The sequence below is a fragment of the Chelonoidis abingdonii genome, chromosome 23 (genome assembly GCF_003597395.2).
Source record: "Chelonoidis abingdonii isolate Lonesome George chromosome 23, CheloAbing_2.0, whole genome shotgun sequence".
Lineage (NCBI taxonomy): Eukaryota > Metazoa > Chordata > Testudines > Testudinidae > Chelonoidis > Chelonoidis abingdonii.
Genome location: NC_133791.1, coordinates 13,276,492 through 13,348,580, shown reverse-complemented (window position 1 = coordinate 13,348,580; position 72,089 = coordinate 13,276,492). Strand labels below are relative to the sequence as shown.

The 72,089-nt window shown below is 40.6% G+C and overlaps 2 protein-coding genes across 10 annotated transcripts in view; both read right to left on the bottom strand.

Annotated features, from left to right (window-relative positions):
- Nucleotides 1-12,931, bottom strand: part of PRDM2 (PR/SET domain 2) — a 99,852-nt gene extending 86,921 nt beyond the window's left edge. For 5 of the 7 annotated variants that reach the window (XM_032775370.2, XM_032775371.2, XM_075060349.1 and 2 more), the window contains exons 1-2: nt 12,822-12,872; nt 575-642 (exon numbers count right to left, since the gene is read on the bottom strand). The gene's annotated coding sequence lies outside the window, so the exon portion shown is untranslated. Of the gene's footprint in view, nt 1-574; nt 643-12,821 lie in introns of all 7 variants that reach the window. The other 2 variants (XM_075060351.1, XM_075060355.1) reach the window with 2 other exon arrangements.
- A 29,116-nt stretch (nt 12,932-42,047) lies between these two features.
- Nucleotides 42,048-71,682, bottom strand: PDPN (podoplanin). 3 transcript variants are annotated; one of them, XM_032775504.2, is made up of 6 exons: nt 71,240-71,681; nt 54,943-55,028; nt 53,611-53,740; nt 49,251-49,289; nt 48,420-48,531; nt 42,048-43,671 (listed from the first exon to the last, which is right to left on the bottom strand). In XM_032775504.2, exons 1-6 carry the CDS (start codon nt 71,307-71,309, stop codon nt 43,665-43,667), a joined length of 444 nt encoding a protein of 147 aa, XP_032631395.1. In that variant the 5' UTR covers nt 71,310-71,681; the 3' UTR covers nt 42,048-43,664. The 3 variants fall into 3 exon arrangements, with proteins under 3 accessions (XP_032631395.1, XP_032631394.1, XP_032631396.1); XM_032775503.2 differs by having other exon boundaries at nt 48,426-48,531; nt 71,240-71,677; XM_032775505.2 differs by lacking the exon at nt 42,048-43,671 and having other exon boundaries at nt 48,416-48,531; nt 71,240-71,682.
- Between the last annotated feature and the right edge of the window lie 407 nt (nt 71,683-72,089).

Below are 72,089 nucleotides of genomic sequence, written 5' to 3'. Positions count from 1 at the left end.
CCCATTAGATAGATAGTTTAACCTAAATAATCTATACAGAAGCCCCTGGAACCTCGTAAGATTGGGTCCCTAATCCATGAACTACTGAAACTCATTTACAAAATTTACATTTCATTAATATATTGTCTCATACTATAGAATTAGAATTTATGAACCCTATTCCATGATAAGATATTTTTCAGCTATAATGCATCTTAATTAAAACTATCTTTAGATAAAATGCTTTTTGAGGGGGAAAAACATCAAAAAAAATCCAATTTAAATGAAAAAAAATTGTTTTTTTTTAATAATTGATTTTTACCCTGAAATGATTTTTATGCCATATATATGGTAAATTTTGGACTAAATTCACAAATCATTACATAAATACAAATTAAAAAAATAAAGGAAATCACTTCACCCTTATTTATGATCATGAGACTCCTGACATACCAGATTCAGAGAGATTAGCATAAACATACTAAAAGGAAATATTTAAAAATGTTAATAGACTACAACTGTGTTATTACTACGGGAGAAGCTCACATCAACTGCTGTAACAGATTAGGAAAAGTTAAAACATATTTTAGCTCACAGTGTTTTCATTTGTTGCATTCAACAGTAACATACAGTTGTATCCACCAGATAAGCTCAGTCAATAACCTAGATCAGAATATAATATTCAGACATTGGCTACACTACTGGAAATGAACAAAGTCTCAAAAGTGTCCATATCAATTATGGTCCTCTAAATTATGGCTGCAACTCAAACATTCTATTTCTGCTAATTCATGTTCATAACATTCATTCCCAATAATACTATTTCTAGATGCTAGAATACATAATCATTAACAAGTAGTAACATGATCAAATCAGAATTTGGAAGGACATCCAGATTCCTTTACAACAAACAGCTATAATGAAAGCAATACCGTTCACCCCCTGGACAGTTTTCTGGACATTTAATGGCCATCTAGTTAATTCTCCAGGCGGTTGTTAAATGACTTGCAAAGAAACCAAAAAATCCCAGATCCTTATAAAATGTCTTTATTAATAAAAATAAAATTGCAACTTCCAAAAGGGGTTTAAGAGTCACTTTCAAGTTTTAAAAACTCCGTATTACCCATCTGATGCTGCTGATCAGCAGATAGGATAACTGCAACAGGCCAATCAAATCAAGAAAACTTCAAATACATTGTAATTATGAAAGGCAAGGCTTATACAGGTCAGATATATGAATGATTCCAAGATTAAGGTTAAATTAATATTGTATTAATTACTGGTTAAGCTGTATGCTTGAAAAATATCTTAAGTCGTTATATTTATTATAGGATAAACCTACAGCACCTGCTCAGTAGATTTCAGTCTATCATCAAAAACAACTGATCAAACGTTGCTGGTAAACTGATACAATGCAAGCATGAAAAACTGGAAAATATTTAAGGAAGCCGTAACCTGACACCGACATCATAAATTCCTCAAACCAGAAGTGACATTCTATAACTTGTCCTTTGTTTAACATGTAATTCCTTAAATGTAACAGTCCATGTACTCTCATTAGCATTAAGCAATCACTGCAATGACTAGCAGAAGAAAGGGTGCTGCCAATACATAAAAATTAACATGAGAGAAACACAAGGCAGCATGGCTTAAGAATTAAATAAGAATGCCCGCCTCCATCTCAAAACACAAGTAAAAGAAATAATTCAATCCTGCAGAACAGCCTGCTTTGACATTAACTGTGAAATGTACAGACCTTTGGTATATTATATATTCGCCTTTGTTCACCAGACGGAAAAAAAATTCCCTCTACTAGTAACACACACTGATTATTTAACATTTCTTCTGTCTCCATTACATGGCAAGATATTAACAACAGTGTAGCAGACAATCAGTGAACACATCTGTAATTGTCATATGCCCTTTCTCCAGCCACCTATCTATCTTCACATTCTTTAGTAGCTGCAATTACAACTGCCCTCTGACTAAGTGGTATTATCTCTTCACTTTTCCCAGCAACACTGATAAAATATATTAACTGTTGAAGACTACAGCAATCACTATTCTCACACTAGATTACAGCAATATAACCCTATCTAATGCAGCCTGAGATTTTAAATCCACTGCACTACCAAGAGGAGCATACTACTGCCATAAAATGATACCGAGAGATCAAAGTGAACTGATTCATTACATGACTGCTTCCCAAATCATTCTGCTAAATAATCAGAGCAGCATTAAATTACCATAAAATTACAGTGCATCAGAAACATATTTATTGTCAAACCATTACTGTGCAAAAAAGGCTTGACTCTACTTCTTTTTCCATTGTATTGTCAATAAAAATTACTATGGTCCACCATTATTTTCCATTATGGCCATATGACTGTGAAATGCTCTCTCCATTAGATCTGGGAAGAATGTGAGACACCCCTTAATTTTTAAAAGCCACATAAAAGGTGAACTACAAAGAGAAACTTAGAATTGAGTTAAGGCTAGATTTAAGCGTTGAATGCCCCCAAACTCCCCATTAAACAATTCAACACAAATTTCAAGGCTCAATTCAGTACCGAGTTTCCCTTTGAAGTTTTCCTTTGAAACATTCTCAGAAGCATCATTTAAACTTTACACTCCCAGCTACAGAATAAGAGGAAATAGAAAGATAGACTAGGATGTTTTGCTGGTTGACCTTAATGCTGGTTGTTTTTCCATCTTTAAATGAAGACTCTCTTACCACAAGGAACTTTTAGAAAACTAAACACAGGCTCAACTGTAAAAATGTGCGAGGAAGAAGGTGAAACACCCATGCCCAAGCAATCATTTTCTTTTTAAAACACTGGGCTCATCAATGCAAAAGAAGATTGTGAAGTATGGTTAGACCAAATTTTTCTCTCACTTACACCGGAATAAATCAATCGAGTTATTCTAGCTTTGCACTGGTTTCACTGAGATCAGAATTTGACCCACTATTTGGAAACTGCAAGGAAAACCAGCCTCTCCTCTCCTTCTACACTGGACATAACCATTTGTCCTTACCTTCAAGCTTCTTTAATTCTGTGCCTGTTTCCAGCTCTTCTTTCATTTCTTCCTACATTCCCCTCCTACTTTCTTCTATGTCTTCATCTCTAACTGCTCCCTTTAACTTTCACCCAGGCCACTCACAAAAGCTTGAAACAGCTACCTCTTTGCCAGTTGTTTGTGTTATTAAAAGAAAACAAATGTTCACATCCTCTTAAAATCACATCATTTACAGCACTAAGTACAAAAATGTAAAACCTGCTAAAACTACTATTCACAACTCCCACCCCAAAGAAGGGTAAAAATCCTATAATGAGCATGATTTAATACAGGGCACAAAGATGTTTTGCTTCCCAGACCCAGGACCAATTATGAATGCCAAGTATAAGGCTTTTTGCCCTCCTTCTCCAAAGTGACAATTTCGCATACCACTGAAGTAACCAACCTGAACTGCAAGCTCTTCAAGGCAGAGACTGTTCTCTTGTGTGAATGATGCCTTGCAGACTGAGAAAACTATTCACACGCAAAAATAAAAAAATGATAATATGACTTAGCTGAGGAGTATTCTCAACAAGCAGTATCTGTTTTACAATTCAGGGGATTTCTGAACCAAGAAAAGTTAAGAAACTCCAGATGGAAGCTTAAGTTGCCTCAGTTGAGAAAATCCAACAAAACTGTTTTTAAATTTTTTTTTTATTTAATTGTTACCTAGGCTTAGAGTTTTTTCCAATACACTCTAGGATAGCTGCTTTATGAAGAAAGTAGTTTTTCTTGTTTATTTATTCTTAAAATGAGTAATATTGGCTAGGTTTGCATTTTCAATAAAACTTTATAAATGATGAAGAACGAACAGAGTGCCCCAAAATTTGCAGTATTCTCAGATATTGTTTCACGTTTATTAGTTACACATTAAGTATAATATTCTCTTCTTCCCGCCCCCACAATGCTCTAATGCAGAGGTTCCCAAACTGGGGTTCGTGAAATGCTACAGGGGGTTCTTGGAAAAAATTCCCTAATGGCGGATAGAGCCATCCCTAGGGATCCCGGGCAGCATGAGCCAGCAGCCTGGAGCCCCTGGACTTCCAAGGGCTAAGCAGATCAAAGCAAGCATACCTATCACACTGTTGAGATTTAAACTTCAAGACTCCTTATAAGAAATGGAAAAGGAGGTGGATATTTTTTGCTGGTTTTAAATTAAATAGGCAACTAGTATTGTTTTTAAAATTATGATGAAGAACCAGTTTAAGCTTTGTTGTACTGTGCGTTGTTTGCCTGGACTGTTCAAGACCTGAATGTTTGTGTAGGAGGAATTCTGAATTGGCTTTTAAATACCTTCATGCTGTTTCACATCTGACACTCCTTCATGAAACACAGGAGCCTTGTCTTATAACAGGGTTATTCAAAGTGATACAAGCTACGAAAGTGAGATCTTAGAAGAGTGTTGCCATTTTCATAATGTAATAAAAATACTGTGATGATAAATAATAATACCTAGTGTGTAATAAGCATGTCATAAAACAAAATTTTGTATTTCCAAGATCGTTGCTTTTATAATTTATAGTCAGGTAAAGGAGAAAATCCCTAGAAATATTCATTTTTAGGAGGGGGTTTGCAAGACTTGACATTTTAGTGAAAGGGGTTCTTGGGTTGTTGAAGTTTGGGAACCACTGCTCTAATAGGAAGTCCAGTGGCATGGGCGGTTGTGCCAACATCTCACTCACTGTTGCTAAATTTAAAAAAGGGGGGGGAGTGGAGAATGTTGTAGAATATCATCCCTTTTTCCTCAGTAGGAGCACTGTATCCCCTGCACAGAGAAGGCAGACTGAGGGTCCTGTATGTGGTTAAACATCAGAGGGAAAGTCTCCAATTAAGCAGTTTGAGCAAACAGGCCCTTTTTCTTTTGAGGGGGTGCATAATCTTTTATATAGTATGTTTCATATTGCGTGCTTCTGTAGCAAAACCCTGCAGTGCAAAGTTCTCAAAACTAAATACATGTCTAAAAACTAGAGTTCCAATTAGGATTCTGGGTGGGTTTTGTTTGTTTGTGGGGGGGGGGGCTGGGGTTTGGGGGGGGAGGGGGTTGCTTTATTTTTATTTTACACAATGCAAACTGACAAGTGGTATGAGAAAAGCACTGATCTCCAGCTCATTAACCCCAGAAATCCTTAAAATTATCTGGATAAAGATGAATTGTTCCCACTAACCATTTCAAGGAAGGTATAAATATAAATATTGAATGAAGAGCTGGATAAATTAAACTAAAAAAAGACAGTTTCACTGTAAATTCTGTATCCTCTGCTGAAATGTTTTATAATACTGTTCAGACTCATTCCGTCAGGGAACCACATTTTTATCCCTCCTACAGAAACACTATACTTGAGGGCTATTTTCTCTCTCTGGTGAAGAATGCATTAGACACAAAATTTATTACAGTTTATCTGTTCTGTGGTACCACCTGCAAAGTGGTAAGCACTTTTCAAACATGACTATGATATTTGCCCCGAAGAGTTTACAATCTCAAAAGCCAAGACAGAAGATGAAAGGAGAAAAATCAATGCAACATACAGGCAAAGCAGTCAGGATGCTTAGCACAGGTCTAAGCTCATGTTCTGTTATATTTTTATGTATCTATTATATTTTACTTTTAAAATAAACATTAATTCTTTGCTATTGCCCATTTTGTCCAGGTACTTAGTTCACGGCTTTTTTAGCCTCTGCCTGAAAGTTTTTTTATTTTTTCATATGTTCACTATCAACCTTCTGCCCCATTCCGATCATAAGCTTCTTCTAGATCAAAATATTTTCAATTATTTTATAAGTATTACTAATTGTTTTGCTTTATATCCAGAAGTCCCTGTTTATGTTCTGCTTTAGATCTTATATTTCTAGTGTAATTGTAATTAAAAAGCCTATGATAGCAATAAGTCAGTCCCTAATTATTCCATTTTTTTCCCCGACCATTCCCTCCTTCAGCTTCAGTCACTTCAGCTCCTCTACAAATTGCCAAATCCCCTTTAAACAAAACACCACCAAAAGCCAACAGATGGTGATGTCAGTTGGATAGCTGCAGTAAAGAAATTATGGCCCCTGCTATTCGGCCCTCCTAGGGAGACATGCCCTTTTACAGGCACTTCCCAGGAACTAAATGAGTGGGATGGGACTCTTACCTCACACATTGGTAGAGAGGAATTTGGTAAAAGGCCCTGGCTCCCAATTCTCACTCACCATGTGGGTGGAAGGAATTTGGCTACAAGAATCCCTGCTACACTGTTCTTTACCAAAAACAAAAGAAAACAAAACAAAAACCAGTAGGTTCTGAACTTAATGCACAAGCCTAAAAATAATCTTCAGGCTTTTCATAAACAGTTTTAAGTAAGTCTATAAAAAAAAAAAAACCCTCAGGTCCACCTGAAATATAAAGAAGTCCTGAATGAAAGGGTTTGCCAAGCATTTTCCAGGTAGCACTCTCACTAATACAGCAATCTTTGAATTTTTTAAAAACTAATTTAAAGCAAGTATTGCTGAGTAAAAGTCGCCTCAAACCAAAACCTGCCACAAGATTCAATTCTACAAAATTACTAGGTCCCTTCACTAGTTACAAAATTGACTGGAAAATAAACAGTTGTAAGTAAAACAAGAATTGCTGCATCTCATAACCTTGATTGGAGTTTCAGAAAAACCTGTTTAGAAACATTCAGTCTTAGTCAACAAGTTATGTTTATTTTGAGGAAGCTATGCATGACGTTCTTAGTACAGAAAGCACTGCAGTAGCTCTGAAATAGACCACTGGCTTAATTTACAGACAAAATACCTTGGCCTTGTTCTGAATTGTACTTGCAAAGTTTATGATTAAAAGAGATTTTATACTAAAAAAGAAAAACAGCACAGATGGAATAAAATTAAGAAATAAACAAAAGTTATCCAGCATAAAAAACTGTATTTGCAGACCATATTTTTATCTAGATTTTATAGTATTTTTAGCAAAAGTTCTAAGTTTAAACTAAATAGGGTAAATTCTGATTATATAAGCAATATTAATCATCTTTGTACATGTGGAAATTCTTTAATCCAAAAAAGGACATCTATCTCCAATTTATAGATAGGAAAAACAGAAAAAGATTACTCTAATTTTAGACATTGAAAACCGGGTGCAGACAGTTTGTATGACTTGCCCCAGCTCATACTAAAAATCAGTGACAGAAGATGGAAGAGAACTCAAGTCATACAGTGTGATTTTCCACCACTTGTGACCAGAAAAGCTGTTTTTGTTTTGTTTTTTAATTATAGCACAAAAATTTTAAATAAGAAAAAAAGACAGTCCTATTTCCACTTTTATTCCTACTATTTAATATGAGGTATTTTTAACATAAATAACAATTTTGAACAAATTCAGTGAAATAAGGCTTTTAGAAATATCTTAATTGATGTTAACCCTAAAAGGCTTTTTTAAATTCAGACCTTCAAAAAAAATTGAAACAATAAGCATTGTCTGTGGGAGCTTAATTACAAAGACATTTTCAGTCATTCCGGACTGCCAGAACAAAAGCAAAGTGAAGATGGGATGAAAAGTCAATCAGTGATCCTACAGAAACCATAAGTAAGCACTGTTGCATCATTAACCCTGGGGGACCCCAACTAGCACCAGTATATTAAGTAATCAAGTGAATTGCTTTAACCTAAATAAATACTTTTAACAGATAACCATGCTAAGAAATCTTCAATGCAAAAATAGAACCTGAGTTCACCACATCCACACATCAAGCTCTCCACAACAACTAATTTCTTTCCATTGTAGACTAAGTAATAGGATAGTCAGGGAAAGGTCAGACGACAGTTACATAAGCAAGGATCTGAAAACTGAAAACAACAGACGACACCTCTACCTTGATATAACACTGTCCTTGGTAGCCAAAAAATCTTACCGCGTTATAGATGAAACCACGTTATACTGAACTTGCTTTGATCCACTAGAATGCGCAGCCACCTCCTCCCCTCTCGTGCACTGCTTTACCGCGTTATATCCAAATTCGTGTTATATCGGGTGGCGTTATATCAAGGTAGCGGTGTAGTTGCACACATTTAAAGCTGTGTTAAAACTAGGGTTTGATTACTACCCAAACTAGGTAATCATGGGTTAAAGCTCCCCATTCTTTCTGACTACCTACCTGTGTGGCAATCTACAAACTAGGACACATTCAATACTCAGCCACAATAGAGAAAAATAAAACTGAAAAGAACTGAAGCAAAAAGCTAACGCTTACATGTTACAAATACAATGTTAACATTTTGTGCTCATCCAATCTTTCATCAGAGGATCTCAAAAAAACCCTTTATAATCAGCAATTAATTCTCAGTACCCCTGATATAAGTATGACCAGGTAATCTCAGGCCACGTCTATACGACGCGCCGTATCGGCGCGTTACAATCGATTGCTCGGGGATCGATATATCGCGTCTCATATAGACGCGATATATCGATCCCTGAGCGCGCTTACATCGATTCCGGAACTCCACCAAAACCAATGGAGTTCTGGAATCGACATGGCGAGTCGCGCACATCGATCCCGCGCGGTGAAGACGGGTGAGTAGATCGATTTTAGATAATCGATTTCAGCTACGCTATTCTTGTAGCTGAAATTGCATATCTAAAATCGATTTTCGCGCGTCGTGTAGACGTGGCCTCAGACACAGAGAAGTTCAGTGATTAGTCCCTGTGTCACACAGAAAAGTCAACAACAGAATGGGAACTGACTTCAGCAGTCCAAGCTCCCAATCCCTTACTCTAACCTCTAAACCATGTTTTCTAAATACCACAAAACAAAAAAACCCTAAAGACTATAACCCCCCCTAAATAAATAGATAGATAGATAGATAGATAGATAGATAGATAGATAGATAGATAGATAGATAGATAGATAGATAGATAGATAGATAGATAGATAAAGTTTCTTTGCTTCATGAAGCCCGTTTTAAAGATACAATTCAAAAGAAATCTACAGGAACACAGTTAACTTAAAAATGACACTTCAGCCTGAAAAAAAGTGACTACTATTGCTGCAAGCAGCATTTAAGTGTAACTGACATATTAAAGAACAAATACGTTTCTATTTTTTTCAGATACTTACATTATTGATTTTACTGCACATTATACACGATCAGTGTCACTCTTTCCTTTATATAGTTAATCAGTTCTCCCCCCTTTTAGCTTCTATGAGTCTTTCGTATAGCAAAAATTAAGAAAAAATAAGCTAAAATATGATTTCCAAGCCATAAATTGGTATGGCAACTTTTTTTTTTAATTATTAAATTTTGAGTTGATGGCTGCCCTTTAAACAATCGAACAAAGCCAGCATGAAATAAGAAGCAGTGCTGTAAGGATCTCCTAAGATGCATCAAAGGCACACTTCAAAGCAGCCTCAAAAAAATCTGCTGTAGGTAGGGCACCCAAAATTGTGAGTACTGCATTGAAATAATAGGCACAATACAAATAATGTTTCAGAAGGAAACCTATTGATAATACCGTTGAACTGTTTGTTCACATACAAATATTTCCATGATGCGTAGAAAGTCAGTGTTTTGAGTAGGACCTGTAACAGGTAAAATGTTAATGTATATCTTAAACGTATCTCAAATATACTGATGCACAAGAATAAAAATGTTACTGGTACCTAAACCATTTAGTAAAGCTTGTGAAAACATGATCCAGAAGGGCACAATAGACAGGAGTGTTAAAATTACACATCTGAAAGCATTAAATACAATAGCAATGCTAACTAAATAGAAAAAGATTTAACTTAAATTTGAAGAAAAAATCTGATGTATAAATTTCAGCACCATGCATTTTTTTTTCCCCAGTGAGTTTATATACCCCTGGAAAGGGTATAGAGCAATCTTACTACACCTGTCAGCTACAGTGTGCAGCCTGCACATTTCTGTCTGCAGTAGAAAGACACCTAGAAAGGCACAATATTTAATATTTTACATATATATCATTCCTTCTCATCCCTAAATGCTTCAGAAAGTACCTGCATATAGCACTGAAACGCAGCCATTTCTGCAGTGGAGATTTGACACTAATGGGCCTATCACAATCTGCACAATAGTGCTGGGGAAAGGAAGGTTGGGAAAAGAATCCAGGACACAATACTGCTCTTACACAAAGTTCTATAAGATCTTCACTGTCCGTGAATTACACACTTGACTTCAAAGGAGAGGGGTGGGGACTAGGAGCATCAGCCCTTCGTCAACCATTTCAAATCTTAACAGCCCAGGAAGTTAAGAGAAATTTAGATTCACTTTCATTTACTACTGTACCTTTCACTTTCATCCCCTGCCTAAAAATGGTACAGAAAGCCAAAATAAAGGAGACTTGTCCATGTGTGTTTCTTTCACTCCAATGATGCATACATACATTACACACATGCAGAGTCATGTGTTACCTGTTTTTTAGCAATAAAAACTCACATATACAAGTTTTTAAAACAAAAGCCAGTGTTTCTATCTAGACAGTTCCTACTCCTGAAAAGGGAAGAACTGAGGGTGTCCAGTCCAACTCCTGAAAACCTGTCACCCTCAGCTAAACACACAAACAGCATCTCCTTCACATCTGCCCCCCTGGAAAGAGGCTTTTTATTCTCAGAATCCCCACATCTGCGCAACTGTACATCTACAGTCCCATTCCCAGGAACTTAAACCTTCGTCTCCCCACTAACACATCCATCATAGAAAATCATGGGGAAGATAAAATAAGTGTGCTGTTTTACATATGAAAGTTGCCTACAACGTTTCTGAGCCCGAAGTTTTGGCAGTTATTGTTGACATGTGGCCAAAGATAGAAAGAGGGTTGCTTTATTCCTTTCATTCTAAGAGATCCCAGGGGACAGTGCTGACCCATCAGTCTGAAGCCTTTCATGCAGGACATCACAGAGTTCTATCTTGTCATACCTACTATTCAGCATGTCTGAGAGGTCTTTTGTTTCTTAAAATCACCCACCGCTGCTGTCAGCAATTCCATTTGTAGTAGCAACAGTGGGAGTGCTAATGCTGACCCCCGCCAGCGTTTTAACCACTGTCATCTCACCTGCACAGAGCAAGCCTAGAGAGCACAGGAGTTAAATTGCTGGAGGTCAGGCTTTACTAATGCTCGTAACAGCAGAGCTACACCAGTGGTAGTGACAGTTTGAAAATCTTAATGAAAAGACTGTTTAAACATTAGACTTTGCAGGGTGTGTGAAGAGGTTGGTATGAGTTATTGAGCCTTTTGGACACTGACAGCACCTTAATCTACCATCTCCATCTTCTCTGATTCAGCTGGCAAGAGGGATGACTAGCCAAGAACAGGAGTTGTCTTGATTCAGCTACCAACTCTCATACAACAGAGACCATTGGTAAGTTGGGAGAACAAACAGGAGAGACGTTAGCAGCTTCACTAGACCGGGAAGCATGTCTTCTGTTTATAACTCAAATTCAGAATATGGAGGTTATTAAATCCTCTGCTGCATCTGGATGTTCAGGTAGTGACTAACAAAAGCAGTTTTCCATCTGCAACTGATTAAAGGGTGTGACATTTTCTTTGTCCCTCAAAATCGAAGTCCTGCAGTATACTCTACAGTTTTTAAGATCATTTGAAAACTTTAGTGCAGAATGTGTCTATCCGCTCATTACACAGTGCTTTGCAGAGAGAACATTTCATCATACCAGCACTCCGTGTCCTGCACTGGCTTCCGATCAGTCTGAAATTGGAGTTTTGATCTATACAACCTTAACTATTTCGTGTTTGAGGCAACCTGAGGAATCATCTTTCTCTCTCCCCAATGATACTGCTACACCTCCAAGCAAGAGCTCTCTGGTTTGTGCAAGAGAGTCTGTTACAGGGTATTTTCAAAGAGGAGTCTGCATACAACTCTCCAAAAGGTGGTAGCTAAATTGATGGATTACTTCATCAACCAATTTAGCAGCATCTACAGCGATGGTCTGGTCAACCCAACTCCATGCACAGTGCTTGAAGATTTTCACACCCCGGACCAATGTAGCTAGGTCAATCTAATTTTTATGAGCAAACCATGCCTTTAATTCTGAAATTAAATTTGTCCCTGGTCAAACAGAGCTTGGATTCTTGGTCTTTAAGTGAGCTGCAAGACTTATCAATTCTCATGGCCTTTGATGAGAGGGCAGGCCAGAGATTATTAGGTGTTGGAATGAGGTTCATTATTTTGCAAGTTCAAACTGGCCGGGGGGACTGTCTTTGCATTTGGGACATTTATATTTCATTTGGGGCATTTCCAACATCTGTCCGAACACCCCAGACCACTGCAAAAACGTTATTTCATGAAGAAAGCACCACTTTCCCAATAGATTCCCACCCTTCATTGCCCCCGCTTTGCACAATACTCCATCCATTGTCCCCCAACCCGTCATAGCTCTGCCTTCGACCTTCTCCTCCAGGCTCCAGCACGCTCGGCAGGGGGATGTCCCCAGGAGCCTGTTCGCCTCCTCCAGGGCACAACGTTGTGGTTCACGGCTGAGGGGGGCCGTTACTCCCCACAGCCCCCACCCCAGGACCTGACACACACAACCAGGAGCCCTCCGGCAGCCCCCATCTACCAGCCCCGGCCACTTCCGAGGCCAGCTCCACAGCGCTCCCCCAGGGGACCCACCTGACCGCCACTCCCACCGCAGGGCCGTCCCCGGGCTCCCGCCTAGAGCCCACCCCCCAGGCTCCAGGTAGGGCGCCCCCAGCGGCCCCGTGCCGAGTTTTCCAGCCCGGGAACCAAAGCCTCCTGCAGCGGAGGCGCCTGCGGGCAGCGGCGCCAGATCCCGCTTACCTGCGCCGCCGCCACCACCTCTCCCTGCGGCCGGCCCGGCTCTAAGTGTCCCGGAGCAGCCCCAGGCTCCGGCACCAGCCGGACGCCATTTTGTCTCCGGCCTCGGAAGTGACGTCGAGAGGAGGGGGGCGCTGAGGAACGGGCCCCCCTGCCCAGCAGGGAGCCCCGAGCTAGTGCCCCCCTCTGTTCGCCCCCAGACATCGCCCATCTTTCCTGCGGGTCACCTCGACCCGCTTCTGCCGCCTCCCCACTGTCCCAACTCCCTCCCCACTTCCCCCAAACCTGCCTCTGGCCTACTTCTCCCACCCCTCAACCTGCCTGTGCCCCCTCCCAACCCACCTCTGGCCATTCCCCATAACCCTTCCCTACTCCCTCAACGCACCTCTGCCTCCTCCTTACCCAGTCCCAAACTCCTTCCCCACACCCTGCCTCTGCCCACTCCCTACCTATTCCCAAACTCTCAAGACCCACAAAACTTCAACCTTGACCTCCTTCTTCCATGGCTGGGGAAACACTGACATTTTGGGATGAAAAAGGACAATTTCTTCACAATTTAAAAAATATAATTTCCATTTTATGACCAGTTCAAAAGGCCCTGTTTCACAAGACACCCAAACTCTGACTCTGTCCCCTCCCTCAATATCCCTCCTGACAAATTCATTGCCAGGGTTCACATCCATAATTACCCCCCAACCCACAAAGAGTAGATTCTTCTCCCTTCTTAGCACTTTCTTGCTTCTCTCCCCTCAGTAATTCAGCTCCACAAGGGAGTTCTTCTCACCCCTCAAGCTGATTGAAGTCAGGGCTGTCAGAAACTAATTGGAATGAATGGAGATGTTAAATGTCAGAGAAACACTTCATCATCAGGGGGCACAGGTTTGGGAGACCTCCCTACTCCCAAAAAGTAAGATTTTGCAGGTGTAGAAAGGGAGGGTGATGGTGAAATTCCTGACTTATTGGGACCTGACTTATTGGGAGTCCTTTTGAAATAGCAAACATATTGTGATACGTAGCAACATATTGTCCTGTAGCAACAAACAACTTCTCACTGTAATTTCTGAGCAGGTATTTAATGAAAAACCAGAGTAGACTCATTTCTTAATACATTTATGTATATGTATCATCAAGTATAATAGGGGCTCTGCATAGTCTGACTATAAGGATTTGAACTTGAAATTCTGTATACATAGTACCCTGAATGACAGGAACCCCTCTAAGGAGAATTAGGTGGCCTGAGTTTCTTCCCTTTTCCATAGACAAGCTGAGAATGTACCATTCATAAAACAAACAAATGGAAAAGGCTTCTTCTGTTAAACACAGCTGGGGATGGAGAGGGTTGATATTACCAGACTGTTTATGGTTTAGAGATCTAAAATGTAGAAAGGTATTTTTGTAGTTTGATTTGGTTTTACATTAATTGTTGCATGTACATAAAAAGGTAGAGTAAAATTACTGACAAATATGAGCAAAGTATCAATACAAAGTATACAATATCTGGTTTGAAGAATACTGTTCCACATGATGAGTTGGAAACTTTCCCTAGCAAGCAAGGAAAAATTGCTTAACTTGACAATTTTTTCTGAATTTAAAATAACCCATTCAATTTCTAATACTTACGGCTGCAAAGATAACCTTTCAACTTTAAAGAGTGCAGAGTCTGAAGCCAGACAACTCCCATGCCTCTGTTGTTGTCCATAGCTTTCCCATGCAACAGCAGAGTGAAATTACCAGGACAAAAGCCAGATTCACAGCTGCTCTTCAGAAATCAGAACCCTGTGGTCAGCAGTGAAACAGTCAAAATAATGTTCATTTCTCACTGCAGCTGCTTGTCGAAACTACAGGTAGCTGAAGCAGGTCCTGGAGTTATTCATGGAGGCAGTCCCAAGAACACAAAATTGGAGAAGGAGAGGAGTGTAACAAGAACAGACCATTTCTCCCTCCCAATAACTAGGAATCTGAGGGATAGAAAGTAGCAAAACCCAATCCTCCATCCTTGTAGCAGGCAAGGAAACTCTGGCTGTAGGAGAGAAGGCAGAAACTCCTTCTCCCTTCCAGCACAGAGAGGTGAGTAGGGTTTCAAATGTAACTCCTGCTAGCTGGAGACTGATTCAGAAATGAAGTCCTGAGCACTCTGTCAGAAATCCCAGGACCTTTCCCAGAAGTTGGGTGGCACCAAGGCAGCATTTCCTTGCTCCTCACCGATGCCCTTCCCCCTTTTATATTTTGTAGTTACTTCAGGCTATTGGGTGTCTGGTAAATTCAAAGACCGTACAGAATATACAAAGAGAAGTATTTTCAAAATAAACATTCTGATTGTGAGCTATCCTTTTATAAGTTAGACCCTACAAAGCTCTTGGGACAAGATAAGCTAAATTCGGGTTTGTAATGGCAAGATTCTTCAGAACCAGAAATTCAATTCCCAGCAAGATCTTCTCACCCCTTCTCTCAAGACAGATAAATTGAGTTTCCTTGTAGTCTGCATGGGATGATCTGATAACTAAGGAGGCCCTTTCTGCCTCATGGACATTAAAGCTCCCTTGTTGAGATTTTAAAGTGAGTGCAAAGGATTTTTTTCTTCTATTGTGGAAGATATATGGCTAACTCCTTTGTACTGCTTTGAAAACTTCAGCCTCTATATGACTCAGTTTTGTAAGAGTAGGACGATGCTCTAGTGTCCTGGGCAAAATTTTTCCTCCATTATTATGCTGATCCCTATCTTGCTTATACCTAGAGGTGGATGCATTTCAGTGGATTTGTATGTTCATAGTGTGTTAAGCACTTTGGAGAGAAAGGGGCTCTGTATAAATGTAAATGCATTACTATACTTATTTTTCTCCTTTTTTGAGAAGGTTGATCAGCCACTTTTCTCACCTGGAATATTCATAATTTATCTACATTAGAAAATGTGCACCAGTGTAACAAACCCAATGTAAAACTAGTCTAGTTACACCAGCAGCAAACAACTAACAGAGAGGCTTAAACTGTTCTAGCTTACTATAGTACACTAAATTGGTTTAAGCATGAATGAAAAAATCTTAAAGTGCATCTATATTAGGGGTTGTACTGGTTTTACTAATCAAATTAATTCTACCAATGCGAGTTTCCTAATAGAAACCAAGCCTCAGATCTGCTGAGAAACTGGAGACTTCTTGTGTTAGAAGGGATGAAGGCAAATGGGGAAGGGAGGGAACATGGCTAGCGCACACAAATAAGTTCATTTAGAATTAAGGTTTCTTTAAGTACTTACCAATTATCCTCAGGTAAAATACAACATATAACCTTTACATATTATACTTACCCATATGAAAGTAGATTTTCATTCATCTTTAAAAATATATCCTGTCCCAATAGCAGAATTCCCCACTCCATTTTTACTCCTCTCTCACGCCTTATATCCCAGATGCTGGCATTTTATGATCTGATCTAGTTTAGATTATGAACTCCATGGGATAGGGGACCTTGATTATTTATTCACTTGTAAAGCACCATCCACAGCTATGGTACTAAATACAAAATAATATTTTTCCATAAGACTTTAAACCCTGTTAGTTTTTTTTACAATGTTTATTACCTATAGATCTGTGTTTACTCACCTATTTGTGGGAAGAGAAGGAGAAAGAACTTTTTTCCCCATATGTTAGAATTGATTCAACCTTCCTTCCTTTTTAAGGGAGGAACCTCCCCCCCCATGAAAGCCTCATTTAAAGACAGAGCTTGTAGCTGATTGGAGGATGCTTGACTAAAGATCATCATGGGAAATGTAGTCCTACACTGGAAGCTAAAGCTTGAGATGGTGGTATAAGGAAACAGGTGAGTGGGAATTCTGGGAAATTGGCTCCCTATAAAAGGGTAAGAAAGCCATATACACCTTTTAAAATAAAATGTAGGCGTAGTTTATGTATTGGAGAAGCAGTCAGATTTTGTTTGGTAGTTTGTTACATTATGGAACTGTTTGGGGTATTTTGTGCTTCTTATTTTTTTAAAAATTGGAATTGGCTTTTTACTTTATCTAAGGCAATGACCTAGTGTCATTTTTCTTTTTACCCATTTAGGTATTTAGTATTAGAAGTGCTATGAAACTCTGTTTAGATACATTCATGTGAATGAACATATATCTTAATTCCAAATCACTTTTAGCATTGCTTCTGAAGGAGAAAATACAGCTTTGTTTTAACATCAAGTCAACTTTATTAAAGTGTTTGTCTTTACAAAAAGAAATATTTTGTATGCTATTTTAAGAAACAAAAATAGAACACTAAAGCAGGCAACAGAGATCACATGAACAGAAAAAACTCAAATACAATAATAGTTCCCTCCAAACTACTTAGGATGGTTAGTTGATAATAGACAGGATTTCATTAGCTGTCAGACAAAGGTATGAGTTAGTGTTTTCAGCATGGGATTGGGACCCAGGAACTGCCAAACTATAATTCTTTCTTTGGCTTAGGAAAATCATTTAATCTCTCTGCTAGTTTCCCTCACTAAAATAAGAAGCTATTACATAAGCTACCTCCGAAGTTTGTTTTGAAGATTTATTAGTTCATGTTTGTAAAATACTTTGAAGATATAAAGCACTAGGAACAGTTAGCCTTTCAATACATATGCAGAACTGCAATAATCATTAATTGGGGTTACATGCACATTTTCAAGAGGAAGAGAGAAAAAAGGATCTTTCAGTATAAAACTCTTCATCAGAAGCTGTCAGTCTATCAGCTCTTTAGATAATTAACATCTCTAGCATGTTAACAATGGGATGACTGATCTAGTCTTACTCTTCCAATTAAACATTACTAAGAGGTTGGTGTCATTGTGTGGTCTGCTTTTTGATGGTAGATGCACCAATGTACTGGTAGTCTGTCTGCAGTCCATCTGTTCTTTCACATATATTCTCATCTAAGCCTAATGTTTTCAGTTGTTCATTTGAAAGGCCATCACTGTCTTTTCAAAAAGTGTGAGTGAAAGAGAGCATTAGCCAAATCATTTCTAAACTAAAATCTTCATTTAAAGTGAGTTTGGGGATCACAATGAAATGTAGTAAAACATAGTGCAGTTTCTAAACTACAGCAAGAAAAACAACATGATTTAAAAATAATTAGCTCTGTTTGTAGCCACATAACTTATTTTTTAAAACCAGAAATGGGCTTAAGCTGCAGAATTTGGATCCAGGTTATAAAGAGTCCAAGGTTCTGGTATGTTCAGATCTAGGTTTTTGTTGACTAATCCACTCTATATATAGAAGTCATTTGCAAAACTTTGATCCAAGTTCAGATTTTGATCAAATCCAAAGATCAGTGAATTTGGATCCAGGCTTTTGGTTTTGCTCTGGTTTACTATTATTTAAATTGAAAATAAAAAATTAAATTGAGATATTTAATGCATTTTACGAAGAATTAGCACTCAACAGAAGCAATGGTGAGCATTAGAAAAAAGGTATTCATTTCTTTCACTCACAAATTGAATGGTCATCTGTGACCAAGGGTTTTCATTGCAGTTCTTGGAAGATACGTTTTCTTGCTGGAATCTTCATATTGCTCATTGGGTCATGTGGGTGGGCCAGTTTGAGCCTTTAGGCAGGGGGCATTTGTAACTGCTTGGCCTCTGGACTGAATTATGTCACAATTCCTTGCTTACCTCCCCTCTTACTCTATGGTCGGCAGGGAAGAAAGTTCTACCTGTCCAGCTACTGTAGCCAATGAGTAAGGTGAGGCAGGGGTAGAACCAAGGTTCTGTCCTCTCGGTCTATTTGCTCACATCAGGGAATAGTGGGAAGCAGGAATCGTGGTCTGAAAAAGGTCTTCAGGTCCAAGATCTGGGTGAATGGAATAGGGTGGAATCCCCTACTCTGTGCTCAGCCAAGTAAGAAAAGGGGACAGTCTATCCCAGTACCGAAAACAAATGAGATTAAAATAACCTCTCCACAGATCTTGTGTCCTTGTTGAATACTCTGCATGACTGAAATTTAATAAATATTTGGGACTCTCCTACTGAATGGAATTTACCCCCACACTTCTAGGCAGGCCATATTTTAAAAGGGAGTAGGAACTTGTTTAGATTTTGGGAACTACATGTGAAGCTACAATATAAATCACAATCCACAAGAGAAATACAATGTAGAGGACCAACCCAAGCCTGATTGGATGCCCACAAGAACTAAGGATTATCACAAACCTCTCTACCTTCCTCTCCAAGTGCAAGGTGCATTTCTTTGACTTTGACTTTTCCAGTATAAACATATAGTAGTGCGTGCTATATATATATATAAAAGCCAAAACACTGAGTATTTATTATGGATAATTTTTCATTGAATGACTTATGCACACACATTTTGCTTATGGCTTGCTTTCACTTTGATTATCGTTATTCATGGTCTGTGATTGGTCACTTAGGAGTATTTCTGCTCCCTGTTTTGATGACTGAAATTTTTTAAACAGAAAAACAAATGGTAAATGATGAGAAACAAAGAATAATGAGTAACACACCTAGTATGAATGTTTGAATGAGTGATCATTCATACTAAAATTTTTGACACTGTTTAGGGTTTGTGAATTTTCACAAATATCCATTAGCCAGCCAAATACTCAAAAACAACAATACAACCCCGATGAACTGAACCCACCCTTTTATCAGTGTAAATATTCATCTATTATTTTTGGAATTATTCAAACAGTTCTATTCCTTAATGCATAGTCTCAGCACATAAGATACCCTAGCAATAGGCAATTTTAGAAATACCTGAGACAGATAAAGGGTGCTTTGTGAGTATTATATGTGTCAGATCATAGGGATTCCACCCCCTTCCCTGGGAAAAGGAAATCTTTGGTGACCTCATTGTTACAAAACTTTTCAGCCTGTATTTACCTTTTCCTTGTTTTATCCCATTATTCCTACTTACAGCTCACTAGACCCAAAACAATTCTCCTCCTTGGTGTTCATATCTTTCAAATACTAATAAAAAGTGCTTGTATTGTCTCATTAGTTTTTATTTAATCAGGCTATAAATATTTAGGTCTGGGGACATTAGAGAAATGTGCACAGGTATAAATACCTCACTGGTGCAAATTTTCAAAAACGTTCCTAATGTAAATTTAATCTTTCCTTGTAGTTAGATCAGCCCCTTCATGTTTTTTGTTGCTGTTTTCTGACTCTCCTCCAGATTGCCTAAATCTTTCTAGTATTTCTTGCCATTTGCTGCTTTAATTCAATAAAGCGTAACTATAGTAGATGTAGAAAGTGAGAGATATATTTGCGTGTTACTGGCTGTCATTTAAAACAATTTTTTATTTAAACAATTATGATGACCACATAAACTACATGGCAGGCTGCCATGTGTCCTCCTGAAAACCAAAGGTCCGATGCAGTTGCAATAACTGGTGCTTTTCTCAGGTAGAATACTAGCTCTTGAGTCTGTGTTTACCTTGAAGGGGAAGAAATATCACCAGAGAAAAAACTTTGATGAGACTCAACTCCTCTTGCTGTCAAAGTCTTATTAGCATGTGAAAGGGGACTTCTGTGAACTCTGCAGTGTGGACAGTACATTTTCAAAGTCATAGTCTCCAACACGAGAACCTTCACCAGAATTCAAAAGCCACATTTGTCTCTGGAAGTAACCAAGGTTCATTTCATAACTGCAATAACAAAGGTATTGACACTAGGTAAATTGGAGTTCCTGCTGTAAACCAAGGTGTCACGGTATTTTTCCCCCAGTTTGAACTTTAGTGTCCAAAAGTGGGGACCTGCATGTACCCTTCTAAGCTTAATTCCTAGCTTAGATCTGATAGCGCCGCCACCAGCCAAAATATAGTGTTTGGCACATCCTTCTGTGTCCCCAATACGCTTCCCTGTGGAACCGAAGATTCCAAACCCCTGGGTCTTAAAACCAAGGAGAAATAACCATCCCCCCCTCCTTCCAGACTTTCCCTCCTGGGCTACCCTGAGAGCTATCGCTGATCCAAGCTCCTTGGATCTTAAAACAGAGAGGAATTAACCATTTCTCGCTTCTTGATCCCCCCACCAATCCTGGATGAGTTCAGACCCAATCCCCTGGGTCTTAAACAAGGTGCCGAAAAAAAGATCAAATCAATCAATCTTCAAAAAGAAAAGCTTTTAATTAAGAAGAAAAAAAGTAAAAAATATCTCTGTTAAATAGGTATGGAAAAATGTTTACAGGGTTTCAGCTCATTTTAGGAACTAGAGGCGACGTTCTCTCCCCCTTAGCTCTGAGGATAAAAGTATATCAGCCAACAGAGGTAAACTCCTTCCAGCAAAATACACATTCACAAGTTAAGAAAACAAACATAAGACTAATCCGCCTTTTCTAGCTAGTACTTACTATTTTGAACATGAGAGACTGTTTCAGAAAGATTAGAGAAAGACCTGGTTGCACGTCTGGCCCCTCTTAGCCCGAAGAGCGAACAACGAACAACACAAACAAAGACTTTCCTCCACCGAGATTTGAAAGTATCTTGTCCCCCGATTGGTCCTCTGGGCAGGTGTCAGCCAGGTTTACTGAGCTTCTTAACCCTTTACAGGTAAAAGAGACATTAACCCTTAAATATCTGTTTATGACACAAGGCATTTGCAATTCAGAAGTGACATTACAGGTTTACTTACGGAAGACAAAAAATAGTAGAGGCCATACTTTCATCTTTATGCACAACAATTCAATATCACCAGCCAGGTGCTTCTACTTACTTGAAACCTACATTTATTGTGAGCTGCTAAAATATGTATAAGTGAAGCACAGTTCTTTCATCCATTATCAGGACCCTTAAGCTGTGATCATTTAAATGAGCAATATGTGATAATAAATGTCTTGTCAAAACAAATCATAAAATTCTTCCTCACACGAGTGAGAAACTTAAAAAAAAAAAAAAAAGACTTCAGACTCAACCCAGACTGAGTGAGTCTCATACGGAATGTGTGAAAGTTAGCAGGTCTGCAGCATTAAGGAAAAAACAACAAACCAAAACCAGACAGTGAACATGACACCTTATTAACTCTGTTATTACAGCTCAAAACAGAGGAGTTTCTAGTAGCAACCTCACTGTCTCATGCAACACTTTAACTCAGTATCTCTTCCCTCTGTGGTATTTTAATACAAGACTCAGTCATTTGTATTTCATGGTCCATCAATGATTCAGCTCTCAGTGTCATTTCTCAGTGGTTGATCATTTAGCCATTTTGAGCCAAACTGGGTAGCTTAACTTTGGCACAGAATATGTCAGACTGGATGCCATTAGACTCTGCTGCCTGCCAGCCTGTTTGGCTTCATTGGTTGGTTTTCTTGGGATAGCCACATGTTTGCTTCTACTTGAAGTCATTTACATGAATCTGGTTACTCACACATAAGAAATACTTTCTTCTTTTTTCCTGCATTTATTGTGTATGAAAATATGCACCATCTGGTGGCAATCCTGCAGACATACAATTCAATTTCCATTTTATTTCACTCAGTAAAGTCCCCAGACCTTTACCTGAATACGGGCACAGACTAGAGTGATGTTGACCATACAAGCCATATTTATGTGTTTCATGATTTCAGGATTGTCAACCCCAAGCCTTCCAAAATCATGAGTCAGGCCCCAAAAGTTATGGGATTGGCTTAAAAGTCATGGCATTTTATAAAATAATAAATGTCGGTTTCATTTTATTTTTCTTCTAGTCTTGCCCTTAGAGTTCCTGTTCTCAATCCGCAACCATGAGGCTAGAATCTTATTTTTTACTTTAAATGAAAGCTGAGTGTCTCATGTAATCACCTGTCTCTCAGAGCTTGGGCTTTAAGAAAAACATCAAATACTGTAAGCCTCGTGATAAAATTGTGATAGTAACTCTGTCGTTTAATCCAAAGAGCCACATAGGCTCATTTGTTTAAATTATACTCTTAGTGTTTTTTTTTCCACTTGAAAACTGTTGTGCATTTAGCCTGAAAAAGGAAAAATAAACATAATATGGCTCTGTTATTTCTACACTGACCCGGCATGGCTGGCTGCTCACAAAGGTGGGCCAGCAGGTATGCATGTCAAGGTGGGCAACCAGAAAAAGGCAATTCCAAAACACTCTGAGGATTTTAAAGGAAGGGACAGACTTCCAGTATTTGTGGCCCTTGGGTAGTGGAGTTCAAACTTGTGATCAGAGCAGTCACTGTCACGAGGACACGGGTGTTGTTGCTGGAGGACTGTCAGAGGTGACACAGGTAAAGCAGTGTCCATCCTGGCGTTTTGTCGGTGGAAGTACGTCAGCTTTGGACTCAAGTCTTTTGAGGAGATGATGTAATGAGGAGGACTACATCTGTGGGAGACAAATTTAGCTGTAGATGCATGCAAAACTGTCAGCAAAAGTTGAGTTATGTCAAAAACCCTTGTGGTATAGACATAAAACAGACCTTAGTCTCCTCTCCCAAAGAGTAACTTGAATGAATCACACAGAGCACACACATTCTTTTTGACTCTCGTTAAAATAACCCTATATTTAGCCCTGCCTTTCTAATTTCTGCACCTCTTTTTATCAGCTCAATGAAAACTAGCAATGCCTCTTCTCAGAATGAGCCTCTTTTGTAGCAATCGAAATTTGTTTAACATGTGGTGTTATTCAAAAAAGTGACTTACATAGCATAGCAGGGTTCATTGTTTGCTGGCTTACAAATAAAGAGGTGGTTTTGGTAAATGAGCACGCAGCACACTCATCCTGGGATTTGAAAGTCAAACTGGATCCTTTCCATACGTCAGCACCATATAAAAAATTCTGCATTTTCTGAGTTAACAAACTCAGTTAACTATTGTGTATAGGTTGCACAAACAAGAACAGAATCCAACTCACTCTCTCTTAAAGGAAGAAAATGTCTGTCCCTCTCTGTTTTATCCATGCCTGCACGCGTATAATATATTATATTCAGTGTAAGAAGAAATAAAAAATATTTTTTTCTCAGAAGAATCAGCAGATCTGACTCTGAATAAGTACAGGGAGAAGATGTGATGACTGAAAAGATGTCTTGTTTACATAATCACTTTTCTAACCATGATCACACTTCTCCCTCCACCCCATGTGTGTTACAGAACCTTAATATGAACAGTAACTAATAAAACTGGAGGCAAATGAAATATGGATCACTAGGAAGGAATCTATGAACTATCCAGTCTGAAGTAGCCTTGAAAATAACTTGACCTGGGATATGCTCATATGTGTACATTTTTCTTTTGCTAATTGGAACAAGGTCCATATTATCAAACTTCTCTGTGCCACTCCTTGTTTTGGTAAACAGAGGAGACAATGTGCTGGGTGTTGTTATTATGGCTAATGCTAGCAATTTCTCAGGGCAATAGCAGTAAAGACACAAATTAACTGCTTGTTTGGCAAAAAGCTTTGGGAGATTTATTTTTCAAACTAGGCCTGAATTATATATATGGTGTACTTTTCAGATAGAACTTTTCTGAATGCTGGTGAGATGAAAGAATTCTCTGAACTGTTTAGATTGCTAGCGTCCAGTTCAAATGCTCGGGAGTGTACCCAACTGACTCTGTTAAGACTGCTGATGAAAACTGAGCTACATCAATCATGAGAGAGCTGAAGAAGCACCCATCCTGCCTTTACCTGCTTCCTGGGAAGGTTCTGCTTTTTAATTCAACCAGTCTTAAAGGTCCTACGCACCAGCCAGGCTGGGAGTGTCATCTGTCTCAAAAGGGCCTAAATATTAAACTTGATTGGGCATCAAAGGAAACACACTCAATTCTGAGCAGCAATCAGGAAGTCTGATCAACCCGAAGGACATTGTGTAAACTTACAATCACCACAAGGTCTTACCCTGTTGGGGAAAAATACTGTAACCAGTCAACCTTTGAATAAAGGTTTCAACAAAGACCTAAGTATAATAGCCAGAAGGCAGAGTGGGGTTCTGAGTTTAACAGCAAAGTGGATATTGACTGAACCAAATTTTGTTATCAATTAAATGAGTCTTTCTATTCAGCCAGAAAGATCCAGGTAGAATGGGATTTAGGTATTTTGTTACCTGGCAGCTCATTCCTTTTCTTTACAGGAGGAAACCGAGACGATCATAATGAGGATTTAATTTACATAAATATAAATGTATGCATAGGAATAAGCAAACAACTCTTATATGATTATTTTAAGCATTGCCCTTCCTTTATTTTATTTATTTCCTGTCTTTTTCTTTGTCCATTTTAATAACCTTCTGCATAGAGACGCATCATTACATTATATGAATGAGTGAGAGGAAATGTGATGTAGGGCGACAGTCTACTGTGGGTGGGTTGAGTTTATCTAGTGGGTTAAGTTGAGTTTGTCTAGTAGGTTAGAAAGTTTGGACACAGGGTTCTATTCCTGGCTCTTCCACTGACTCATTTAGAGACTTTAATCAAGTCACTTCACCTCTCTGTGCATCATTTATACCATCTGTGATAAGGCGATAAAAATTAGGGCTAGGTGAAATCATTGACAATTGTTTTTTGGCAGAAATTTTCACCTATTTGTTTTGCTAAGATTTCAAGTCCCTCAAATTATTTTTCAGGTTGGCTTGCAAAATCCACTCCCAGCTTGAACTGTCAAGCTTTCAAAACTTCAGATGACTGGCTATACCATAGCTGTTATCTCTGGCAGCTTTGAGTGGTGGAGAGAAGACAATAGAAACAGGCATCAGGAACACACACATTTGTAATATATTATATGAAGTACATAGACAAACTTATCATGCCAGGCAGGGATAGTAGCAGCTGAGGAGTATATTTAGATTTTAAATTCTTTTGGGCAGGGGCTTTTACTATATGTACAGTAGTTAAAACAATGGTGCCCTAAACTCAGTTGTGGCCTCCAAGTGCTACCATAATACAAATAAGTTGGCATTGGGATCTGCACTGGATCCTGCACTCTTAGATGACTCACTCTGTTGACGAGTCAGGATGAAAGGCAAAGCTAAACCATCAGCAGCCAAAAGGTGTGACAGCAAGTGCCAAGTCTTTCCACTGAGTGGTATCAGGTGGTGACCCATAGAAGAACAATCTCCCAGGGCTTTGTGACTGCCTTCTAAAACCCACCAGGCTCTGTGGGAGTTGGGTCAGGCACTGGAGGACTGTGAGCCTCTCACTAGTGAGATGACTGAGTCTGAATCAATGCCCTACAATTAATTGCCTTATGCATTCACAGCTTCCCGTCTCAAAGGAAGGGAAAACATTATAAAAATACTAAAGCAAACTCTCTAGGCCTTAAACTCTTGCTATGAGCTAAAAAAGGTTGGGCAACAACAGGCCTGGATGTGAGCAGATTAAATAGTACAATGAATGGGAAAAACACATGAACTTCTTCCAGTGTTACCACATACTAGGATGCACATATGCTGAATTATGATTCCAAAACAACTTGTATAGACAAGACTTTTGAGGCCAATTCATAGCCTTGGTTTTATTAAAAATATTCTGTATGTTTAAAAGGATGGAAGATAAGAAGTTTTCCTGTGACAAACATATTCCCTATTTTTCCTGTAAATAATATTGTCTCCATTAATTCTTGCCACTAGCTGGTGCTAGGATACAATTTACTAAGCATGCAATTATAATGAAACATCTGGATTATTGGCCTGCAGTAGGGAATTCTTCCCTCGTAATAGTCTGCCTGAATGTCACTGTTAGTCACTTTCCATGGTCTGATTTATTGGTGTTTAAGGCATTTTTGTGGTTTCTATCCTGTTCCTGTCATGAAGCACACCAGGTCTGGTTGGTACTTCAGACAGTTTACATGCACTGGTGTTTTAACAAAGCATTTTCTCCTTCCCCTCTCTCACACATACTTTCTCTTATTGCTTTCTACTGGGTTGCTTCCAAGATATTCCCTGGGAAAGCAAGGTATTAGTTTGTTAATCGTTACATCATTAACTAGAAGAATCCCCCCTGAAAAGCAGTTTTTAAAAGACTAAACTGCAATACGTGGGTTAAATATTTCCCAGAGCCAACACATCTAGGTCCTAATGAACAGATGGTATTTTTAATCTCCCCATGCATCACGGTTAATAGCAATGAATGTTTTCGTGATCTCATTAACATTTTAGGGGCTACAAACAGCATGTCCCAGTGCCAAGGATGCTTTCAACTGGGTGAATCTAGCTGTGGTCCAGCTGGAAGGTCTTGTGCTGCTGCCTGAACTAAATGCTTTTCACTAGTAAAACAAGTGCTACGGAATGGCAAAAAGCTGTATGGTAGAATGGTTTTGTTTGTTTGTTTTTTAATGTTTCTCAACCAAAATAACACAAATATCCCATCAAGTTCTAAGGGTTTGTTTAGGCTAGCAAAGGAGACTGAGATTAGATGTTAAACTAAATCAAGGTGACCTTCATCTACATACATTAGGAAAACATTGTATTTTTGCACCTCAAACTACTATCAATCTCTTTTGCTAATCTAGATCAACCTCAAGAAGAGCTAAAATCGAGCAACCTGTAGTGGTAGAACCTGAGACTCAAACCTAGTTTTCTCACACAGTAGCACAGAACATATAGATCATCTCTGATTTGGCAAAATGTTACTAATCCCACCTTCACAACACTGTAATTTAAGGGGTACTGCAGTTTCCATGACCAGGCTATTCCCAGTGTTCAAGGGGTTATAAACTGATACTGGTGTTTTTTTTCCAGCACCAATGTTCATGTCCATTGTCTACAAAGGTAGAGGCTCCTCAAATCAATTTGTAAAGATTTTTTAGTCACATAAGAGAGTCTGCAGAATCCTGTGGAAATGTGTGTTACAACACATTGACTCTGTCTCTGTCCTGAAGAACTTGCAAAAGCTTGTAGGCATTTTTAGTACACATTGTAAAATAGTTCTTGTGTCCTCTGCCCTCCACTCTTGCTCACCTGCCCAGGGTCAGTGGCAATCTCTGCACAAAGCATGCATGTGTGCCACTGCCCTCTTCTGGATGAAAGTCTGGCCTCCACATGCGTGCGTCTGTGTGTGTGTGTGTGTGAGAGAGATACTCCTTTTGTTTGATTCTCAGGGCTGTGTCTTTTGGGGACAGCAGCTCTTGAGTTCTATTCCTGTTGTGTACTGTGGAGTCTTGTCCAGGTAATGCATTGCTGCTCCTTTGCCAAGCAGGAGTAGTAGATTTCAAGGCCTTGCGAGTCAGATTCCCATTAGGAGCAGATGACACAGAGTCAGGTATTTTCTTAGTGTAAGTTGTTTATTTACAAAATATGCACAACAAGTCCTTTTGCCTCGAAGAAGGATGGCAACAAATTCCATGCAAGTAACCTCAGGAAAGGCTGCATTACTACTGCCCTGTCCCAAGAAGGAGCTGCCTTGAGCATCTGTTTGTCTCTGGGATTCACAAAAAATACTCCGTGCCCCCTTTCGTCCTTCATTTCCTGAACTCTACACCTGGGAACCGCCTAGTCCAAAGTTCCACTTGGACCTGATGGGTTGGATACAGTGGCTCTGTTATTAAAGGCCCCCCCCCCCCCGCTTTTGTGCTACTGCTTTGCAGACATACAAAAAAAGCTTAGAAAGGTCCAACAGCCCAGATGTAGGAGAGTGCCTTAATTCACACAAGACCGTTAACAACTTGCTGAGGGCAGTGTCTGCCTGGTATCTTTAATCCTTTCTACGAAGAGTGTCATCCTGAGTGCTTATGAATCAATGGTCCCAAATGGGCAGCATGTTAGCACCTCTTGCCAGAGCATTGCATAGATTAGCCTGGGTGCCCACAAATCATTGCAATGTGCATCTTGGCTAAGGAAAGACTGGAAACGAATCTTTGCGAAGATTCACATACTGACTCTTGTTGTGACTGTGACAATCAGGATCCGCACACCCCAGGGGGAGGACAAGGGATCTGAACCCCAAAGAATAAGCAATTGAATCAACTGATTGTATGCAATATTACTGTATTATAGAAGTGTTTTAGAGGGCGACAATTTATGAGTTTACCCTGCATAAGCTTTATACAGGGTAAAACGGATTTATTTGGGTTTTGACCCCATTGGGAGTTGGGCATCTGAGTGTTAAAGACAAGCACACTTCTGTGAGCTGTTTTCAGGTAAACCTGCAGCTTTGGGGCAGGTAATTCAGACCTTGGGTCTTTGTTGGACCAGATGGGAGTGTATGGCTCAGCAAGACAGGATGCTGGAGTCTTGAGTTGGTAGGGAAAACAGGAGCAGAGGAAGTCTTGGCACGTCAGTTGGCAGCTTTCAGAGGGGTTTCTGTGATCCTGCCCATCACACTGGTAACCTGATGTAAGAAAGAAAACTTCTTAGGCAAAGACTGTAATCTGCTAAGATTGTTTTAGTCACTAGAAGGCGTTTTGTTTTGTTTGTAACCAAACCTCTCTTTCTTTCTCTTGCTTAGTATCACTTACATCTGTGTTCTTTATTAATAATTTTGTAATAAAACAAGAATAAATTTATCTGCATGCTGTGTAGGAAAGTGAAGTGTGAGTCTTCAGCTAATCTGACAGGCTGGTGTGTTGTGCTTCTTTTTGGAGACAGCAAACTTAGTAACTTCTGTGAGTGTCCACTGAGAGGGACTGCAGAGAGATCTGACATATCAGGAGCGGGGGTTCACTGACCATTACCTACAAGGCAAGGTTTTGACTGGCAGAATCTCGAAGAATTATCTGGCGAGGCAGACAGGCTGGTGTGTCAGGAAGCAGAAACACAGTTTAGTATCAGCAAAGCTCTCATGCTTGCTAAGGCAGAGGGGTAACTCAGGGGATCATAGTTCTGGGTGTCGGGACCAACACATCACAGTGAGTGCTTTGGTATTAATGAGAATTCTGATGCAGATGGGGGCAGCATATTCCTCCAAGAACAAAGCTAGTGTTCTGCCCAGAGTACATTTTTAGAATGCCCATGGAACTGCTTCACATTCCTGCTCCTGACCTACTCAGTACAGAATGGCAGACAGGAAACAAGGAAGAGTTCGCAGTCCCATCTTTTTCTCCCATGAGTATACCTGGTAGGATTGCCAGTTCTTCCCATTTCCTGCATTATATTATGTTTCGGGACAGGAATGTGAAAAATATCCTCAGGCATTCAAAAAGAAAAAAATGTCCTTTGAGAACAGCACAAATGCTGATATCAGGAAACTGAGTTGTTTCCTAGTTTGAGTGAGGCATAAGTCATGAAAGGTTTCCCAGGAATAATTTGGATGCATCAATACATAGAAAATGTCTGGGGTAGGGACTGGATGATTCAGGGAATTGGCAACGGGGATTCAGGGTATGTCTGTGCTGCAAAGAAAAACCTGCAGCACCAAGTCTCAGAGCTCAGGTCAACTGGCTCAGGTGTGGGGCTAAAGACAGCAGTGTGGATACTGCCTCTTGTGCTGCAGCCAGGTTCTGAGACCCAGCTCCTCTACTGGGTTTCAGTTAAGCACTAGTACAACTTCTCAAGGTTGTGGTGGCTTATCTATATCTTGAAATCTTTATGTCAAGACTGGAAGATTTTTTTTTTTAAAGCTATGTTCTAATTCAAATAGAAATTATGGTCTTGATGCAGAAATCTCTGTGTAAAAATCTCTGGAATGAGTTATGCTTGAGGTTAGAATTGACTAGATGATCATAATGGTCCCTTGGGCCTAAATATCTATGAATTTGTGCGTATGTGTGCATGTGTGAATGCCCAGCTTTAACCTTCAAGGTCTCGGTGTAGAGATGAAGGTGATATGACAGTCAATATCTTAAGAATCTGTGATTTCTTTTTTCAACTGATAGTCCTTTAACTAAAATTTCATAAATGTCTTTTAATGTGTGAATCTGAGCAAGAGTTTCCAAGAGTTTTACCTGTCACAGTGTATCCTCCTTCCTCTTTTGAAGATGGTGCCCCTTCTAAAAGGTTTTAAGAGGAAAAAGGCAGTTCTTTCTACATGACTGAACTTCAGACTGAAAATTGAGGCTCAGTGTCTGATCATCTAAAGGTGCCTGATTCAGTACAAAAATAAGCACTGTGGAAGACTGGGTAAGGCTGCAAAAGCCACTTAGGATGAAATGTCTATGGCTTCCATGTCCTTGCAAGGCCTTATGCAGCATGCAAGCCTAGAGGTATTTGTTGCTGAATTTGGGTCCTAATGCAGGTCATCCCTGACATGTGACACCTTCTGATTGCAGAACCCTAGTCAGTGAGCACAAACCTTATGCTTGCATCAGGTGATAGATCTGTGATGTAGAGACACGAAAATGCAGCTTCCCTGGTGACTGAAATGAGCTCTGAACATAGGTAAAAAGTCAGAATGCAAAGCTACGCGACGCCTTTGCCATGTAACCCGTATGCATCGAGTTACATTGCAGGGACTACGTCTGGGTTTTTAAGATTCTCTTTTGGGGTATTGAAAATCCCAATCCTGATCTATTCTCATCAAGCCATACACATTTCTAAGATTTTTGCACTTTTCCCCTAATGTTAACTTCAGCTGAGATACCATTTTGCTTTAACACCTGAAATTGCCCAGTCAGGTCAGATTGGTGGCGTAACTGGATTTTATACTGCTATTAGCTGCAGCCGTACTTCGATTTAATAAACTGTGGGACTTTTTTAAATTGTATCTTTCTTGGCACATGACAGTTCATTGTTCCCATGAGCTGATGATACTGTATATTTTGCACAGTGGCCATGCGGTTGGAGGGATGATCAAGCAGCAGCTTTTCTCATCTCCTTAGGCTCGTTCTGGGAAACTAAACTTGACATACTAGAAAAACTGTTTGTGTTAAAGAAAATTTAGCATCCATTACAAGTTGCTTCAAATCTGCTGGCTGGAACATGCTATTTTGGGGCAATATTGACACAATCAAATATTTATTCTGCTCCAGAATGATGTCCCTGCAGCTGAAGGGATGTTTAGGCTTTATCCTAAAATTACCTCTTGGGAATGAAGACTGAATTGCAAGCCAGATTTCTCAGGCATCGTCCCAGGCCACTACTTCCACTCAAACAAAATTATCTGATTGTTTATTGCAGTAGAAGTATCTACTAGTTGTGTGTGCTTTGCAGAACTGAAAACTTTTAGTGTATTAATAGCTTGGTATGTTTGAAGTAACAATATTTGAAAGGCTAGAGGTCAGTTAGAAAAATAATGACTTTAATTAGGATATAAACTTAACTACATGAGGTAGATGGGGCAGGAAAGTTCTGACTTCATCCAGCGTTCCTCTAAGACAACTCCACTCCCCCAGGAGCCTACCGACTGAGAGAACACTCAGCCATTGAAACACAAGAGAGTCATATCCATGGTTTTCAAGCTGTTTCATTGTGGACCCACCTCCCTTTCCAAAAGAGATGGCTGAATAATAGTTGTTGAATAAAGAATTCAGCTAATTTCTAGAATAAATTGTTACTTATTCTTCCCAAAACACACATGTACACATTTATATTGTGAGCTGTACTGCTGGGTAAATAATTTGCAAATATGTTCATCAAAAATTAATTTGATGAATTTCACTACCAAAAGGTTGACTGGGCCAGCTGTGTGTTATATATTTTTTACTGTCAATTAATGTCTGCACTGCACCCGTTTCTGACAGTGAATTTAAAAAACAAACACCCCACAGTCGAAAGAACACAGGAACAGACCAGAGACAAAACGTCAGTGAATGAATTCAACATCTAGATCAGATATTCAGATTACAAATATTTGCAAGTGTGTGTGAAACCTCGAAGAGAAGGAAAACAAGCTTGCCAGCCACACTGCACACAAACACTGAAAAGATTACTGGGCAGAACTGCCATTGATCAGTCTCTTATTCTAATCTTTTGGCATCACAATAACTGACGGCATACCTAGGAGATAAATAGCAATCATCTAGTTCCTTCTCCCTGAATGCCATTTCTGGATTCTTTTTAGCTAAAGCATTACAAGCTGGCACTGCAGAACTAATATAAGCAGCAGCACCTCTGGGAATGGAATGTGAATATTATGATGCTAACTATGCAAAACCTGGAGGTGGTGACATTCCCCTCTTCAGAATTACTCTGATAGAGATTTATTAGCCCACTAGAGACTGCAAAAATAATAAAGGCTCATGAGGAAGAGCAGGAAAGGGAGAAGAGCTGACATTCCACTAACCCAGCTCTCATTCCTGATGGACACAGAGCAAACTTTGAGCAGAAGGGACTCCTTTTGTCCCTAATCCAGCCAAGCATTTAAGCATGCGCTAAAATGAAGCACGTGAAACATTTAAGCACAGACTACTTACTGAAGCAAAGCGTGTGAGTGGTTCGGTTGAAATAACGGGACTACTCACAAGTTAAGCACGTGTGAAGGTGCTTTGCTGGATTGGGGCATCTATTAACTTGGTGTCATCAAATCTCAAACTTTTTCCTGAGAGTATTAAAAAGAAAGGCTGGAAAGGAACAAGAGCATGTGGGATTTTTTTCCTTATTTGTACTATAGATCCACCATATTACAGTAGGGCCTTCTTATTCTGCACCTACCAATACTGGTTGACAGATACAGCTCTGCAACAGGAAAGTAGCCTAGTTATAACCAGAATTTGACTAATAAAGGAGTACAGAAAAGGCACCAGGAAAACTATGTATCTTGCATATAAAATGCTGTTTCTCTTACCTATCAGCTCACTTGGGGGGAGGCTGTAAGAAAGCACCTCTGTAGCTTTGGTTTAGTCTTGGGAAGTTTCTATCTTAGCTTTTAGGGATGCAGTTTATAAATGTGTGCAGTGTACACACACAGAGAGAGTTTCTACAGGACACAGAGAGACGTCGATGGAAATCCAGCAGACACAAAGTCTACCCGAAAGGTCATATGGCCTACAAATAAATGAATACATGTTTGAAACTTGGCTCTGTGATAGAAATATGTAGTTTGGCTGTGTGCTGAAAAAAGGCCTCATGTTGATCTATACATGCTATAAAACGGTTAAGAGTTATGGGACATTAAATAGATCTTGGGGTGCGGGGGGGGGAAGGGTGCGTCTTTTCTTAAATAACCCACTATCTTGATAAAATTGTGAAACTCCTGCCCACTATTAAACTGATCTGAATGGTCTAATCTTGCTTAGAGAAGGAATCAGAAGGAAAAGCTTAATGGTTAGGCAAGTCAAAATGTTGCTCTCCAAAACTGGTTAATGTTTAATGTTTAAACAAAATGGGCCTGATTCACTCTGCTGTTGCGGCTCAGGGCTTGGGCTCCAGCAATAGTAAATTTCGAGCTGCTCAGTGTCTGTGACATTAGGTAATCTGCAGCCAGGGGTCCAGTCTCAAAAGGGAAGGAGTCAGGCTAACAGGGAGCCAGTTCAGGTCACCTGGAAAATGAACAGGTTTAGCTACCCTTCCCCAGGGGTGAAACAGGTCCCCCAGGCAGGAAAGTGAAATCGCACCCTTTCGTGCCCATTGGGATGAATTTGAGCCAGTGTTCTTTCTGCAAATAGTAAAGGTCTGAATTAAAAATAGGATGGAAACTGGTTTACAGTCTGTGGGATGGATCAAACTTGCATTCTTTGTGTATCCAAAATTCCCCTTGTTATCCATGACAGCTTTGGCTGCCCAAGGGATGCCTGATGGGGCCTGCTGATCCTAAGGCACAGGTGTCACATATAATGTATATGCTCAGCTAGGGGAGCTCTGAATGGGCGGAAATTAGTGTCTTTTTAATATTACTGGCCCTTTATTATAGAATATCTATAAGCTGTGCTGGCAGGTTGCTTTTCAACTAAGGCAATGAGAAGGAACACTCTAATCAAGAAGAAAAGCAATATGCAAAGTATCCATTCTGTAGCACATCTCCAAAAACTATTGGATTGTAACTTGTATCTTTAAAATCAAGTGGTGCAGGTGCAACAGGGGACACCTGTTGTGTGTGTGCGACTCTTGTCCGACTACCTTTTGCCCACCTGAATTCCTCTTGTGGTTCCAAATGAAGGAGTTAGTCCTCACTTCCTGTTCCCACGGAGTGGGGTAGTTGTTGCCAGCTCTCACTGTTCACTATGTTCTACTGTGCAGTGACTGTATTTCAGAGGCTGGTGAAGCAATCACTGGAAAGAGCCCAGTTTTCAAAGCAGGCTGCCTGGCTCTTGGGCACCAGCTTTGCATTTTGGGTGCTAAAATCATGCTCTGGATGTGACTTTCCAAGGTGCTGAGCACCCCACAGCTCCAGCTGATGTCCACAAGAGCTGCAGGAGCTCGGCACCTTTGCTGCCTAACTGCTGATGTGAGCACTTGGCTGTGGAAATGAGAGCTGCAGCATAGGTGTCTACGTCTGAGAATTGAGCCTTTAGTCCACAAAGAGCTCTGGAATCTTTTAGGATGAGAAATGTTGCATAAATGCAAAAGACAATATTATTATTACTTATTAAAAGAGCATACAGCATGGCCCATTGTGGCTCTTTTAGAGTGCTTTGGAACTGTTAATGTAAATGGATTTTCAACCAAAAGAGAGAGTTCAGTTTTATTGACTCTCCCCCACCTCCCTCCCCTTTTTTTGAACATCTCCAGTTCTTATGTTGCAGGAGGCCAAATTGTTCTTGCTCATTTGTTGTTTTTGAAATCTCCTATTTCTACTGACACACTCTGTAATTAATCAATCATTCTTGCCAACTGCTTTCTGGAAACAGAATATGTACCTTTAAAAATGTATGGAATCTGCAGGGCTCCTTGCCTGTTAAGACACTTGCCAATTGAGCATTTACAGGAGTCTGAAAATCTTCCCTCTCCAGCCTAGAGAAGTCTACCAAACTACTTGATTGAATGGGGACCTTTGTGTCCTAACCCAACTGTTTGTTGTTGAGCAGGGGGCTGCGGATTTGGTCTGATGCCTAAATCCACAAGGCCCAGACAAAGAGACACATGGCTAGTGTGATGCCGGGTTTATTTATACAAAAATGCCTCCATGCTACAGCTGCAAGAAATGTACAAAGCAGGAATTCAAATTTCTTATTACGGCACCTAGTGTTAAGTTACACACCCACTACCACTTTCTACATCCTGTTAATAACTATGGGTTACCACTAACAACACTAGAAGCTACAGACTTCAGTGTGATTAAGAAGCTATCAGAGATGAGGTGCTGATGTTGATGGAGAATCTAATATTTAATCTTGCTAACTGGAAGAGACTATGAATAGTTGTGCCAGTCTATTCAGGAATGATACTGAGGGCCAGCTGTGATAGTTACTGAGTTAGTCATAGTGGTTTGCTGTTATTTTCAATGCAACCTTTCGGATGGTCTAAGAGGGGTTAGTTTAGATGTTGGGTGGATTTCCACTGTATTAAATTAATCTGAGTTTCCACAGAGCGGACATTTCTCACTTCCGGATTTTTGGCCTATTAGTCAAGTTACCCTGTTTCCTCTGCTGTTAGTTCCAATCTATATGCACCATATTAAAGGGCATAAAAGTGCCATGTTATGCATAAAAATGTGTAATGGAAAGTTACTTCATCTGTGAAGTAATGTGGCCTAGTTGTTACTGGACTGACTCTTATGGACTCCTGGAGTTCTAACTGTAGCTCTGTGACTGACTTACTGTGTGACCCTGGGAAGTCATTTAACCTCTCTGCCTCACTTTCTCCATCTGTGAAATGGGAGTAATACTTACTTATCTCACAGGGCTGATGTATAATTACAATTTTTGAAAACCTAGTATGAAAGGTGCTATTGATGCGTAAAATACTACCTAGCCATTTCAACATACATCTAAGATAATATGCAGTGGTAATTAGTTTCAAATGGTAAATATCCACATTTTAATGGCAAACACTGAATTCTTGTTTTGATTTTAATCATTAGTGTTAAATATTTGCACACTTTTAAAAATTAGAGTGAGAGTGCCTTATGAGTTTTTATGATGGCTACAGTAAAGTTGTTGGGTTTTGTGTTAATTTGTTCTGACATCTCAGCATAGGATGACCAGACACCAAGTGTGAAAAATCGGGACGGGGGTAGGGGGTAATAGGAGCCTATATAAGAAAAAGACCCCAAAATCGGGACCATCCCTATAAAATTGGAACATCTGGTCACTCTATCTCAGCATATCCCCAGCAACTTATTTTAAGTTATCACAGTGAAAATATGGCGGATAGCGGAAATTTGTAAGACTTATTGTACTCATACTTCTGCAGCGTATACACAGTAACAATTGCCTTTATTGTCCATTGCACTGTCTTCCTCCCAGACATCCATAAACCGAGATGACAGTGTTTTATGAAAGTCCAGTGACATCTGATTTTCTCACAGGAAACCTGGTCTGTGTCTGTCCATTGTTAGTGAGAGTCACACTCATGACCCAGAGCCAAGCCGCAAAGGGAGCATTACCGCTGTGAACTTGAAGAGGAATTGGAGGTGTTTGCCTGACAATAGTAAGTGTTGAAATGTTAAACGTTATTCTTTGTGAATGAAATCCTGATGTGGCCAACAAGTCATGGTGGGGAAACAATCATTCCCTGGTGCGCTCTTGGTTACAGGAATCCAGCTGACCTGGGGTCTGATCCTGTATACATTTTTGCACATGTTAACTAATCCAGTTTGCTGGATTAGGGACCAGGTCAGGATTTCACAGCCCAGCCCAGGACAATGTGCTGCTCCCCTGAACAAGAAGCAATGTGCATCCCCATCTGCTGGCTACTGTTTGCTGTTGGTGGCAGAATGATCCCAGTCCAACACCACTGGGCTAAACCTTGTTACGAGTTGAGTTAAAACCTCATTGAAAGTGATGGTTGATTGCACTCTTCACTTAAGATTTCAGCAAGAGAGAGTTAAAGGGCCCTTCCTAAAGCAAGACATAAGGGAGTCTGATGAGAAATTACCATGTGGATGGTGTGTTCCACTGGGTATTGTTCTGACTCGGTGGGTGGGCCAGGGTGTCTGGGTCTTGGGGGTACCCCAGGGAAAGGGAGCAGACTAGACAGAGACTCAAAGCAAGTAAGAAAGCAGCAACCTGTAAGCACAGCGTGACCCTGGGAGGAGCCTAGAGGAAGATCTTGAGTCAGGAGTTCTTGGGGAAAGAAGCTTGGGCTGAAGGCAAAGAAGCTATCCCCTTGTTTTGGTTCCTCCTGCATTCAGAGAAGCGAGACTTTGTACTTGCCTTTTGCATTAAAGAAAATACCAGAACCTATGATCAATTTCTACTCCCAACGGGAACATCCCCAAGACCTTGAATTTTGATTAGTCACTCAGGTCAAAAGGGTGTGTGTGTGTTTGTGTATATATATATGGGGCCAGATTCAAGGGCTCACTGCTCCATAACATGACCATATAAAGGGGCCATAACAGCCATCAGTGGAAATTCTCTAGTGCACGAACAGTATTGGCCCAGATAACACATCATAGATTAGCAGCAGGTAACTTACAGTGGGGGAATGACCTCTGGAGCAGCCCAGAATCCAGGAAGCCCAAAGCATAAAACAGAACTCAACCCTCAACAAAAGACAGAAGCCTCTCTCCAATATAGATCTAACCCACAGACCCATGCAACCTGGAATCTTAACATTTCTCTCGTTGTAAAGGGCACTGTTTCGAGCACAATGAAAACCAATGAGTGGTTTTCATTATGGGATTTCAAGTCTTCAGCACTGCACTTACTGGAATGAGATTCTGATGAAGGAACAAGATGTGTTTGTTTCTGAACTTAGCAACAAGCTGTGTTTGATTGCTAGAGCCTTTGCATCCATATATGTATGAATATTTACTTGTGATTCTCAATATATTTCTGTTCCGTCTGTGGGAGCAATGATGTTTGCCTCTAGAGGCCAAAACTCACATGTTGAACTAGGAATGGAGCAGACTCTCACTCCTGGCAACGCCTCTTGGGAACTGACACTTCTGCACTCTGGACAGTGTGCTCTGTTCTGCTGCCCCTCCCTTGTACTTCATAGCTAGAAAACCAAACCCAAATAAAAAATCGTATGCTCAGAAGATCAAATCCATTCTGCAAAGCTGTCCATCACTTCATTGCCTATCCTGCTTGCTCAGATGTTTCTGCAATTGACAGTTCTGAACAATGCAGGGATGACATCTTCAGGTTGGAAAAATAAAGGATTGTGCACTTCTGTCAATAACTGAATAAACAATCTGAGCAAACACTGTATGTTACTATATTATGATCAGTTCACAACCACCATTTGGTCTAAACACAAATTGGTGCCATGAACTAGGAACTCACTAGCAACTGCTAGTCATTTAACCATTTAAAGTAGACTGGTTATGTTACTAAGTAAATCCTGAAAGGAGGATGAATTAGAGAGCCTCATAAGTATGTTCCATTTCTAATTTACTATTCTATCAATACCATGCACCTGTAGCATATATATGAGTTTGGGATATATATAAATTTGCAGAATAAGACCTAGGTGTTTCTCTGGCTTACAATTTAACACAAGAGACAAAGAATAAATAAGACAGAGAAATAGAAATACGTTATACATGAAGCACAGTCCTGTGAGGAAGGAATTTCTCTGAAGCGTTACCAGGAGTTAAAGCCCATCAGAAAAGTACAGTAAGTGATATACCTTGACAAAGAGGGATCAAATGTTTTACATAATAAACTTTCTGACCAGAGGCCCAGCACAAAACCTATACAATGCTCAAGCCTTCAAAACAGGACTTTGATGGTGCATAGGCCTTGAGCTGGCCATCTGCCTAGAGTGAATTTCATCCTTTAAGATTTAGGACTTTCTTTGTGTGAGTTAATGGTCAAAGTCCAGAATTTACACCTATGTTCAGAATAACCGTGGCAGTTCCATGCATGGAGTAAGGGTAGTTTATGGCCCTTAGTGAGAATCTCTGAATTATTGGCCAAAAAAACCACAAAACACCTTATATGGATGCTGATGCTTATCACTGAGCAGGCATGTTGTGAATGATGGAGGAGAACTTTGAAAACAATCCATAAAGGTTGCCTGACCTCCTACCATGCTATTTTTGGAGAGCGTGTGCTGTTACTTCTGGCTTAACCACTATGGAAATTCAGGTAGTGGGATAGGCACAGGAAAGGATTTTATTTTCTTTTTTTGCAAGTGCAAGTCAGCAACAGCAAACTGAACTGTTGCAGAGGAAACTGGTGAAATCTGTGATATTCCCTGTAATGGCTGAATAAGTCATAATTCCAGATGGCATCCATTTGGTCAGTGATCAAGTGCACCACACAGAGAAGTTTCTAGTACAGACATAAGACATTTTTCAGAGTCTAGACTAGCGTAATTTACTCTTCATATAATTGTATCTTGCCATAGTAAGAAAAATCAATATCTTTGCTGCTTTCACATGGATTTACACACATTTCAGCAACTTCATACAGGTCACATATGAAGTTAAAATCAGATAGGAAAGTCGTATGTGAGATTCACAAACAAGTATGTAATAATCCTTTAAAAATATCAGTGATAAATATGGATTCCCCTCATCCTCTTAGGATACTGATAGTAAACTAGTTCCCTCAAAATTCAGAGAAATAAACAAAACAAAGGAGATTAGTGGGAAAAGATGAAATACAAAACTTATTTCTAAATTATTAAACACAAATGTCTGTATCTGAGCTGAGCCACATGGAATAGGAATTCTGTAAAGATGCTCGCCTCAGGGCGTATTTTCTTTTCAATGCATTTGTGTGAGTTTCACTTATCCCACTGCATGTTACCAGATTTGTTTACCCGGAAGAAGAATGTACAGCCCTTAATATTTTAAAAGGAAATTGAAGGCTAAGTTGTCAGAACTGTTTAAAACAATTGGGCAAAATCTCATGAGTACTCCTGCTGAAGGCAGTGAGACTATTTGTGTGAGACCTTATCTACATACCCGCTTAACTATAATTTAATTATTTTAGTTAACCTGATATGGCTGTGGGGGTGAAACCCTTGCCCCACTCAAGTCAATGGGTGTTTTGCCATTGACTTAGCTGGAGCCAGGACTTCACCCCCTGTGGTTTAAAAATGCTGTGTATCAATTCAGCCTAATTTGGTAAATAATTGTTCTGTAGCTAAATTGAAACACACCATAATTAAATTGGTTTCAGAATGTCCACATGGGTATAGCACAATGTTCTATCAAACTGATTTTAGCTAATCAGAGCAACTTTGTGTGTAGACAAAATTTAAGTCAAATTAGATTGAAGTGAAGTAGGAATATATTTTTTGAGAAATGTATTCCATAGCTATAGAAAAATATCCTTTTATATTACAACATATTAATAACATTGATAGTTGAATTACATTGCACAGCAGTAGTCTTTAATTAACAACAAATGAACAGCAATAATTCAGTTTTATGCTTATTACCACCCTGTGCAGGCAGCTCTAAACTCCATCTTGTCCATCACAGAAACAGCTCACTTTAAATGTACAGCTCTTGATTATATTTTTATGAGAGCAGTCACTCAAAATCAAGCCAGAAAGGCATAGTGCCATTTTATTCTAAGTCAGACTCCTTAAACATTAAAGATATTCTGGTACCATTAGAGGGAGGGAACTTCACCCCTGTGTAGAGAGCCAGCATGAAGCCTATGCAACACTTAAGTCCCATTTAAGTCTTCAAAGTAGGGCTTAAGTCAGGGTTTCTCAAACAGGGGTCACCGCTTCTGTAGGGAAAGCCCCTGGCAGGCCGGGCTGGTGTGTTTACATGTCCTGTCCACAGATCTGGCCGATCGCAGCTCCCACTGGCCGCGGATCACTGCTCTGGGCCAATGGGAGATGCTGGAAGCGGTGTGGGCTGAGGGACGTCCTGGCCACAGCTTCCAGCAACTCCCATTGGCCCAGAGCAGCGAACCATGGCCAGTGGAAGCTGCGATCGGCCGGATCTGTGGATGGGACATGTAAACACACCGGCCCAGCCCGCCAGGGGCTTTCCCTACAGAAGCAGCGACCTCTGTTTGAGAAACCCTGCCTTAAGTGAGCCTTGGGGTGCATAAACCTTGAGCTGACCTCTGTCCGGGGTGAAATTCATCCTTTATAATTAGTTGATGACAAAGAAGAGAATGTTACATTCCACTTTTGACATTACAAATGTTCTCTCAGTGACTGTGGAAGCAAGTAGATTTAAAGATACAGGCCCAAACCAAAACCCTGTATCGAAACATGTCTGAATTCTGAGATTTTTTTTTAAAATTCCAGGTCTGCATATTGGACTCTATAAATGGACCAGAGCAAAAGCCTGTATCAAAACATCCCAACCCCCCGATCCGGATTTGATTTTTTTTTCCAGTTTGGGCCCTTCTCTTGATAGAAAAGTTTGCACAAGCTCAGCTTGACGAAACACAGTTTAGTATGGCTGAACGTGATGGAGGCCATACTAAAATGCCCTAAACTTGAAGTCTGCTAAATTAAAATGATTGCTGATCTCTAGAATTACTTTCATCTCCTAATCTCTCTATACTTTGAGCTCAACGTAGTCACCAGAGATCAGGATTCACTGATGCACAAGTTGGAGCCTTGCACTGCAAACGGTTTCTAAATTATTTTTTCTCATGAGTGTATCTAGACTGGTACATAGATGTTTTTAAATACACTTGATTTTTTTAATAAAAGAAATATGCCAAAGTCTGTAAAAGACAAACAGAATCCAGGACAGAGAGACAGTAACAGAAGGAAGAAAGATTCAGAAAGGTAAGAATTAAAGTGGTTTTGTGTATAGTATAAAAGAAAATCAGGATTAACGGTTGCAAAATCTGACATAAGATACACCATATTTTTTTTTATTTCCAAAGCTCAGCTCTATATGATAGATCATGGCAGACAAAGGAAATGGAAGAGCAAATCTGGAAAAGCTGGCATGTTTAGTCAACTCTGTAGAAGTGGATTCCAGAGTAGGCCCTTACAAAACATATTTTGCAGCCATTTGGAACTTAAAGCCTTTTACTTCGAAATCTCAGTCACATCCTGTCCCACTGCATCATGTACACCATGGTAAAAATGATGTTGTGTTCAGAGAAGTGTTACACCTCATCAATATGTGCAGTGATCTGATGTGGCACAGTGTGTGGCCAAACTCAGCCTGCCATGCAGTTAAAAAGAAAAGAAAAGAAAACGGTATAAAAAGAGTGCCATTTACTGATTCAGAAATCGTCTACACATCAAATCCAACTCTTGTTGAGTAATAGGTTACGATGACCCATCAAAAATGGGTATTTTCCTAGCACTGCTTAAGTTAGGATGTGTATTCCAATCCCTGCACATCTCTGCAACAGAGAAGACAGAAGGTCTTGGCACAACAGTCAGAGAGATGAGTTGGTAGGTCAGTTCCAGCTGGGCCCACCATGCTTTTCTGTATAGAAGTGCAGCATCCTTACCAGAATGATTTAAGTGCCAGGCCATGAATGCAATTTGCTTACATCATTTAAATATAGTTGTGTCCCTCTGAAGTCAATTCTAGATTGTTAGGATGACGTTACTTTCTTACCTTGCTAAACAATACAGATTTAGTAAATCAACATCCTACAAGGACTGGTGGTTTTAAATATTTATAGCACTGAAGGATACACCAGACTTTCTGACTTCACAGTGGGCTTATAACATAAAAGAATCTGGATTTAAGTTTTCTGAGGAACCAACAGGACGCAATGTGAGATGATGACTTTTTCCTGGCATGGTTTAACACCTATCTACAATTGTATTTATACTATTGATAAAGCACCTTTCAGTGGCTTTACTTGTTGTGTTTCTTTTCTATAGCATGTTTTTTTTCATTCCTCTCAAATACTTTTGATGATCAAAGTCCTGTGAATCGTTGCATTTCTGATAAGTCTGTAAAGCATCCCTCCGGAAAGCTGTGTGGGATCCCCATGGATTTGGAATTCTGCATTCACCATTTCCATGGATCATGTTCTCACAGCAATACAGGAACAGAGTCTCTAGCAGTTGTAAAATAGGAAGCACTTTTATTTTCTGGCTTAAAATGACATGATTTCCTTCTTCTCTTATTTTTAGGGCCTGTGAAAAGAAATGGAAAAATGGGGTGACATTATACTATTTTGTGTTCCAGAGTCAGAAAAATATATTCATTGTCTGTCTTCTCTCTTGTCATCTCTCACCTCTTCCTCCCTGCCTTTCCCACTGCCTCTTTCCTCCCCCTCCCAGTTAATATTTTCCTCTCTCCAGTGCCTGTCTATCAACAGTGCAGCTTGCTTCTGCTGCCCATTTATTAAAGCAGGGTCAAGTGCATTCCCCAAATGCAGTATTCAATACATTTTTACTTCTTTCAGTTTTGCAAAGCACTCATGGGCTGGACTTGCTGCTCATATATCTTGTCAGTACTAGAATGTATTCCAAGAAAGTCAGAAGTGAACAGTCTATGCAGGATCCAGTGTTGTCTTTAGGTATTCTAGCTTCAAAATGAGTCACCCTAAGGTGAAACTCACCCCTGTGCAGTGGCCAGCAGAATGCCACTTAAATCCTCCTGAAACCCTATTATGAGAACATGTGCTGTTCCAGAGCACTGTATCTGGGTGGGATTTTCAAAAGTGCCTAAATGATAAGAGCACAAGTGTCAGGCATTTTTGAAAATATTATCCTCTCTCTATCTCCTTAGAAGACCTCGTCATCCTAGGATCTGAGCACTTTGCAAACGTTGACGCAGGTGTGTTCACCCAAACCATGCAGACAGTTTTGAAGGTATGCAAATTCATGAATGGGTTTTAACATAGTGTAAGGGCTCAGATCTGACAAAAATTGAATGGAGGTCCTAATATTGATGACATATTTGCAATTTTATCCCTTCCTTATCCTTTTACCAGCTCTACTATTGATTGTCCCATTGTAGAGGTGGTAGCTTTCTGTAGCACTATCTCTCCCAATGGTAAATTGGTAACATGAAGGAAGAGATTCAACGGAGAACAGTAGAAAGTTGAGAGGCACATCCAAGGGTTGGAGGAGATAGCGTTTCCATTTGACACCACCATACGTGGAAGATTGTCTTCCAAAAGCAGGAAGGAGGCAGATGCCACCAGAGCGGGAGATTTTGAAGGGACTCTGGAAATTTGGACTATCTGCTCCAGACACAGTCACATACCGGTTAAATGATAGATGACAGGAGAGCATTTAAAATACTTTAAAAGGAGTTTGGCATTTCATTATGATGACCTATGATGTTGGTGATGGAAAGTATGCATAGATTCCATTGACAATGTATAGAGAAATATTGTTTCCTTGTTTCTATTGGAGCAGAAATGGGAAATGAAAAGGATCTGTTTGCATTGGGTACACATCCATTTCACAACAAACATATTTGCTGGATAAATTAAACAGGAAATAATAACACTCAGTACTTAGAGCATTCTCTGTCAGAGAATTTCAATGTGCATTACAAACCATAAAGGGCAAATCCGCTCTCCTTCTCCACAGCCATATGGGGAGAGGAGGCACAGATTCCCAGATACAAAATTGCAATATAGAGCTGAACTCCATTAAAGCTCCACTTGAGCCATTACCTAGCACAGGGATTCTCAAATTGGAGGTCAGGACCCCTGAGGGGGTCGTGAGGTTATTACATGGGGAGTCCTGAGCTGTCAGCCTCCACCCTGACCCCTCTTTGCCTCCAGCATTTATAATGGTGTTAAATATATTAAAAAGTGTTTTTAATTTATTAGGGGGGTGTTATGTGCCTGAGTGCTCTGCAAGGACGAGGCCACACACACAGTGAGTGATATGGCTTTTAATGAAGGTAAGGAAAACACACCCGCAACGGGGACTCCACACATTGCTAACACAAAGCGGGGAGCTGAGTTCAAAGCAGCAAAACAATTTCTGGTAAATATAACTTTATGTTAATAGCATGTAAAGCAGCTCATACATAGGCATGTGGGAGCTTTCCCACAGCTGGGGCTATCTCTTGTGGAAAAGGGCCAAGGGATCGTAACACTTTCCCAAACACACAGAGGCTTCCCAGGCAAAGCAGTTCTAACCAGTTACATACAGCATGCACTAGTACACAGCAACCTTTAATAACCTGTCCTTGAGAAGGCGAACAGCCCTAGCTAAGCCGTAACAAAATCTTCCGCAGTGCCTTACAAGGGGGTTGCACTCAGAGGCTTGCTATATGAAAGAGGTCATCAGTACAAAAGTTTGAGAACCACTGACCTAGCAGAACTTGGTGGGGGATGCAGGGGCACTTGGAGGCAGAGGGACCAGACTTTTGTGACTACATGGATCCACTAGCCATTCTTGCCAGCACATGGGCTCAGTGGGCTGTGGACTATTCCTCAGGCCTGAGATTGCAGTAATGGCTGTGGAGCTGTTCCTGAGAATTTTCCTAACTCTACAGGGTCAGACAAAGCCAAGCTTGTTTTCTTAGGCTTAGCACAATGAGGAACAGGGTGATTTGCCTTCGGTTGATTAAGTGGAATAGGTATGGTTAGTACCCTCCATTTTACAGAAGGAGAAACTGAGTCACAAAGAGGGTAAATGGTGCACCCACGCACACACAACTAATCAATTTCAGAGCCAGGATTATGACCCAAGTCTCCTCTGTTTCAGTCTAATGCACTAACTACTTGCTGGTGCTGCCATTCTTCAGTCTACACATATAACCTCACTGTCTTTCAATGAAGGTAGAAACTGATATTGTCTGAAAAATTTGGAATCGCACCTAAAGTCATGCAAAGTTCTCCAATTTGAGGGGTTTACTGTAAACACTCAATTCTCAAACTGGATTCCTGAATCTTGGGGCTGGTCTACACTACGGGGGAAAATCGATTTTAGATACGCAACTTCAGCTATGTGAATAACGTAGCTGAAGTCGAATATCTAAGATCGGATTACTCACCTGTCCTCACTGCACGGGATCGATGTCCGCGGCTTCCCCTGTCGATTCCGCAACTCCGTTGGGGTTGGTGGAGTTCTGGAATCGATATAAGCGCGCTCGGGGATCGATGTATCGTGTCTAGATGAGACGCAATATATTGATCCCCGAGCAATCGATTGTAACCCGCCGATACGGCGGGTAGTGTAGACATAGCCTTGAAATGAGCCTGGACTAGCTTTTCAACAGATTTGTGTTGATTAATGATTTTGGAGGAAAACCATCTAGATACTGGTGGGGTTTAGCCAATTTTTATTTGGATCTTTGGGCTTACTTAAATCAAAAACTCAAGAAAATATGGGAAGGTTGGGGGATTTGAACCCATTATTTTCTGGACTCAGAAGTCTGCCAGACATATAACAGGGCAAATAAAATCAAAACAAAAAGATTGTCTTTACTATTTGTTTTTTATGATGGCCAGGTTTTCAAAGAGTTTGTGTGCAACGGTGTGCTTAATTTGCACATGCCATTGCCTTGTTCTGCATGTAAATCAGAGAATAGTACATGCAAATATAGCTAAATAGGTGTTTGCATCTGCATCTTTCTGGTTGATGTATGCAGCCAGGATAATTTCATGCATAAACTCTCTGACCAAGAATCTGCTAAGCTTAGCGCTAATTCTTTCAGTAGGGATACCTTTAATTAATTTTTAAAAACCAATTTAAACTAATTTTAAAGTATTAAATGTAGATCATAATTTAATGTAATTGAAAAAATAGACTAAAGGGAGACAGCCCTTTGGGTCTGTCTCCTTTGATTTGTACTGATATTCTCATAAACACTGAAGCTGAGAGACAGGACTAGATCCTCAGCTGGTTTGAACTGGAGCTATGCCAGTTAACCCCATCTTAGAATCTGGTCCTGTGTAGATACTAGCATGAGACAGATGACTCTGCCACAGGTTGATGCACTGAGTGAAACCTGCGCAGAACAGATATTAAAGAGAAGTTAGAGGCATGTTCCAGAGAAGAAAGCCTCAGTCTGATTTTTAACTCTGGTAAGTCTGATCTGACAGCATCAGTTTATCATTCCCTAAGGCTCCTTTGCTGGGAACTGACTGTCACAAGAAACAGGTCAGTGAATGAGAACATTTTCTTGTCTCTGCTCACCTCTGCCTAACTAACTGTGTGTCTACGGTATAAATGATTCAGGATTGTAGATGACCCAGTTGGAGAAGTGGAGGACAGAAACTGACACACCATCCCTCAGCACCACCAATAAATAAGTAAATTATTCAGACTACAGCAGAGCAGTTTTAGATTAAATAACAGGAAAAACTTCCTAACTGTGAACAGTAGGAGAATGGAACAGATGCCTAGGGAGGTTGTGGAGTCTCCTTCAATGGAGGTTTTCAAAAAGAGGCTGGAGAGCCGTCTGTCTTGGGTGGTTTAGACACAACAAATCCTGCATCTTGGCAAGGGGTTAAACTAGATGGCCCTTGTGGTCCCTTCTAACCCTATGGTTCTATGCTTTTATATCTGGAAGTGGATGTTGATCAAACTTTTTTAAAGTTTAGATATTTCTTTCCCTTCTTCCCCATTCACTTCTGTTTTCCAGCCAAGACTGGAATGAAAAGCACCGAGTGCCATGATAAAGGGCAGTTCCAAACTATGTTTCACTGTGTTCAAAAGTAGACGTGCTAGAAACATTAGGGCCCATTCCTGCGAGCTTTTCAGTCTCTCCTGGGGTTCAGATAAACTGCTTGAATGTTTGGCTGCTTCTCTGGAATGTATCCAGACCTTGGGCTTGATCCCCCACCCTTTGAAATCAATGGAAAGACTACACTGGATCTTGACTCAAACTCCTTTTGAAGTGTGTCTGTCACTGAAAATCGGAGCTATAGCAGCCTCTAGCCATAAACCCTGCCTAGTAATCTACTTACGAGTACCTGCCCGACATTTTCCTTACGACGGCAATGATGATTCCAGTAACGATTCCCACCGCTATTATGATTCCAATGATGATTCCAACCAGTGTAACTGTTGCCAGGCCATCTGAGTGAGGAAATGTATAGGATGTTAGCATGTTTTCCATGTAACCCATGTATAACTATGGGGCCAGATAGTAAGAGGTCCTAATACTTTGTAGTAAAATGGAATTATTTTTGTCTCATTTGATTCCATGGGAATGTTCCCTGAATCCTGTGAACTGGAAAATATGTCATTTAGGTTTAGAGAGACATGACAGGGGCAATTGGATCAAACTCTGTTGGTGATAATGCTTAATTTGTGCCGGGCTAAGCCCCGGCACCTCTGCGCTTGGCAGTTCAGAGCCCTGGCATTTCCAGGTTTGCCACATCAGTTATGAAAGTAAAAAAATTTGCTTGAGCCCCGGCACCTCTTTCATTGCATATTAAGCCCTGGTTGGTGACACAAGCTTTTGAGCTTACACAGAGTTCTGCTTCAGCTCTGTATAGCTCAAAAGCTTGTCTCTTTCACCATCAGATGTTGGTCCAATAAAAGATATGACCTCACCCACCTTGTCTGTCTCGTACCTTGGGACTAACACTGCTACAACAATACTGCAAACCACTTGGAAATGTCATTTAGGTTTAGCAGTTTCCTTGCTCCCTTTCTTTGAGCCAGTTGGAGTCAAAGAGAGTTTGTCTATTTACTTCAATGGGCTTTGAGACAGGCCCTTTAAAAGTTCATAGCCATATCTCATGTGGGATTTAAATGCATCTACTCCTTTTATAACCAATTTTGTTACTTACCTTTCTCGTCTGTAGTCCCTGGCTTGCCACCCACTTCATCTGGAAAGAAAGAACCAAAATAACTTTTTAATATGGTGACTGTTAGGTTTTCATACTGTGATGTTACACTGTGGGGGAGGTTATAAAAACTACAGCCCAATGGGTCTGAGAATGAAACCACGACAGGTGTGTAGTTTAATAGGGTGTTAACTGGGGAGTGAGTGTAAATAGAGAAAACCCAGAGAGCGTAGAGTAAAAGGAGTTGTGAAGAGACTGAGCCTCGCAGCTGAAATAAAGGCTGTCTACACGTAAAATGCGACACTAGCACAGCTGCAGCTGTAGCACTTCAGTGTAGATACTCCTTACAGCAGCGACGCTCAACCTATTTATCACTGTGGGCTGCAGGTTGAGAACCACAGTGCCCCCCACCTAACACCCCCTGCAAACTCCTAAGCTCAGCACCCTCCATCCAGAGATCCCTCCAAAGAGTGGGACCAGGAGCGGAAAGCTGGGTGTGGGGTGAGGAGCAGGGACCTGGATCCCAGATCCTGCTGCGTGGGGACCTGACCCCCCGCTGTGGGGGGGGGGGAAGGGGCAGCCAGGACCCTGACCCCAGACCCTGCTGGGTGGGGCCAGGCAGCAGCCAGCTGCCCAGACCCCAGATCCCACTGGGACCCCGTTGCATGGGGCTGGGCGGTAGCCAGTTGCCCGGACCCCAGATCTTGCTGGGACCCTGTTGCATGGGGCCGGGTGGCAGCCGGCTGCCCGGACCCCAGATCCTGCCAGGCCCCCATTGCACGGGGCTGGGCAGCAGCTGGCTGCCTGGACCCCGAGCCCTGCCATGGAAGGCTGTGCGGCAGTCGGGAGCCGGTAGCCCGGAGCCTGCAGCCTGTAGCACACCTCTGACCTGGGCTGCAGCTGTGTGCTAATTGGGCCGTGGATTGAGAACTGCTGCTTTAGAGTGACAGGAGGGATTTCTCCTATCACTACAGTTAATCCACCTCCCTCAGAGATGGTGACTAGGTTGACAGAAGAATTCTTCCAAGTCTACACTGGAGTTAGGTCAGTTTAGCTATGTCACTCAAGGATGTGGATTTTTCACCCTAGGTTGATCTAACTTGTGAGTGTAGGCCAGCCCAAAGACAAACTGAAATCTAAAGAGATCTTGGACTGGTGTGAATCAGGATCAACACCAGTGTAGCTCTATTGATCTCAGTGCTGTAACACCACTGTGAATTAGATTTCACAAATAATCTTAACTCTGGCGTTTCCTAACTTTTGAGTGCTTGACTTTGCAACTTTAATATTCTTTTAACACAGTTTTTTGTATAGTAAATCATAGCAATATCTTAGCTAACCTAACTGCAGAGTGACACCTGCCTGGTTAAAATCAGGACAACAAACAGGCAGGGAAGTGCTCAGTGTTCCAGATATTAAAACTAGTGTAGTTTCTTTGGTATATCATTTTGTTTCCTACATTGTATCCTTAAGTGGGCTAGTCAAACTTGGGCTGATTTGTTTGAGGCTTGAGCCCAGAGACGTTAATCTTTCATTATTTGTTTCAGATTCTGCTCTAGATTTATGCCTAAGCAGACAGGAAGGCAAGTTTGTTTTGGATGCCATGAGCTTGCCTGACCTGAACATATCTGTTACACTTACAGTATCTGCACTCCATGGGGCCAACCCGACTTTGTACTGCATAGCTTGTTATTGGCTTGCAATCTGACAGTGCAGCAGTAGGATGCTTTATGACACAATGCCAATGTTTTAAGGAAAATGTGTCATTTTTAGGACGGCTTTGTTTGTGTTTTGACAGAAAAAGTAAGACACTAGGAAGATATTTTTGCTCTTTGGCACAAACTAGGCACTAATGACTAGGACGGCTCAGCGCACCCATAATCTTTTATGGCACTTAAAAATGCTTATAATAATGCACGAACCTTTCCTTCTCACAGTTCCTAAGCACTTAATCATTCCTCTTAGTCTTAACATGAAAGGTACCAATAGAAATAGGGTAGATCAGTGATAACCCATTTGTGACTGTTCAAAGCCTTGAATGCTATCTTTAGACATTGACTTAGGGCTGGTCTATGCTACGGGGGAGATCGATGTAAGTTATGCAACTTCAGCTACGTGAATAACTATCCTATTGATTCCCTTGTGCTTCTCATTGAGGTGGAGTACCAGAGTCGACACTAGAGTGATTGGCGGTCAATTTATCACTTCTACACTAGACACGATAAATTGACCCATGCTGAATCAATGGCTGCCTGCTGATTGGGCCGGTAGTGTAGACAAGCCCTTAGGATGCTCCCTCTGACACTCCCTGTAATGGGATGCTGATCAAACTCACTGACAGTGTCAGAGCTGCCAGGAGGTGCATTCCCCCTTGGGCATGTACCTGTCCCACCTAACAGTAATCAGGAAAGGGGTGGTGGTGGGGAAAGAAGGAGAGGAGAAACAATCCCTGCCATCCAACAGCTTGGAAAGAGAAACCCTCTCCATCCCCTCTCAGCTGCTAAGAGACAGGAGATCTTCTTCCTGTGTGTCCAAAAGATTGAGGGGAGAGGGAGAAAGGGGAGACTTTGCCTCTCTCAATGGCCAAGAGATATGGGGAAAGCTAAAAGGCTGCTTCATCATCAAATGGAGTCGGAGATGCTGCATTGTTGAATACTGATCCAGTGTCACATGCAGTTTCAGGGTATCATGCTGAAGATAATTGGTGGGTCTCAAGCTGCACCTGATGAAAAAGTGATTCTTTGGGTATTAAATTCTGAACAGCACTAATTTAGGGAAGGGTTCTCTATTTTAGGTGACTGTTGAGATTGCCTATAAAGGGCTTGCAGCTGTTATGAGGTAGAATGGTTTATGATTAAGGCACTGGCTGGGAATGCAGGTAATCTAGCTTGTATTCCTGGTTCTGCCACTGATGACCTTGAGCAAGTCACTTTTCTTCTCTATGCCTCAGTTTTCCCATCTGTAAAATGAAGATAATACTAGCTCCCTTGCAATGGAGTGCTGTATATTGATTAATGTTAAGCAGTGTAAGATCCTTGAATAGAAGTGTTTAGCGAGCATTACTATGCACAGTATAATTATTATGGTTGTTGGGAAATAGCTTTTATTTTGAAGACTGGAAGATTTTTAGTACAAAAGGTGTTCTGACCTAAATGATAGAAATTCTTTGTATAGCAATCGGAATATACTGCCTTGAACTTACAGCCTTTTTTTTTTCATACTTGACGATACCAAATTTTTTTCCTCTTTTGATAATTAAAAAAACTGGCTCTGTATATAAATAAAATGGTAAGAGCTTGATGTTGCATTGGCTTAACTAATGCATGTGTCTTTGAACTCCAGAAACTTGGGGCCAGATAATTTGGTCACCACATACTAGTTCCAAGTAGTCATTGGCCTGCATCCACCCCATAAATCTGCTACAATTTGGTGTGAGTGACAGTCTCTACTTAATAAAGAACCAAGCCTGAACTAACAAGTGTGTTGCAGATTGGAAAGGCAATGCATTGGCAAAGCTTGTGTGTGGGAAGTTTGTACAGAGGCTGCACAATCTTTTTCTCTAGCCAGTGTTATTAACTCCTTACTTGAGTAGCAACCAGAAGTAGAAGAAACACAATTGCTGTTTTCTTTCCTAGAGGAAAGTGTTCTCAAATCACCCACACGTAGTTTGGACAGTGAGTCTGAAACTCCCTCTGTAAAATTCAGAGTTGGTTACCATTGCTTCTGTTCTGTAATAATGAACAAAGTCCAGAGATGCCCAGACTAGTAGCAGAGACAAAGAATCAGTTAAGGAGACCGAAGAACATACATTTTTGAACATACGTGTTTGATCTTCTGTCCAGGGATATGCAACTGCTGCAGCATAGAAAAGCAAAGAAAGAAACCAGCAACAAAAGACAGAAATTTTGTTTGAGGGCTGTAGTTAACCTAATGTCTTCTTATTTATCAACAGATAGAGCCAGTTCCCATGTCTGGGTAGAACAGGGAGTGACCTGGGGCAGCGACATCTCCAATAACTGCTCATGTGAGCAACAGCAGTTTGGGAGGTGGAGGGCTACAGATACTTAGGAAAGCAGAGCTCATGGCCAGTCTGTTCCAGACAACTGTATGAAATTTGCTTTGCAGGGATCTGTGGAACCATTTCATCCTGAGGCTAGACAAATGTCATCCCAGGTCCACTTTGACTTTCCATTTTGAAACAAACCTCATATGCCAAAGCAAAACTCAGTTGCAACCACTAGAATTCATGGGATTTCAGTGCAAAGCCATGAATGGGCCCAGCCTGGCTTTGACAGATTCATGAACCTCAGTGAATATAACTTACAGCCGAGTAAAACTAAAAATCACAAGTAAAGGTTTCTACCTTCAGAATTTTCATCAACATCTGCATCAGTAGAGTTCTCACTGTCTTCATTGTTGGTGACTATGCTTTCTGTGGTTATTAGCTCTTCTAAGGGGAACAGGTCTTTTATGGTGTGCAGTTTTGTAGGCAACTGGGAGGAGTGAAAGTAAAAAGAGAGAGACAAAGTAATACCCAGTCTCTTTAACATTTATATATAAAGGCAGAACTTTAATTTCCTCGCCTGCATAAAGCCCAATGTCCGGATTCTGAGGTCAGTTCTGCTCTTTTTGTTCTACTCCTGCAGCACAGAGGGACTGAAAAGGTATCCTATTGTCCTAGTTTGAGGGAGTCCCCTGTGGGCATATAGAAAGCATAGCAGTCTCCTATGCAATTGCCTGCAGATCCTCCTGTGAATGGCTTGATGGGGATGAAGTGTGACCATGCCGCAGTCCAGCAACCCCTAGGCTGCTCAAATCTACCCCAGGACTGGGTCCAAAGCAGCCACACAATCAGGGAGCCACAAACAGGTACCTTTCATCCCCAGCTCAAGATCAGTTGAGAATCAAGCACTATGTTTCACAAAAAAGAAAAGTGTGTGAAACAAAGACAGAAAAGAAACAGCCCTGTTTGGCTGTCGTGGGTTTTACAAGTTTTCATAATAATAATATAAGTCTATATTTGACTATCTGGATTTGCAGTGTGAAAAACACATGCTGAATTACTGATCAGTAATAAGCTATGTCCACCATCAAGCCCAGCTTTTAGGAATGCAGCTGTGGGGAAGTATTTCCAGTACAGAGGACAATATGCCAGTTCATCAGTTTCTAAAGGGAAAAATTAAATCCTCGGGTTTTTGTTCATTGTCACTAATTCAACTTTACTGTAAAGGAACAACAGTCGATGCAACTGAAAGTTAGAACTGCTTGCCACAGCAATCACTAACAGCAAAACATTGTCAATGCAGAGGCAGGGAAAGGGGAGTTTTACCCAGTGTCATAGAAATTTACAAATTTGTTTGTCCATTGTGTTACATCAGTTCAACATCAGTGTAGCTCCACCGAAGCCAATGGAGGCACACCAGGGAGAACTGGTATACGACAGTGCATAGCAAGCCCTGAATATTCTGTGAAATTCAGCAAATGTTGTTATAATTATTTTCAGCTTCATCTCCCGCCACCCAAACTTTTGCAAAGCAAAAAACTGGTATTTGGCCACCCTTTATTTTTGGAACAAATCATCACTTATTACCAGAAAACTACAAGTTCAAAATCTGACTGCTCAAAAGACAAAGCAAGAAGACAAGGAATACACTGCCAGCTAGGTCTGAAGATTCTCAGTTCAAGAGACACCCACCAGAGTTGGCCTTTCTTCAATCTCTGAGTCATTTCTGTCTTTGAAATCGTTTGATACTGTTTCATCTTCCAGTTGAACTGTGCTTGCTAAGGGAAACACAGAAAATGAGTTAGAGATTCAGTTGATGTTCACTTATTATGGCTAAATTGAACATTCTCCAAATTAAGTATATTTAACATGAGATAGTTTATCTCCACTTCCATATCTACCTATTGCTATTGTGACAGACCCAAACTAGTGGGGTACAGGAGTCTGGTCCTATTGGCATCCAGCGGGGTGTACAGGAGTCTGGTAGAGGGCAAATATACTGGTCACTGGGTGAGTAGTTTTCTGTTCCCTGAGTGACCAGAGCGGGGGCTGCACTAGAGTAGTCAGGAACTTGCTAGAACCAATTAAGGCAGACAGGCTGATTAGAACACCTGCAGCCAATCAAGGCAGGCTAATCAGGGCACCTGGGTTTTAAAAGGAGCTCTCTTCAGTCAGATGGGGAGGAGCCAGAGGAGAGGAAGTGTGTGTGAGGAGTTGGGAGTAAGAGACACAAGCAGCTGAGACTGAGGGTGTGCTGCTGGAGCACTAAGGAGTACAAGCGTTCTCAGACACCAGGAGGAAGGTCCTGTGGTGAGGATAAAGAAGGTGTTTGGAGGATGCCTTGGGGAAGTAGCCCAGGGAGGTGTAGCTGTCACACAGCTGTTACAAGAGGCACTATAGACAGCTGCAAATCCATAGGGCCCTGGGCTGAAACCCAGAGTAGAGGGTGGGCCTAGGTTCCTCCCAACTCCTGATCAGATACAGGAGGAGCTGATCCAGACTGTGTGGAAGATCACTGAGGTGAGCAAATCTGCCAATAAGCGCAGGACCCACCAAGGTAGAGGAGGAACTTTGTCGCACTATGTATGTGTCTACACATGTATAGTAGCAATATACTTTGGTTTAACCTTTTGGCCTAAGTCTTTGGTTTGTATTAAGCATCCTGGCCAAGAAATCAGCAGTTCTTTATTTACAATGTTTAAAGTTTGTCTAGAGTTTTGGCCAGAGGTACTGAGTCCACCAGGTACTGTAAACGGAACTCATGATGCTTGCCTTATCATGGAAGAAGTAGGATTTTGCTTTTTAGAGAGGTCCCTGGATGCTGAAACAATACTCACCTGTGACTGACTTAAACTAACAATGAACAGCTGGTCTCTTGTGCCATTGGAATTCATCTGAAAGAGCACTGAACTGTGAAGAGGACTCTCAAAGGCATGTATTTGGGAAGGTTTTGCACTTCCCCACTAAGGATAATACAAAGACAAGTCCCTAGAAGCAAGTTTAATTGGATATAGTTTAATTCTAAATTAGACTAGGTTTGCCTGTTACCACGACTAGCATTATTAAACACTTGATGGAGGTGCTCAATGTGCATCTGGTTTCTGCACAAAATTTCTTCAAGTGCTGTGGAGTGATCTTTAAATTACTCACTGATTTCCACGTCCAGTTCTTCTTTCCTTGAATACATACTGCACTATATATATATTCCCCCAGTCTGGGCTTCAGTGCATTTATTAGAAATGTCTCTATCAAGAAATAATTTAACTAAGACAGTTGTCCTGACTATTTCACTAAACCGCAATGGAATGCCATAGCGATGATAGTCAAACAATTTATCTATTTGTCACTGTATAGACTTCAAATCAACTTAACATCTGATTTTGTACAGAAAACAAAATACTGGTCCAGTCCTATAAGATGCTGAGCATCCCCATCTCCTCTTGAAACTCTCAGCTCAAGGCTTCGAATACCACCAATATTCAGAGTTTCAGGCCTATCTGATGCAAAATGTTAGAGATCAAAGAGAAAAAATAGATGAAATTCTGAGCCCCCAACGTTAGTAATGTCTTTGTAACTTTAGCTTTTCCCGTAGTACTCATCATTTATTTCTAGTGATTTTTGGAAGGGTAGGCAGTGACAAAGCTTCAAATGTACAAAGTTTTAAGGCTTGAATTCAATGGGAGCTGTTGGTACTCACATCTCTGAAAACCACGCTACCTACTGAGGTACTAATGCCCTGATCCAGGAAAGCACTTAAGCATTTATGTATCTTTCAGCACACGAAGAGTCCCATTGAAATCAGTGAGACTTAAGTATGGATGCTGGTGCCATACTGGAAACATGCAAGTTTTGGAACAGTTGGCCTTAGTGTTTTCTTACCAAGACATATATAGTTTAATCCAAAGAAGTGCTTATGGAACACCACAGGTACGGTGTATACCCTGTACACCAGCTTGTGTGACAGGCCCAGATTTGACACAGGACTGATGTTGGATAAGTTTATTTTCTGGAGAGGGCATGAAAAAAATGGGTTGTAGTAGAGGAAAATATAGAGAATTGGTTCACCCAAAATTAACCTGACCAAGGGGCTCAAAAATCTGAAAACCATCCCTGTTAATAATCACAGTATTCTGAACAATCAGTATCTGATTTTTTGCTTCCCTCATAGGGTAGTTTCTATTTCACAGTATTCCTGCAACATGTTTAATGAATAGAATTGTTTTATTCAGTACCTTTCATGTCCCAGTGTGATTTACAGTGTCAAGTGATATATTTGCAGTGCTTTGCGTGTGAGCAAAGAGGGAAACTATTCACAGGATGCTATTAGCAAGCAGGGCTTACCACATAATTTTAATATTTTATTTAGGGGGAAATTATTTGCACCAATTATTATTAGATTATCTTAATAGCAGCCTCATCTCTTGTATGCCTGACATTAGAGGGTCATTGCTTTATTCTCTCTCTTCTGTGAAATGGTTTTATAGAACAGTTGATTTAATATACACACTATTTTTTCTTTATTACATTGTAAATGAATATACAGTGCCTTGACAGCCATGAGGATTTATTCCAAGATTTTGAAATGTAAGAATCTAAAGTTAAGTTTCTAAATCCATATTTAGGCACATAGAAGTTTCTGTTTAGAAGCCCAAATATAGATTTTGGAGCCTAAATAGATTCTATTTAGGTGCCTGAATATAGTTTTAGGACCCTACTGTTAGACACTCAGTTTTGAACACTTTGACCTAAATTCCTATATAAATGCCCAGAACAAGTACAGCAGGGAAGCAGCCCATGCAAACATCCTCTAGAGAGACAATTTGAAGGCCTTGATTTTCAGAAAGTGCGGAGCACCCATATGCTGAAAATCAGGCCCCTTTCAGATGTTTCATTTTGCACACCTAAAATTTGAGGCAACTAAAATCACTAGTAACTTCTGAAAACCTGGACCTGAACGATGGACTACTTCAGTCCTGATTGTTCTCTCTGCTCAGACAGTTCATATGCACATGAATTGCAGTAGTTTTCCATGATGTCCACTGGCAAGTAGATCAAGATCACTGAAGCCATTTCACACAGACCCCATTCAGCCATCAAGGGTAACAGCTTTCAGTCACTACCAGGGTGAATTTGAACTTGCATCTTACATATGAAAGGCTGTATAGCCCATTATCCATCTCCTTACTTATCTCTTTATTCTAAATGGAAGTATTATTTACCTCCTGAGATCTATTTTCCGTTAATGAATGAAGGGCTGTTTACTACTTGTTTCTGGTGAGCCAGGGTATTAAGGAGTAGTGTATATTATTTGTATTGTGGTAGCATCTTGACCAATCAAAGATCAGGGCTCCATTGCACTAGGGATGTAAAATGTTAACCGGTAAGCAGTAGTCTTACGGCTAATTTGCCTTAACCATTAACCCCTGGGCCATCCGGCTGACCCCAGCAGCCCCACACCGGCTGGCCCGCTGACCCCAGTGGCCCCAGCCATGCTGTCTGGCCAGAGTGGCCGGAGCACTGCCGCCCAGCTGGAGCAGCCCTAGCCACACTCCCCGCCTGGAGCCACCCCAGCCATGCCCGATTGGTTAACCATTTAAACAAAATATTTTTAATTGCTTAAACAGTTAACTTTTTACCCGATATTGACATCCCTACTAGGCACTGTATTCACATAACATTACTGCCCCAGTGATCTTATAATATAATAATAATCTTGTGTTGGAAAATACTGTAAAAATCCTTCTATCTAAATTATTTTTTTTAATTGTTTGATTTTTCTTTTCTGTGTTTGAAGATGTTCTAAAAGAGCAAATACTGATACATATTAAATGTTTCCCTGGAGCAGATCTAAACCATAAATTATTTAATAAAGGTATTTCTCCAGATCTGACATGGCTACTGAACATCAAATATTTAAAAAGAAAAATCCAGTTACTGAACAGAAAAAGTCTAAATGCAGATACAGAATAAAATACTGTCTTCAGACTTCTTTGGGCGTACAAAGTAATGCCTTTACATTACAATATTTGGATTAGGATGCTGTATATTCTGTGTGTAAACTAAGAAACATCTGCTTGAGAGTCCAACAACGGAACTTGTTAGGATCAGTTAAAGTTATAATCCCACTCCCAACTGAAAAAACATCCCTTATACACTAGCCATAGAATAAGCACAGATGGAGAAAACCAATGAATGGAGGAAAACCCCACATGGGAAGTGAAAGAAGTTCAGTACATGCATAACAAGAACCCCATTCAAGGAAATTAATTACTCTGTTGGCAGTGCTATGGCTTTCAGCCCTTAAGAATTACTTGATATTATGGGCACTGAAAGGAAACAATGCAGCAGAACAAGTAGAGCATTAGTGAGCTTCACAAAGAGAGACATGAGGGGCAGTGAAATAATCCAATTTTGTATGCCAAAGGTAGTGTAGGAAATCTCTTTGTCTGTATATTTGCATTAGTTATTTATATAGTGCACAGCCTGAAAGAGCTCCATCTCTTTATCTTAGATTAGATAAGATAAAGAGGTGACTTGATCATGGCATATAAGTACCTTTTATGGAGAGAAAATATCAAGTACTAAAGGACTTTTTAATCTAGCACACACACAAAAAGCATATGAACAAGAACCAATCCCTGAAAGCTGAAGACAAATTAATTCAAATTAGAAGTAAAACATAATGTTATAACAGTGAATGTGATTAACCATTGAAACAAACAACAAACAAAGGAAAGTTGTGGATTCTCCATGTCTTGATGTCTTCAAATCCAGGCTGGTTGCCTTTCTGGCAGATAATCAAACATTGGGCTCGATACATTGGAAGTTGGGTGAAATCCTGTGGCCTGTGTTATAAAGGAGTCAGACTAGATGATCTAATGGTTTCTTCTTGCCTTAAAATCTATTATTTATTTTTGGGTTTCAGTTGCAAGTGAAAAGGGTTTGTAAACTCTCATTAGTTCTCTGACCCCAAAAACCAGAGGTTTGCAAAACTTCATACTCTGTTACGTTTGTCAACCCTAAATCTGAATACACAGTGACCAACGTAGTTAAATGCATTTCCCACATGTATACTATTGTACACAAGGAATGAACTCCATCTGAGGCAAAACTCAAGTCGACGTAGATCTACTTACTGTGGGGTCCTCAGGACACTATGTCAATGGAGTACAGAAATTGATGGGACAGCAGTCTCCCATTGATTGAGTGTGTTTTCACTAGTGTGTATCGATTGCAGCAGTGCCGATTTAGCTCCGTAGTGAAGACAAGTCCTGAGTCAGCGAAGACTAAGCCTGGAATCCCAGCCCCACTGAAGTCAATGAGAATGTTTTCATTGTCTACTATGGGGCCAGGATTTTATCAGAAGAGTCACACTGGAGAAAACTTACGTAACTGGGGCAGTCCCTTATTTATGAGCACCTCTCCAGTCATAAAAGCAGTGTAGAAGGCCCAGTGCTTGCAAGTGCTCTTACCATAATAAACCAGCATGTGTAGCCTGACTAACAAGCAATCTTTTGGTTACAAAGCAATGTGAGCACACAGGAGAGGAAAAAATGTGACTCAGATTTCACCTTCAGGCTTTCCAAAATTTAAAATATTTGAACAAATCTGGGAGGAAACTGCCTTCACTGGGAGTGAAATTCACCTCATGCAAGTGTTCAGCACAACACCCATTCATCTCTTAAGTCTTCAAAAGGGGCTTCACTGGGACTTAAGTAGTGCGTGGGCTTGGTCCATTAGTGACCATGTGCACAGATATAAATTTCACCCAAGCTGATCCAGATTTTAGGGGGAACCACCGCAGAAAGCAGCAGTTCAGTTCGACATCCATTTCTGTTATTTCCGAGCAGTTTGTAAACATAAACATTCCCCTTTGGAACCGACTCCCTCCTACCACTGCCTCATCTCTTGTTGTTGTTGTTTCAGTTGTAGATTGGTGCAGATGTGGATTAATCAATGCATTGTGCATTGCCAAATTCTAAGTGGGTGCATTCCAGTTCACAGCCCCCAACTGCTATTGGGTTGCAACTTCTCACACCACAACCAGACACAATGTCTTTGAAAGCTCAGTATTGCTTTGAAAATATTTCAAATGCTTAGACATCCCATGGCCCACATCTGAAAAGATGAGCTTATGGTTCACTGTTTATCATGGTGTGACAATCTCCTGGAGAAGCCTCATGTGATTATTTTCAAAGTAGGCCTGTTGTGTAGGTCAACAGAATGAGCAGGAATTGCATGACAGATGTCAGTTGCATGTCTGTCAGGTATCTCCAAGAAAAACAAAGAAGCTTTAGAAGACAGAAGATACCAAAACCACCTATCAAGCTTCCATATATCACATCAGGAAACAATGGGAGGTGCAGTCCACACTGCATCACACAGCATAGAGATTTTCATGAAAGCCAAGGGACCGTCATCTACACATGCTACTCTAAGCTTGGAGGAAACCTGGCTTCTTTCTATCCCCAAAGTAATTGCTACCTATTGGATACAAACTAATACAAGATTAATACGGAACAAGTGGTTGGTGGGGGGGGGGGGAATAGGATCTTTTGAAGAACATTATTTTCAACTAGAGCTGTGAAAAACTCACTAGTTTCTTTTATTTTGGTTTAGGTGGCACTTCACAACCTCTAGGTTCAGCTCTAGATGCAAACTGGTCACTTGCTTCACAACTTCCATGGTCTCAAACTTCATTCCACAATAAAGTTCTTTTTAATATTCAAAAGACTGTAACTTTTAGATTCCTGAAAAATCCTATTTACGAAACTGATGGAGGTGGCAAAACTGGTAGATTGTCCCATTAGTTGCTGAGTCATATGTTGCTGAAGCTAAACTACCCTGGGTTTTGCTTCTGGAAGGAAAGACCTTATGGTCAATAAAAATTTCTTTTGAAAAAATATTGCATGATACAACTGTGGTGTTCTCAGGCAAATATAGCAGCAAAGACACCTGTACATGATTCCAAGATGGGAAGCAATATATTCACCATGCCACTCTCCAAAATGTTGCTTGGATAGTTTTGCCAAAGGTCTGGGACCAGCTTCTGCTCTTTATGTGCATAGAACTAAAGCCTGAGTTAGGCTCTGCAACTCTATTTAGTGCTTTGTACATTTAATTTAAAGGAGCAGAGCTGGCATGTCACTACTTGTATCAAAATGGTTATTGCAAGATATATGAGGTCTTATGAATGTACATATTAATTTTTAGCGTAGGCGTTGCCATTGTGTGGCATGAAAATTATACTATTGAGGAAGAGGAAACACCTCTCCACTTAACGGAGCTGTTTAAGAACTGGGCTGTTGTCATAGTATAATTCCTCATTCTGAACCTTTGAGTTCAAATGTGAGGTACTAGCATAAATTCCTCTAAGCTTAATTACCAGCCTAGATCTGATAGCGCTGCCACCAGCCAAAAATTCCAGTGTTTGGCTCACTCTGGTCTCCCCAAAACCTTCCCTGGGAGACCCCAAGATTCAGATGCCCTGAGTCTCACCACAAAGGGAAATTAACCCCCCTCCCCTTGTCTCCTCTTTACTCCTCCCAGGCTTCCCCTCCCTGGATGGCCTGGCGACAATCACCCTATCTCAATTCCCTAGAATGCAAACCAGCGAGATTCAGCGTTCTCTCACCTCACTTCAGAGTCCTGCAAATGCAAGCTTTGTAACTCTAACACCAAAGAGATTTTCTCTTTCCCTCCTGTGTCTTCCTCCCACAATTCCCTGGTGAGCTGCAGACCCAATCCTTGATGGCCCCCCAGGAAAAAATCCAACAGGTCTCCCAAAAAGAAAGCTTTATATAAAAAGAAAGAAAAAGACATAAAAATGGTCTCTGTATCAAGGTGACCATATACAGGGTCCATTGGCTTAAAAGAAAACAAACTGAATAAACAGCCGGTATCCAAAAAGAAATGGCAATTTAACCATTCCAGCAACTACACACATGTAAATACAAAAAACATTAAAAACTATAGTTGTCATACTGTACTTACAACTCGGGAAACAGAAGGATTGTTAAAGCCTGGAGATAGAGAACTTACTCTCAGAGCCAAGAGAGCAAGAGACGAGACAAAAGAACCCACACCCAAAATTCCCTCCCTGAGCTTTTGAAAATCCGGTTCCTGATTGGTCCTCTGGTCAGGTGTTTGGTTCCCTTTGTTAACCCTTTACAGGTAAAAGAAACATTAACCCTTAGCTATCTGTTTATGACAGCTGTACTAGAAAATTTAGTGCCACATTTGTTCTACAATATGGCTAATGTCGTCCTTACTGCTCATCATGCTTCTAGTAGGGCCAAATTCTCTCCTGGCACAGTTATCTCCATTATGATATCAGACAATTTTGGTGCTTAGGGTTTATTCTCAGATTTTAGGAGCAAAGTCGCTTCTTATTTAAAATGTTCTTTACCAGAGGGCTAAGTCTGGGAGGCATCAAAGATGGAAGTTTGAGAGAAGCCACCAGCAATGATGTGGGATCAGAAAGTTAGACCAAGGAAAATCTATTTGTGTCTAATAATACCTCCAGTGGTGCCATGGTGAAATCTTCATCTAGGGCAATGAGATACCCATTATTATGGGCTAACTAAATGTTTGTTTCAGTCGGACCCAAACCACCAGTTCCCCATCTTGTCATGTTATAATTAAATATTATGTGGTAGCCTACTTTTCAGACACTGCAATTTATGAATGCTACCACAGATTTAGTTCATGCTGAAAAAATGGAACTTTCAATCTGATTAACTGTATCCAAACCACAAAAGAAGTATTAGGTAACTACTTGGAAGGGAGACTTCTCAAGCACCTATGGCTGTTAAAGACCCTATGGCATTGTTTGTAACAATGGGTGTATTAACCTAAGTGTCCGGATCAAATTCTACCTGAAGTAACTACATTCTCCATGCTGAAATTCTCCTTTGGAGACAGCGTTCTTCACTTCTTGCCGTAAACTATTGCATTCATAGTGTTAATGTATGTAATATGCAGCTCGTTCATTCTACTCCAGAGACAGCTGCCATTTAGTAGTGGGCAAAGTGATCCCTGTATACCCTTTACTTACCATAGATCTAACCCCCATGAGTCTGAGATTCAAATCCCTGGGTATGGACCCACCTTTGCCCCTTATTGTTTGAGTTCTGAATCTGCAAGGAGCCTTTCTTCTGGGACTTGCTCTGATATGGCCACTTCTGGAAATTCAAAGCGGTGGAAAACTCACAAAAACAGCTGATCTCACAGGGTTTCTGACATTTGAGAACAAAATCTCACAAGAGCAGCTCTCTAGATTTCAAATCCAATCTTCTTGTCCATGATTTGGTTTCAATTTCAGTTTAAACCTAATCCAGAACAAGATCCAACCCTACCACCTCTGCTCACTTCTCTTTACATGTGCAATGTGTTATTTTCTATTATGGATGGATCACTTGATGATTACCTGTTCTGTTCATTCCTTCTGGGACACCTGACATTGGCCACTGTTGGAAGACTGGATACAGGGCTAGATGGACCTTTGGTCTGACCCAGTATGACTGTTCTGATGTACTCATGTTCTTATATGACAGTTACTTAAGAGTTTAAGTACAAAGAATCTGTAACCCACTGGGTGGGTTCCACATTATTGCCAACTGAAAAATCATGGGTCAGGCCCCCAAATAATCCTATTAGCTTAAAAATCATGGCCTTTTGAAAAATAGTACATTTGGGGTTCTTTTTATTTACCTTCTGGATTTTGAACTGTTAGGGGTCACATTTTCAAGTTTTTTTTCTCTGCAACTAGGAAATGACTTTTTAAAAATGAAGCTGAAGTTCTCACTTACACGCATGACTCCAGCAGCTCAGGCTTTAACAAAAATATAAAATATCATGAAACTCAGAATAAAATCCTGAGAGGAGCAACAGTGGACTATTCGGAAACATTGCGTGACTGTTTTCAGAGTGCTGTTGGCTCTTTTGTCTTATAATTCTTAATGGTAGTTTGGGACTGAAAATCATGGCATGACACGTGGCTCTGCACTGACATTTTGAAAGGCGCTGCCCTGATTTTGTTTTTGTTGTTTAGGAAGAGGCGGTCTGTGTCAATTAAACCCTGGAGTGCCTGATGCTGGTGCCCAATACAAGTACTGACATATGGACTTGGGGTCTGTTTGTTTGGGTTTTTTGGCACTGAAGGCAGGTGAATGGGAGAACTCTGTGAACCTAAGAAAGTATCTTCTTGTTGAAAGCAAGTGCCTCATGCACAGTATGGGATCCAGATGGGGCCTGACTTATGTTGCAATGTGCTTTGTCGTCCAGCCGCTCCATGTGGTTTGTGTTGCATCACAACATTTTGCTGAACTGTCGGAAACATTTCCTGTGGCTGGTGTATCTGGCCGCCACACCCCACAGCAGATGGTTTCTGGTGCCTTGACGGATCTAGCCAGAGGAACGAGGCTGGCACTTTTCCATCTCTGAGCCTAATCCTGCACGGCCAGCTAGTGAAGAAACAGCTGATTCTAAGTAAATCCTCTGAGCTTTCCAATACTGTGCTTAACTTTGCTCATATAAAGGACACCTGCAAAATTAAGTAATATTCTAACTGGGGCAGATGCAAGGGAAAATGACTAGAGTTCTGGAGAACTATTATCATGAAAATGACCAATAGCCATGAATATGAGGCAAAGCCAAAGGAGGGAGAGTGACTCTTTACTATTCAGAGATTACAGCTTTTTTTATTTTGCAGCAGAAAACCAGCCATAAAACCAAAGATGTCAGGAGAAAGACCAATATTGTTGACTAGATCACCACCTCCCATTGCAGGATAGTTCCTTACAATATATTCCTTACAGAGTTAGAGCTGGGAAAAAAACTCTCAAGTCATCTGGGCTTTTTACACCTTCAGTCATGCTGTCTCCTGAGTCTTCCAAGTTGGTCCATTAAATCCTCTGTCGTCAGTACTGCAGTCCCATGAATGTAGCATCTCACCTAGTATCTATTGATGACTGTAGCATTTAGCTAAGCCACTACTGTTGCTCTCCCACGATTGCAACAGCTGCCCCATCTGCAGGCGTAGTAGATTTTGAATATCTCAGCCTCCAGAGGAGCCAGAAACACAGCTTTCGGGGGCTTGAGCAGTTTACCAAGACTGCAGATATCAAGGTCCAGATTGGGTGTGAATCTGTCTTGTATTAGTATCTTAAAGGTATGCACCTGGCATCTGAAACTACAGTACAGTAACGTACTGCACTCATCCATGTACTACAGGAGTGCAGAATGCAGCACTGAGATAGTTCCAGGGATCTGAATTTGACAAGTACATAAGCAAACAGTATAAATCCAAGTGGTGTGTCAGCCATGCCGCTCATCTCATAGCAGAAGGTAGGCTGAATCTATGTACAATTCAAGTAGAATAAAGAATAAGAAAAAAGAGGAAACAATGGCTAGGAAGAATCATTGGTATTACAATAAAAGAAGCCTTTCCTGGAACTGCTTCCTTCCCAAATATCTGATTCAGCAAAGCACTTAAACACACATGCTTAATTTTAAGCACATGAATAAGTGCTTTGCTGAATCAGCCTCTTAATGTCCATATTTATTGTTTTCTCTTAACATATGCTCAACACTAGAAATTTGAAACTGTTTGGACTTGAATTTGGCTTTCACAAAGATTTATTACTATTCATGATGTACCTCTCCGGGTAGTCAGCAAGACACACTCATATACACTCCATCTCTCACACATAGTATGTGGATGGGTTTCATAATTATGAAGGCCCTTTTGGAAAGCATTCAACATGAAATCTACCCCCTGCAGAGGGTTAGCTCAAGGCCTACACACTTTTGAAGTCCTCATAAGACAGTATAAGTGGTGGATAGACTCTTTTGCCCTCAAAGTCTTTCAAATGTAATTTCTGGTGGATATTACAGAGTTTGTTAGCAACAGGAAGTTTCTCCGGGTATTTGTGAGATTAAAAAGTATACGGCAATAGAAAACAATGCCAATATCAGTGTGGTTCCATTACTGCTGTCCCCTCTGAGGCCTGTGGCCAGATGTCTGAGGCATCGTGTTTGAAATAAATTCTAAATGTTTGTTACTGGTTTTCTCATTTGTTTCCTGTTTGGGAGACTTTCCTCCCAACCATTCCTCTCGCTGAGAAACACAGGGTACCAAACTGTGCTCCAAACAGCTGTGAGAGCTCTGCTGCTGCATTAATTGTGGGTGTGTCTGTGTCTGTTTAGGAGATTTCTGTGGTGTATGAGTGTGTGGCTTCAGGCTTGCTTAAAACAATGTCCTGAGGGGGAAGTACACTGAAGTGGAGTCCAGCAGCCTGTTTGCTCTGGACTAAGCTTTCTGTAATTGTTTATCATGATCTGTAACTGTACTTTTGTCTCTTTGATGCATAGCTGTGGTGCCAGACAGTGGTTTATCTTTGCTGGTAAATGGTTAGGGCCAGATTCTCAGCCGGTCTAAGTCCATGGATCCAGTGGAGCTATGCTGTTTTACACTAGCTCAGGATCTAGCCTTTGTGTCCAGCTTTCACGATGCACTTTCAGCAAATTAAAGACCTGCTGTGATCTTTAAATGGGAAGATTTTCTTTTCCAGTGACGTTACACAGACGTAAGGACTTAATTTTCATTTTCTTTTAACTAACATGGAGAACTTGATTGGAGAACAAAGCAAACAATGTCCATTCTCTGCAATAAGGGCTGATATCTACTGGAAGTCTATTTCTTAACTGAATTGGGAATTTTTCCCCAATACTAAGACAGACACAAAGGCCAAAAAAAGTTCACATAACTCTTTGTTCATTGTGGGCCATGTTGTTAATTGAGTCTGTTTACACTTCAAGATGAAGGTGTAGATTCCAGCTCAAGGAGACATTCTCACTCAAGCTCACTGGAAGCGGAGTGTAGCTGCACTGTGTGAGCAATTGGAGAGGTTAGCCATGCCAAGTATGTACCTGTTCATGATGCTAGGTATGTACTCAGGGCAGCTAACTCCTTCCACCACTTGCGCTGCCACAGCTTCCTTCTCTCAAACTAGCAAATTTATGTCTCTTCACGCTGGAATTTACACTTCCATCTTGAAATGCAGACACACCCTAGCATCCATGGGCTGAGAATGTTTCTGCATTATTGGGTGTTCCCATAGGATTCACAGATTTTCCTCACAAAACTATTTGTACCTTTGCTGATATTCCCCATTGCTCGGTCTGCACTGGCTGCTGTCTTTAAATCATATGTTTTAAAGGCTTGTTGGCTCACAAGTGCCCCAGATGCTTTGTGCACATCTGGCTTTGGCTAAGACTCAGAGACTTGGAAGTAGCTGATACTGCCAACCTGCTTCAATGGTAGAGTGGTTCATATGGAATACCAGTATAGGAGGGGATTATCGCCAGGTCTTGGGCTGGGTATATGAGGCACTAAGTAGCTTGGGGGAAGATCATTTAAGAATCTTTCTAAAACTTTGTCCCAAACTCAAGCCGAAGCTGCCCTTCCAGATTCTGTCCAGGTCCAGAAACGGAAAGGCCAAAATGCCACCAAGAGACAATGCCAGGTTTATTTCTAGCTTAAGCGGAAGCAAGAAGTACCAGAAATCTTACAAGGAAAGACCCTTTCCACAAAATCTCCAGCCAGTTTTGCAGGCCCAGAGGTTGAGATAATTTAGGTCGGAATAATTATATTTAGACACAACTCTAACACAGTGAAAAAATAAATAAATCATCAGCTTAGTTTCTTTTGGCCAAGGAAATTGTATTAGTCCTGTGGGATTTGTTTATCCATAATCACTAATGGGTACAAGTTAAATGACACAGTGGTACTACACCAGACACAGATTCAACCAATGTTGGTGCTGCACCCACTTGGAATTGTGTATCTCAAAAATCTTAACCCAAAATAGATGACAGATTAGACTATTAAAATGCTCCCCAGTTTATAGCATGGTTCTGTAAACCAACTTCTAACAGAGGTCACCAGAGTTCAGCTTCATCCAAGCTGCCCAGGAAAACCATGCTAGCACTTTGCCAGCAAGAGCTGTGTTTAAACATGTTTTTGGCTAACACAGTTTGAACTGTAGTGTTGTGACTCATTCAGTGGAGATGGGCACAACACCCACTCTGTCGCAGCCACACTCCTTGCGTCAGTGCTCAGGGAAAGTAAGAGCTTTTTCCTTTCTTAAACAACTAAAAACGCCCTCTTTTGGCTGCATTTCTGACATCCCAAAAACTGGTTACAGTAATTACAGATAGCAATTACATATCTCCCTGCTTCATTTTTTCACAGCTGGATATTCTGGTGCATTTAAAATTGGGCAGCAGCGCTGGGCGGATTCACCATTTCTCTGCTGCTCGTGAGTCATTTATACCGATGGAAAGTAAGTACAAAAATTAATGTAAAATGATGCTAAATCAGAAAAATACTGTTTGACACTTTGCAGTGATGTAAAGGACTATACAAGGAGGTGCAGGGTAATGGAGATTTGAACCATGTGTGCTTATCGGGGGGAGCACACAATGGAATAGGCGAACATTTTCAACAGTGTCCACTGACTTTGGGTTGCTGTAATGTTTGGGAGCCCAACTTGAGACACCTTGAGCCTGATTTTCGGAGGTGCTGAGCACCTGCGGTTCCAGTGACAGTGGGCTAGGTCTCCAGCTGATATAAACTGACATAGCGCCACAGATTGTAACAGAACTGTGCTGATTCAGCTGAGGATCTGGTCCAATATCTTAAGTAGCTTCCCAAAAGCAAAAGCTTGCAAAATATTCTTCTGCTTTTGAAAATTCTGAGCATGATTAACACATTTTATAAAAATAGTATCCTGTCATGCAGAATTCTGTTGGCAAAAGCCCGCTGTATTACACCACTGCAACCCCATTGATGTTAATTACCTATTGGCCAGATTCTGATATCTTGATTTATATTGAATAGCACATTACTCAGTTTCAATGTGACTCATCATGGACTAAAGGTACTATTTAGTGTAAAGTATCAGAGGGGTAGCCGTGTTAGTCTGGATCTGTAAAAAGCAACAGAGTCTTGTGGCACCTTATAGACTAACTGATGTATCAGAGCATAAGCTTTCGTGGGTGAATACTCACTTTGTCAGACACATGCCATGCGTTTCATGCCTCTGACGAAGTGGGTATTCACCCATGAAAGCTTATGCTCTGGTACATCAGTTAGTCTATAAGGTGCCACAGGACTCTTTGTTGCTATTTAGTGTAAGTGGATCAGATCTACCCCTATACATTTTAGCTGGATAAAAAAAATCCTAAAACTCTAAGAATGCAGAGTATTTCATGCTTCTAATACCTAACATTCAAAAGACATAGTTTGCAAAATGTATTCCCCTTGAGCAGGCACAGAGCACATTTCAGAGTCTAGTTACATTTGCTTAGAACCTGTCTTAATAATTTTTGCCATTTCATACATTTCCTCAAGAACTGTCACAATACTTGTTTATATGGAAATACAGTCAAACATGCTTATAATGAAATCAGCATTAGCAGCCCCCCCTTTGAAAGTGAAGGAGTGTGGAAGTCCTCCATTGCTACAGTGCACCGAACTATACAGTGCAATCTGGTTACAAAGAATTTGTTCTTCGAATAAAAATCGCTTTGGTATCAAAGGTTCCACTGTTTAATTTCAGTTACACGAAATCATTGCTGACAGTATCCTCCTGCACACAGTACATGGTAAAACTGGAGACATTTTCAAGGGCTGTTGATGTAATGCTTTCACTGAATGTTTATAATAGTTCCCACTCCCTTGCATTCCTGTGTAAAAGGCAACATGCACAAAAACTGGTTTTGAACACTCATTAAAATTTACCAGTTTGAAAACTTGGATGTGTCTCTCTCATGTTAGACACTCACTCAACAGTAGCTTTAAGAATTCAAAAGGGAGGGCTTCATAAACAACAGACCAGTCCCACTGCAAATGAATAAAAACAACACAATCTGTGTTAATTACAACAAATCATTGGAAATAATTTCATCATAGGATTCTTCTTACCTTCTTCAGCAAACGCTCTGAAGGGCATGCTCCCTAGGAGGAAGATGAGGAGTTGAGTTTGAATAAACATCTTTGGTAGTTCTGTTACAGAATAGGTTTCTAATCCTGGGATGAAACTATTCCAAATTCTGATTATTTGAGAGACAGCGTGGGGGAAAGATGAAATCACAAGCAGAAATCACTGTGGAAAAACTTGGGAGTTCCAAATATTCCTTTGAGTGCAGTAGCTAGAGGGGTAGGTTTTCCCAGAGTGATAACTATATAGCTAAAGAAAAGTAACTGAGAATGGAGTCAGCATTTTTTGTTAACTCAGGGGTGGGAGGCTATCTAAGGTGGTCTTGAGAAAAAAAAAGTCAGGCCCGCCCTCTGCATTCTATTTGGCCAGCACTAAAATTATGATCTCAGACCAGGTTTAAAGTTACAAGATCTGCATAGGATTTTTAGAAGATGCCTGAGACAGTTATCTTTAGTGAAGGGGGAGGGGAATTCAGGCAGAGGGAGGTGGGCAGGGAGTTCCCTCCTTTCTAAAAAGTCCCCTTTCAAAAATATTTAAGGACCCAGGGTAAAGCATAGTTTTTCCTGTTTTTTTCCAGCAGTAAACTGATGGTGTTTTCTTCACTTCTCAGTAAGCCCGTGTGTGTGTGTGTGCAGGGATAGAGAAATAATTGTGGAAGAGAGGATTTAATGCTGCTAGTAAACAGTGTCTGATTTTGGGGTGTGTGTGTCTGTGTGTCCTCAAGTGACATCCTAACCGTCATCTAGCATTTATATGTTGGCATGTCTCTGCTCTAGCAAGCGCTGAGAGCACTCTGCTCTCTGAGACCTTGGACAAGTAACTTAATTTTAGTCT

What these genes read in the sequence shown, in the direction of transcription:
- PDPN (XM_032775504.2), bottom strand. Translation starts at nt 71,309, where the DNA reads ATGTTTATTCAAACTCAACTCCTCATCTTCCTCCTAGGGAGCATGCCC. An exon ending in TGTTGATGAAAATTCTGAAG is followed by an intron (nt 49,290 to 53,610) that starts GTAGAAACCTTT and finishes CTTTCTTTCCAG; the next exon opens with ATGAAGTGGGTGGCAAGCCA. An exon ending in AGGGACTACAGACGAGAAAG is followed by an intron (nt 48,532 to 49,250) that starts GTAAGTAACAAA and finishes TTCCTCACTCAG; the next exon opens with ATGGCCTGGCAACAGTTACA.